The following is a 72,089-nucleotide window of genomic DNA, read 5'->3' as shown; positions in this document are numbered from 1 at the left end:
AGAAGAGAGGAGAGGCAGAGCCAAAAGACACTAATTTGAATGAAAGTGGTAGGTATTAATTTTGATTTATGATATACAACCACTTTTGAAATGTGGCCACACTTTACATTTTTTACATGCTGACCTCAAGACTATATTTAGAAGCTACTCCTGCTGCTGAGCAGGACTCAAGGTGGTATATAAGGAACTGCTAGGAGTAATTGTTCTTCATACTCATTAATAATCAAAATACTTGTATTTGGAGGTTTATTCATCACCACGTTACTTCAGTTTTTGGTGTGTGCAATTTCAGTGAAGCTTCACACTTCAGTTCTTTTGAAATAATTTGAAAACCACCAGTGCAGGTGATTTGCCCCAGTTGTGTAGCAGTGCAAATCCTGGAATAACATGGCAGTGAACTGAGCTTGTGGTGTTAGAGGCAAGGCAAGGAAAGGAACCACAACTTTCATCAATAGAGTGAACACCTCCCAGTCACAACAAATTAGAAATGTTGCTCCTAGTTACTAGAAAAGTATTTGTTATATTATGCAGGGCAGGTTTGTTTGCTAAACTCTGTCAGCTGGGGAAAAACACTGTATGGGAATTTGCTTGATTTAGCAAGGTAAGTTACTTCTTGCACTGTTACACTTTGCTGCAGAAGAGAAGATTTCTTTGCTCATAAAATGCTCATCGCTGTGAGATTTTGCTTTATCAAGCATCAACTTCAATATGAGTGTGAGGAGTGGAAAAGATACAAATAAAATAGACTAGTGTTTTTAAAGATTTTCTTCAATTTACTATTCTTATTATATTTTCAAACTGCCATGAGCAAAATCAAGGCTGAGTAAGGGGCTAATGTACCTCAAAGCTTGTTTACTAACATTGATTTGTGTACTGTGAAATCCAGTTTAACCCAAAATAAGACTACAAAAAAGTTAAATGCTTTATCAGGCTCCTGCTATCACCACACAGAGGTTATCCTTACTCAACTGTGTATGTCCTTTGAACAAGGTAAAGAATGCACTGGGGTAGCCAAGTTCTGGAAAAAAATCCCCCAGCAGATTCAGAGTTATTCCCTGAATACAGGTAAGTGGAATTGGTTTTTATTCTTTATTTTACAAGGAACAGATCATTATTTGTTGCCTAAAAAGATATTTTTGGAAGTATCCATTGCTGATACAGTTAACTTGTTGGAAGAGGCCAATAAATGTAGAAACAGCCTGTTTCAAAAGCGTAGAGTTGAGCTGAATTGTATTTATGGGAGCAAACCACTGAGAGCCCATTGGTATTTTATAGAGCTTTGATTTGATAGGTTATTGATTTTGGCTTCGGGGGATATAGCCCCTGTTGAGAAAGTATCAAACTCACACTGAGTAAAATTGTCAAAAGCCTTAAAACCAGTAGTGAGGGACTGGCTAGTTCTCACTGCAGCGTTTCAAATGGTGTGGGGAAGATATGCCTTATTGCCTTCAGACCTCTGGAAGCAGTTATATGTATTAAATACTGGAATAACTTGATATTTTAAAAGCTTATACATTCATCCAAGTAAAATGGGTTTAGAAGACTGCTGGGAGTTCCATTATTTTATGACTAAATCGATACCCAGATTTATGTCTTTTGGACATAGAAACTTGAATTTAATTGAGAAAATGGATCTAATGAGGATAGACATTTTTTATGCAGGTGCCCTTGTTTAAAAACACACATGCACACAGTTCTGTAACACATGAAAAATAAAAAAAGAGCAATTTAATTTTAAGAGTTGAATAGACCCACCAAAAAGAGTGACACACCCTGAATATTAGGAAACAGGCAAAGGCAAAGAAACAGAGGTACTTTTGAACTCCTGAGAATCCAAAGGACTTTTTCTTTTTTGATCCTTGAGTCAAAATTAATTAATTAATTAATGCAGAAAAGCAGATTATTTGCCAACATACCAGAGAAATTAATGGCCAGATGGCAATAACCTGGCCATCAAAATCAGCACTACTCCTGACTCAAGTGCAGCGTCAATATTTCCTAGTTGCCCATTCTCTGGCAAATGTGTGATATTTATGGCACACTTTTCCTAATACAAGCTATTATCTGTAGTGATGAAAATCAGAAGGAAACTATATTCAATATATTTAGCTAAATTCTGCTCCCTGTATGGAATCAATTTAAAAGAAAAAAGCCCCAGACAAGTATGTATGCGTGTGCTTAATTTTATTCCTGTCTCCAAGACCAACTTTAGACCACATGCTTTGCCAAATCGAAATCAAAATGCAGAGTAACCCCATTGACTTCAGTGAAATAACTTGTGATTCAGTTCCATATATTTGTCTCAGTATGTGTTTCATTGGCTATAATAGGCAGAAACTATTTATGACACAAATTTCCTGGACTTTTACAGGCACAATTAGCACTCTGAAGGGCAGAAGAAAACTAGTAGGAAAAGCTAACAAGTAAAGAAACAGAGATGGAGAACTCATTAACATTTCATTTCTTCTATAGATGTACTCACACACACACACACACAAAAAAATGACTCTCCACTGGGAATGTACACATCCTGAGAATCTAAATTACACACTGAGAATAGGTTTGTGTTGCAATGTACTGCAAGAAATTTTCAAGTTTATAGTTGGCAAGAAATTAGCATTTACTATATAGAGAGACAACATGATGGAGTATATTTTGCTCTTTATGCTAAACTTCCATTGATTGCCATGGGAATATTCTAAGTGTGGAAAGGCAGTAGGATCTGTGCCTTTAACAGTAAACAACAATGATAGTCAGAGATGTTTCTGTCTGCAGTGAAATGAAGTGCTAATAAAAAAAATCTATGTTCTTATTGTTTAAAATCCACAGTCGATAGATTTTTATTTTCCCTACTGACTTGAACAGTAAACTTCTATAAACAAAATGTGACGTGCCTATCTTATTACATGTAATTTAAATGAGCACTTGGAAAAAAAACAAAAGATGCCTTCAGTGAAAAGATTCAAGGATGGGATTTGGAAAGTCTCAACTGGCTCTACTTTTCCTATGTAATTTCAGGTATGGTCCTTGAGTTCTCTGTTCCCTGCAGAAATATCGTGGAGCTGTGTTCACATGGCTTACTTGGCACAATGAGGACAAGTTTTGATGGGGCTTGGCATGGTGCCCACCGGGGCTGCTGTGGCTGTGGGTCCCATGCATTGGTGACCTGGACCCAAACCAGGTTTGACCCATAAAAACACCTCCCAGAAGATCAGGACTGGTGCCTCCTCCTTCCCCTGAACAACCCTACATACCAATACATGCCTATTTTCCTTCCAACCAGCTGGGAATTTTAATGGTCAGTAATGGGATTGATGCTTAGGCTTCAAGGGTGATGCAGCCATGGCACAGGGTGTGACTTCCACCCACCCAGCTCAGCAGACCTGACATCACTTTATTTGGCAGCCAAACTTGTCCTTGAAGTTACTGGAAGGGTTTGGGTGCAGGTACAAGCCTGCACATAGCACACAGGGCACGGGCTGCAGCAGATGATGATGGGGAGAGGAGCCAGTGTGACTCAGCAGCGCTCGGGACCGCGCCTGGGGATGGGCTCCATGGTCCAGGCTGGTCTGAACATCCACAAATGTGCAGCTGCAGATATTTCTGTAAATAGCTCCCAATAAAACTAAATTTCCAGAGTGAATAACTGCAGGCTGTGCACTTTGTATCTGTTGCTGCTCACTGCACTGATAGAAATTGCCTGGCAAGTCCCTCTTGTTTTATTCCAGCAAGCAGGTTTCTGTTGGAGTTAATGGCATGACTGTCATGTACACTGAGCTGGATTTGGGCAGTGTTTTGCCCCAAGTAATTTTATAGGCAAGTTGCATCCCACGATGTCCTGCACAATGGTATAGCTTTGTCCCATGACTCCTGTGTGAAGCCTGACTGTTGCTAACTAATTCTGCAAGTGTGGTGTGCTCAGGAAGAATTAGCTGCTTTTTAAAAATAGATTATTTCCTGTCACATCCCAGTGTTTTTTACTGAGTGTTTTTCACACTAGTTTTCTGTGTCTTGCTGGTACTGACATTTCTGAAGACTTTTTTTTTTTTTTTTTTTTTTTTTTTTTTTTTTTTTTTTTAATAAACAACATACCATTAGGAAGAGAAAAAAAAAACAACCCTGGAAGCAAATCTGTAAAGATAGAGCCAAGGAGCTGTGGAGTACTGGAAGTATGAATGTTTTTCTGCATTGATTCAGGTTTTAATGGATCTCATTTTCCTGAATTTTTTACATGAATCTGGAACATCTGTGGAGAGAACTGACTGTGATGGCTATTAAAATCTTCAAGGTTGGTTGTACCTGCATGATGTGCTGCAAGGACCAACTCCGCATCTCTGTGTCAGGGACAATTCTGGGGCAGAGCAGCATCTCCCAAAGAAGGCCAACTTCTATGCAGGGGATAAAGGACCAGCCCAAATTCTAAACTCCTACTGTAACATCACCTTAACAAACCCACTCACAGGGATAATGGGATGTAAACCACATATTGGAAGATAAAGGATACATTTTTGCCTGTTGGTGAGATACTCAGAATAACTCTGATAGTCCCATCCTCTCTCCCCTACAAAGAACACCCAAACGAGGGCTATTCATCTTGCCTCTCCTCAGAGAAGGAAGAGGCTTTCAGCTTCATGATTAAATCTATCTAAAATGCTTGAAAAAGAGTCTGCACTTTCATGTTAGAGTAATTTGCATTAGGTTTTTGCCAAGAATTTTTTTTAAGGCATGTTTTTTTCTTTATTCTGTACATGAATAGTGTCCAGGTAAAATATTTTTAATTCATTTCAGGCTGGATTAGTTATTGGAAAAAAAGAGATATTTTTTTTCCTTGTTGTTACTTGATTTAATTAGTGCTCTGTTTTTAAAGTAGCAAGCAAAGCTTTGCCAAGTCTGGCTCTCTGACTCATGCTAACAGGGTTTTATAGCCCCACCTGCACCTAAAGAAGGAAAAAAGCCCCAAAGCTTTATTTTTAACTCCACATCCATACCTTGTCCGTTCCATTAAAACACACAAATGCCAGTGCTGGTCTGTGGGGGGTTGAATTGGAGCCCCCAAAACCCACGGCATGTGGGGTCTGTGGGAGATGGGGCAGACAAAAAAGCTCCCTAATGTGCTGTGTCTGCTATGGACAGTGTGTAAGAGAGCTTGAGGGAGAGAGAGCTTTAATTTTGGATTGTTAATTTTGTATTTTATTCTTCTCTTAGAGTTACTTGCACCTTCCAGCAGATGAGCACTGTCAGGGTGGACCTGGGGCTACCTGCAGTGGGTGACACACAATCTCAATTATTTACCCAACACCCAGGTGAGGTCTGTGACAGAGAAAAAACGCACCTGCAATTCCCTTTTTTCTCTTTTATCTTTTCCCTTTCCCAACCCAGATGCACCCTTGCACTCCTGGGCCACGTGCAGATGCTGATGGAGGCTGTGGGAATGAGGATGCAGTCCACTTCCAACCTCACTGACCCTCAGGCAGCTTTCCCTCCTTCGATTCACCAGAAAACTGGATTTGAACCTTTATTTCCATTGGAAAAACGTATTTAACATTGCTGAGGTTTTTTGCAGGAGGGGCCATTGTGGTGTATATCTTCAGTTTGAAAAGTTTTGGGGTAAAAAAAAGATTTTTTAAAGTACAGCACCTGTCCACGTTTTGACTTTTAAGTTTTTCTTTTTTCTTTGAAACTGTCATTACTTTCCCCTTTAGGTTAAAAATAGTAAGAAATCTGTAAGGTAAAAAATTGAAGAAAAGTTTTCAAAATGATCAAAACTAGTGATTTGTTTAACTCTGCTTTTTTTCCAGCAGAGAATTTTTTTTTTTTTTTTACAATCCCTCCTTTCTTCATCCTGAACAGAGGCAGAAAAAACCACCAAGAGGTCAAAACTCCCGACAAGGTGGGAGAACCCCATCTTCCCAGGCTCTTCATGGAACAACCCTCCCATGAAGGTCTCAGGGTCTCATCCTGTCAAGGGTACCAAACCCCTGTGCTGGAGGACAGGGGATGGAGAAGTATGCTTCTGAAGGTGGATGATTCCTTCCTTCTGCATCTCTCAGGGCCAGAATAACCTGGCACAGGGTTTGCTTGTCCACTCACCCACCACTTTGCCTCACCTTCTTGGCCTGTGACAGCCCCAATCCTGCTCTTCCCAACGCCGCTGGCAACCCCCCTACTGGCTTTGGCAGGAATGGGCCTTTTGCTGTTGATTTTTTTTTTCCCTGTCAATCAGTTACTTTGACATCTAAATGTCAAATGACACCACATGGCATTTTTTTTTCCTTCCTCTTTTTTTTTTTTTTTTTGGTGCTTGTAATTTAATTGCAAGTGCAAAATGGTGGGATCGGCGCGAAGGGTTTCAAGAGAATGTATCATTAGCAAATTCAATTAGCTGGCACTTGTGCTTGCTGGCATGGAGGGCTCTGATGGTGCCAGGGAGGCTGCTGTCACGCAGAGGGGGCCACGGCAAAGCGGCAGCATTCCCAGGATTCCTGGCTCACCTTTTCTCCCCACCCTCCAGGAGCAGGAGAGACATCCCTCCTAAACAGCTCAGGGTAAGAGGCTGTACAGTCAAATTCTCCCTCTGCAATGATAATAATACAAGAGCCTCTCCTGCTTCCAGGAATTGTCTTACTGTACCAGCAAATCAGCATTTCTTCAATTGTAACATCATTCCTGGAAATAGTGTTACATGACATGCCCTCGCTGCCTGTCTCACTGTGAATGAGAATACAGCAAAGCTCATGTTTTCCATTGTTGAAATACGAGCATAAATCTTTCACTAATGCACTGCTGTCTTTTATTATAACAGTCACTGCAGCAGAGAAAGGTACGTCAAATCTCTCCTTGTTGGTACAGTCAGTTGTTGGCATTGCCCTGACATGTTGTTTCTTTCCTTAAAATGGTTTTGTAAAGGGACTAAAATGAGTTGCTCAGCCTCTGGCAGCACCTTTGCATGTTTTGACAAATCTGAGGCTTCAATGTTGTACATAAGAAAGTTCAAAACAGTGGGGAAATAGAGTTGTAGTGATAGGTTTTGACAAAAGTCAACCCCATGTCAGAAGTGATGGTTCTGGATCTCGTTATCGGGGCAGATTCTGTACTCGTGCCTGCACAAAGCAGGGGGGGTGATGTGAAGGATGAGGGCAGGCACTTGGGAAGGGATAACCCGTTGGTTGTGGGATGGCTGGGACCATCTGTCCTGTGCCTTCAGGATGCTTGTCCATCCTCTGCTTCACCTGTGGATGTGAAGGACCAAGTCCACCCTGGCAGTTGTTAGCAGGAACCCACACTTCAGCTTGAGGATGACACCTTGCAGGAGCTAAGGCACAGCTGTCTAACTCAAAATCAGCTGCCCTTTGCAAAGGACAGATTTGGGCTGACCTGTGAGGGTCTGATGTCCCCTGCAGAAGACTGCAAAGCATTTGTCCAAAGTGGGAGGAAGCAGAAAGCATTTGGCAAAGCTCCTTGGCATTTTTTAGCTTTTTTCCCTGCTCTGCACAAGATATTTTCCAGCCTCTGTGAGTCCATAGAGAGGCTGGTTTTTGGCATGGGGTGTGCTTGAGGCTGCAGGCTGTGCTGGAGCCTTGGGAGTGCAGCTGGTCTTTAAAACCAACTTTATAGGAAGGAAATTCTTTGGTCCCGCTGGAAGGAGGTACAGTCTTGTGATACTTAGTGGAAATAGAGCAGGTTTAGTTTGGTCAAATGGAGAGTATTTCCAAGGAAACATAAGGCTTTTTGGAGTGTCCCAAAGCCAAGGCAAGTCCAAAACTTTTCAGTCCAATTGTCTTTATTTCCCAGGCTAATTTTATGAGGAGGCCCTAAAATGTGAACGAGGAGTGATCTTGTTCAGCCTGAAAAATAAAATTAACACCAGTATGAAAAGGGCTAAAGCCCAGAGAACTGCAAGTGTCTTATTTTTTTTAATGGAAGGATGCAAAGGCTCAGCTCAAGATGTAACTGATATCCATTTGGAATAAACTATTTTATACTTGTCTATGGATCCAAGCCCTTTTTTGGTGCAATAAAGGAGAATAGTGATGCTCTTTCTCTTCCTTCCCTTGTAGAACTTTCTACTCTATCCTAGGTCATTTTCCCTCAAACCTGCCATTTATAGCTCTTTTATGTAAGAAACTCCATCCCTCACAAGTCAGCCTGTCCTTCTTTTTCTTTCCATTTTGTGCTTGGCACCATTACAGTTCTCAAAGTTCAACCAAAAGCTGTATCTCACTAGCCAGGAACAAGCCTGGACTGTACCACCTCCCTCCTCGTGACTGCTGGTAATATTTCTCTTCCTTGCCAGCAACTTTGGAGTTCATCTTGTGTCTCTGCGCTTTTTGTTTGTGCCTTATATGCATTTTGATCCCCTCTCTCAATATTTCCCACGCCAGCCCCACACACCAGCTCATGCTCTGGCTGTAGGCATTCTTGGTACGTCACCTCTGGGCTTCCAGAGGGATTGTTAAAGAACAGTGATGACAAAACCTGGCTAACCTGGGTTGTGATGGATGGTAGCAGTGGCTGCCAGCAGCAGCTGCTGTAGGTAAACCAGAGCACTGATATTTATACCATTTAAGTTGCCTCACTCCCCTGAGTGAATCTCCACAGAGTTGCTTTTCTAGGTGTGACTGTTTAGGGCACAGTCCTCCCTGTAAGTTAGATACTCTGCCATAAAACAGACTTCAGCAACTTCATTCAACTTCTATATATAAAGTTTCCCTCAAACCTTTTTCGAACTAAGTCCTGTCTCCTCCCTAGGAAGCATCTGCTCCCCATTGCCAAACTCTTCTGCGTTCCTGTCCCTTTGGTCGTGTTTTCTTTGAATCCTTTAAAAAATGTGCATTTTGGCTGTGCGGTCATGCCAAGGAGTGTGAGAGTTTGCACATTTCAAGCAGGGATTGGCCCGTCTCGAATTGGTGCATCCAGAGAACCTGTCACAAGTTCCTTGAAGCACTTCTGCCTTCTGTTGCGCTGGCACGGAGCTGACGGGCGCTCATTTTGCATGTCTCGGCTCTGTGCTTGGCTGGGGAGGATATTTGCAAGGCTGGATATTTCTGGTTCTACTCCACGGAAGCCTTAAATGGAGTATTTGCTGTGCCCTGCCTTACGAAAAGGAGCCTCATAATAAAACTTTGGAGGCTCCTGTTCAAAACCCTGATGTCAGACCTGCCTGGGTGGTGGTATGTCTCTCTCCTGTTTGCTGAAGGAGTTCCTGAATTTTTTGGCTGTTACCACACTCCCTGAGCTCCCCTGCAGTTCTCCTTGCCTTGCCTTACCAAAGGCTTTCACAGGGTTTATTAATGTAATTTCTTCGTATACTGCTCAAGCCCTTTTTCCCTCATGGATTCAAAGATTTGGAAGTGGCTTGCAGGACAGTTTGGACTATTTGCCATTGTGCACTGATGCTGTTCCCTACACCTTGAACCACCCCATAGGGCCGACAGCTGAAAGTGTTCATGGTCTGAAACCCTAGAGCAAGTTCTTTTCCATGAAATGATGTCTTTGGAACCTTAAAAGCTACATTTCTGTTCAGCCCCTTGGGACTTTTCCATCAGGGGCAGAGGAGAGCCTGTGCTGACTGATTAGCAAACACCAGCAACTGTAGATCACTGTCGTGCAGTGTGAGCCACATCCCTTGAGGTTACCAAACTAGCAGAGATAGCATAAGGATGCAGGTCTATCACCTGTCTCATCTGTCAGTGGTGACTTAATTATCTGGCACCTGGAATCCTCTTACTTGCAGGAGTAAGAGGTAGGAATGACTGATTTAAAACCTCCTCTCTCCAAGTAGATGCCAATCTTATGTTGCCAGATAGTTTTGCTGGTGCCTTCTGACCTTAAGAGAGATGGATTTAAGTTAAATATCAGGCGTTTGGATCTTGGCAAAGTTCAGATTGCCAAAATGAAGAAATACAAATAGCTAGAAAGGCGATGCTGCGCCTTCCCTGGATGGCTGAACAAGTGCCATTAGCGCTTGAGTATATTCCCAACTAGATATAAAAGGAATCGGGAGTGTTAAGGAAAAACAGAGTAAAGTGAATGCCTCTTACAGCTGTCGCAATAGGAAATTTGCAACATTTGCTTGTAGGAAAAGATGCAGAAGCACACAGAGTACCTGTTAGTGCGAGCGGAGCCAGACTTGGGCAGGATTTCAAGTGTTACAGACACAATCCTGAAGGCTATATGCAGAGCAGCATGACTTTTCCACGATGCTGGTTAAGAAGACGTGCCATTGCAAAAAAAATTTTTTTTTTAAGGTTGCTTAAGTTTTCTTGGGCCTTTATAGAGCAGATGTAGCTTAGGAGTGTTGAGTGTGCCGGGGGACTGAGCCGAGGGATCGGCATCCTTGGCTGTGTTATAAACATGGCTTGTCCCTTGGCCCCCCTTGCTGCAGATCAGATTTCTAGCTGGAGAAATAAAGTTCTCAGAGGGAAAAAATCTGCCCTTGGTCCCTTTGTTCTGTTTTTCTGTGGCAGACTGTACAGTCCTGTAGTACTCCCTCTTTTGTCTTTAATATTAGGAGCTCTCTGTGTCATACTTCCCGTGCCTACAAAACACTGGTTGTGATGGGGACATTGCACTTAAGGGGGTTTTATTCTACCAGAGATACTGGAATTTGAGTTAAAATACTGATTCAGATAGGTTTTAGGAAATGGAAAAACTCATGTAGAAGGATTGGCAAAGAAAACTCTTTCTGGAAAAAATGAAAGGTTTCTGTTCTAGTTCTCACTTTATATTTTAATGAAATGGAACAGAGGTTTGACCTGCATCTCCAGGACTTCCCAGGATCTCAGGCAAGGCCCTGGTCATTCCTCTTTCTCTGGACTGCCAAAACCCTCCAGGGAAATGAGCAGTTGCCAACACTACCTTGTCCATGACGCTGCAAGATTTACTTTAGCAAGTGATCCCTCTGTCACGAACAATTGTTTCACTGGAAAATTTCTCCTCAGCCTTAGATGGGATAATTATACAGCTTCTAGGGGTATTAACAAATAATGTTTATTCTGGCTTTGTCTTAAGAAGGTTTCTACCACAATTAATCTTTGCCTACTCTCCATCCTTTCTTGTTTCTTGGAACACAGAGACATTGCTATGAATATCTGAGAGTCTAAATGTGGATTTCTATGACACATATAGACCCAAGTGCACAAATGGACATTTTATTGTATCATACCGTGCTGTGTCATAGTATTAAATATAATATTGTCTGTCTGTAATGAGAAGACACATTTTTCTGTCCTGATTAGTCAAAGTGAAGCATCAAAGGTTAATTTCTTTCTGTCTGAAATTTGTATGAAGCAAGTTAGATCTGACTTTACTGTGCCACAATAAACTTCCCATAGTATATCTTGTATAAAGGTAAAATACATTTTCAATGACTTAAACCTTTGTGGATCAGTGCTATGCTAAGGGCAATTTGATTTAACATCCCTGGAAGCTCCAAAGGCATTTTAAAGGACTCGCTCTTTTGTTCCAACTTTAGCACTCAGAGAGACTGAGACATTTTTGGAACAGGTTTTGATGGACTTATATGAAAATTTATATGACTAAGAATTGGATTTGTTCCTCTGGAATATTATGGATTATTTTTATGTTGGAATTACATAAGTGTGCAGAGCTGCATGCAGTTGGCTTAATGTAGCTAAAAATACATATTCTGAGTTCCATTTGGAAAGGTAGCTGGATTTTTCCAGCTTCCCCTTTCAGTGATGACTTTATGGTGTGTACAGGTTATAGATTACAGGAAAAATTGAAATGCATAGTAAAATCAAGGGGTTTAAATGGATTAATATTTGATTATATCTTTGAGAAGATGAATACTGATGTGCATCCTTCTCCACTCCTAATTTTGAACTGTGGTGAAATCCCTTACAAATGAAACTTCTATCAGAGAGACCATCTGGATGTAAATGAGGACAGGAGTGGGCAGTGAGTGAGGAAACAGAAACCTCCAGGAGCTGGGGCAAAGGCTCATCCTGCTTTCATCCCATGGCTCATTTTCCTCTGGTGCAGGAGAAATCACAAAAATTACCCCGATAGGAGTAAACTGTTCCTTGGAACAATCACAGATGACAACCTAGGAACAATTGCTATCAGTTACATTACCCAAAGCTACCTCACCTCTTTCTACTTCTTAATCTTTTACCTCTCTCTTTCTCTCTCTCTCTCTCTCTATATATATATATGCAGTAGACTTAGTTAGACATGGTACTATCAAAAAAATGCTTCTTGGAGAAAGATTTTTCCAGCTATATTTTTGATGAAAAGTCTCGTGAAGTGGAGGCTGAGCTCTCCCATTCCAAAAGAGAACAGATTAGAAAACCTGATACTTTTATTTTAAACAATTGACTGTCCCATTTAACACCAACCTTTGGTACACTTTGTTTCACTCTCTCTGTTATGTGTCTTACGTTACAACACCCCAAAGGTTTTTAGGAGGTGGAATTGTGGTTCTGTGGGCAGCTTTGCTGTTTCAGTAAAGATTTTGTGATGACTGCATCAAGTGATACAGCACATTGACTCTCTGAGGGGATGAATGATGCAAATATACTGCAATAAATATGAACAAAGGGTGTTGTTCTAAATTATCTGCACATCTGTGACTTACCTAGAACAAGTACAGTATAAAATTGAGGAGCTGACAGGATGCTTCCATCAGGTTTTTAAATGCTGTTAATATGGAATGTGTCTTACAGCATAACCCCAAAATTCTACTTTTGTTTTGCTTCTTCTGTATGTTTTCTAAAACGGACATGTCAGTTTGGCTGTATAGTCTTATCATATTTAGGTTTGATTTAAATCCTGTCTTTTCTCAGCTGTGCTTGCTAATGGAATCATTCATGCTTTTTATACAGTTGATCTAATAATATTTTCTTCACTGCTCTCTGGCATTATTTTTTACTTTGTAGAAATCATGGCAAAACTGGCAATATAAATTGAGTCTGCATTTTAATGATATTGATGGTGATTTTCTTGTGTATTTGTATAAAGCAGGATTTTTTCCTCTCTTTGTACTGTGGTCACTTCAATATACTGTGGTATGAACATGTGGATGACTGTTTGATTTGTAAGATTCTTTAATAAGGCTTTTCCAATATTACTTTGTTACTTAAACTGCTTTGCTCAGGAAGGCCATCAACCAAATATCCATGAGATAACTTCATTTTTCTCTTTTCTTTTTATAAGCAGGATTGTCAATTAACTTGTGAACTGGTTTGTTGGAAGTCCCTGTTCCATACTAGGGGAAGAGTGGCTTACCACTGGAAAGCACTGGGAGATGGTAAGTCAGTGACTTCCAGCATTTTCTGATTTGTAGATTTCTCAGATTTCAAATGAGGTTTCTTTTAGTGACAACATATTTTTTTCTGGATGCACTCAGAGAGAGGACAAGCTATGTACTGTGACAATGACCATCTCTGTTCCTTTTTATATTTGCACAGCCTTCATGACGACTTTAATGAGTGTGGGGGGAAGAGGCATCAGTGTGAGCCTTAGAGTGAATTTTGTCCTTATTTATACAGAGGATCCAAGATACCAACTGCTACCTCAGGAGAGTGAAGCCCTTTACAGAGGCAACAGATGTAGTTCAGCATTGCTCTTTCTGTTGTGCTTCAACTCTGACCACAGAAGAGTGAGCTCTTGGGACAGAAAGTGCTCTGTTTACTCTCAGACCTTGGCATTTTTCCTAAGGGAACCAATTATAATGGTGTTTTTTGTGATATGGGCAGACCCCCATTATGAACTGGCTTGCACCCACCAACACATTTTGCACAGGCCATGGAACATCCATCAGATGGCAATGATTCCCATTTGTGTGCAATGTTAAGGAAATCTAGATCATTACCAGCAGAATAATGAATTTCATAGAATTGTTCCATTGTGCAATTATATGAACTATGCTAAGACAAAGTGCAGTTTCTCAATAATTCCCTCCTTTTTTTTTTTTTAAGCCGCAGGAATGATAGATTATTAATCATGATTAATACTCAGTTACAGTGAATTATAGTGGAGCAGTGCCTGGAAATCCCAGTCTGCTTGGTAAACTCATTTTCTTGCATAATAGAAAACTTACCTTGCATTTAAGAGAATCCAGATAGATGAAGATGAAAGCAATGGAATCACCCATTTCATGTAATTAAAAGAGAAATTTAATAGATACATACATTCTTAGTCCAACATTATTGAACTTTTTTTGATACTGTATAAGCATAGTAGGAGAAATACAATTGCAAATATTTTGATTGTTCTTGTACTTTACTTTCTTCCTGAGAACCACAGTCTTCTAGAGCTCAACTGTAGTAGTCATCCTGAATCCCTAAACAGCACTGGAGTTAAGGCAGAGTTGTGCATTGTCTTGACATTTGGAAGATGCTGATTGTTCTAGCTGATGATTGCTTGAGAGAGTATGGATCATTAAAATGCTTTAGGAAGCAGAGGAAAGTTAAATGAGGTAATATAATATGCTCCAGCCCTATATTTGGGGGTGTACATGGAATAATTTTTTTCAGCCCCTCATTTAGTGTGCATGAAGAGTAAGGCACCAGAACGACATTATAGAATGGCTCACAGTCAGTCAGAGAATTTAATTTCCTTAGAGATAACTCATCTGTGATCTTTTGGAAGCACCCTGAGGCCTTTCCTGTATTTAGCAAACGTCAATTTCCCTAAAGTTTGCATCCCAATCTGTGTTGTGTTCTGAGAACACAGGGAAAGGAGGTGAAAAGACATGTTCCCCTCAAGGGTGAGACTGCTGGGTCATTTCCAAGAGGAGATCCTTAGAGAGCATCCCATGGGCCCCTCCTGTAGAAGGCAGCAATACAGCTCTTCGTTATTATCTCTGTCTCTCTCTTCCCCCAACCAATCTGTTGGCGCATTCCTGGTGCTGAGGAGGGAGAGGCGTCGTGTCGGAGCGATGTTCCCGTTTGCAAAATGGTAACTTCTATTTGTTGTTCTGAGGAGCTGGTTTCACACACTGACATCTCCTGGGAGCACAGCTGAGTCCAACATGTTCCGAACAGCCATCCACCCTAACGCCTCCTACTCAGGCGCTCAGACCTTCCTTCCCAGTAAACAGAAAATGCAGAGACAGCCTTGAATTGTTCCAAATGTTTCTGTTTCACTGGAATGTCTACCCATGTTCAAATCTGATAAATGGGTATTTTTCTGCCCTAGGAATTCAGCTTAGTGTGGGAATAGGATGGCTGTTCAGAGAGGAAACCCAGTTTCTGGAATAGTTAATGGAAAAGTCAGACTGACTTTCTCTGGTGTCAATATATTAAAATGTTCCTATATGTCATGAAAACACAATGTTGCAATTAACAATTCTATGACAGAAAAGAAAGTCATCATAAGCTGCTGCTTCTGCTGCATTGTATGAAATAAGACATTTTTCAAGGTTTCATCGTTCATGCAGAAGCTCTCTAAAAATCTACTTCCTACAGCAGGAAACTGAGCAATGTGCCATTGTGCATTTTAGGCAAGGAGATATTGCTGCATTATTTAAAATGCCACCATTCACTACAACAACAGCCCTCAATATATCCCACAGTGTGATTCCATTCGTGTTGTTGGGACATCCTGTCTAGCCATGGCTATGGCTATGACCACTGTAATTCTGTCTTTGACCTTACCCATGCCCTATAGTAGACATGACCTCAGTATCCCAACCTATGGGTTACGACATGATAAAAAAAGATCTTTTGAAGAATAATTCCTAGGAAAACAGTTGAAAAAAACTCCACATTTGTGCCAGTAGTCCTTAATTCAGCTCCACAGCCGAATGGAGACCCCAGTTGCTATGGGTGATGCCTGTGTGGTCAATGCTTATTACCTTGCAGGCTCAAAACTGAAACAAGACATCCTGGCTTGCAAGACAAGCTCTCCATCTCTAGGACCCACACTGATATTTTGGGGTATGCCACCCCCTGGTTTCCTCTCTTGGGTTCCTTCCAGCCATTGCACATGAAATCTTCCCTTTTGGGCAGCTGCATCAAGAGCAAGGACTGCCAATGGGCATCTCTATTGGTACTTCTCTAAGAAATGGTATGTGGGCCAAATTTTCCCTTTTTCTGACTCTTAAGTGCCTTGAGTCAGTGTTTTTACTCATACACACCCACATGCCACTTTGCCAAGGATAACCTGTGATAGAAAGGATAGAATGATCCAAGGCTCTGTGGCCTGATATGTTGCACTGAGAGTTTAGTTATGAGGCTCAGTATTGGAAAATTTAAGATCAAAAATCTGTGGGAGAATGGAAACTGGACCATTAAAACTCAACATTGCCCAGCCCAGGGTGGGTGTCCCAAACCAGTGCCTCCTGAATGGCAGTGGGCAGTTCCTTTGGGGTTTGGATTCAGACCCAGCCGGCAGGCTGGAACTGGTGTGGCAGTGAAGGATGATCTTGTTCCTTCAGGCGGCTGCAACTCATAATGTGACGTCACAATTAAAATAAACAAAACTCTTCTACTCCCCACCAAAGTCCTGGAAGGAGCACAGAAACAAGGTGTGCTGGGCTGCTCCATGCATTGCTGAGGTTTGCTGTCCTCTGGTCACTAAGCTTTGTAAGACACCTCTACAAAGATTGTTAGTGGTTCTAATTATTACTTTTTGGTGGTTTGAAGACATAAATTTTCCAGAAGTGGGGGGCAGAAAAGGTAATTCACATGAATTTTTTTCCCATTAAATATTTGTCTATCAGGATTAGTCTGATTAATAAACAAGAGGCTTCAATGATTTCAGCCATGCTCAGCATCCCAGCCTCTTGTTCAGGGTCTTTCCTTAGGATTCTCCAGGCACTTCTGCACTGGGATCAGTGGGGTTTAGGGGAGAAATTTTAGTGCCTGTGCAAAGCAAACACTGTTTCTGGTGTTAGTCTATAAATATCTAATATGAGCAAGCAACTCTGTGTTTTCCTCTGTGCTTAATACCTGTGTTCTGCACCCTCAGGCAGCTGAATTGATGTGCTTTTGTTGTCATACGTGTAATGTGCAATATGTATTTCCTTTTTATTAATCAGACCTGCCATCAGAAAAGAGATAGAGGGAGTTTGAAAGCACAGCCAGGATAGATACTGTCATTTTGTAATCCTTTGTGCACAGGTGGAGATGTCTGTTTGCACTAAAATAGGTGGCAATATTCTGCTGCTTGCAGAAATCTCAAAATGAAAATAAAGCAGAGGAGTTTACTGGCTATCTACGGTGTAATTCTCCTCTGGAAGCATGCAGTCAATTCCCATTTAGGCTAATTACACTTAAGGAGCCCTTTCCTATAACTAATGAACAATAGGCATAACCTGTTATTACATAACCATAGGCACACACATTAATACACTGTCGAATGGCACTACCCTGTGAAAATGCTTCCTCCACAAAATTCACTGGAGATTTTAGCAACATTTGCTGTAATTACCACTAGCATGGTTTCTAATTCATTTAATTTTCTTTTCTATCTAAACTGAGTATATAAGTGTGTTCTAAGAGATTGAATAAATAAATTTTTAATTATAAAATGATGCTATATCATAAATTATTTATAATAACCAACAATGTGTAGTACATATTTAGGTATGAATCCATTAGGAAGATGAAGTAATATATATATCAGTCCTAAAATAATGTCCTAATTTGTCCTGTGTTTATGAATGGGGAAACCTGTGATTAAAGGAATTACAGGTTTATAAAAGCCTTGGATTGACAGTGGGTAAAGCATGTGGCACGCTTGGCACTTAGGAATTCTGTTGTCATCTATGGCAAAGGAGAAGACCCTTTTTTGTCCTTTATTGGTTTCAGCAGTTTGTGAAATCACACAATCAGAACGGTACAGATATACAGACCTCCAGGGAGGGAGCAGCAAGATGCTCACAGTCCTCATTGGCAAAATCTCTGGTTATTATTAATATCTTAAAAAAAAAAAAAATCTCCTTTGTAATCTGTCAGTTCACTTTCAGGTAGTTTTGAGGAATTTTGTCAATTGTTTTCCTATTAGCGATAGCAGACTTCAGAAATTTCCATGGCAAGTTCCAGGCATTCCCCAGTCTCATGGCAGGACTCTAAAAGGCTGCAATCAATGTCACAGTCACAGTTGCAGTCGTTGTTGCCGTGGTCTTCGTCAGAGGTCTGGTAATATCTATTGGATGGACAACAGGTATCTGTCAGCCAATGTTCACAGGTATCAGGCAGCATTACAAGAAAGTCCCAAAACTGGCAGAACAAGCAGGCCAGGATAAGAGTTGCACATTCATCTAAGAGAGAGGAAAAGCAGGGAGACATGAGAACAAGGGCATGCTGGATTACCCAGGTTTAGGCTTGTGTGGCTACACAGAAATTAGATGCAAAAGAGCACACAGGGTGGGCTAACAATATATTGATGACAACTACTTCCATAGAGACAAATGAAAAGTTTATTTTCTATGAAATTTGTGTCTGGAAAAACAAGAGCTGCATGAAAATAATTTGAATGGAAACATTCTATGGCAGTGAAGTTCAGAGGAATGAGCACTTTGAACCAAATTTATGGTTGGACTTGATGATCTTAAAGGTCGTTTTCAACCTAAATGATTCCATGATTCTATACTCTTTAAGTGTTTGGGCTGTAAGCTTCAGGCATCAGGGATGCTCTGAGGGGGGTTTGCAGCCTTGCAGGAGTTTGGAAATGCTGCTGGTTGGTGATGCTGCATGTTCTGCCTGACCAACTGTCCTGGTTTCAGCTGGGATAGAGTTAATTTTAGCTGGTACAATGCTGTGTTTTGGTTTTGGGATGAGAAAAATGTTGATATAGCACACTGATTTTTTAGTTGTTGCTAAGCAGAGTTTATACCAAGTCAAGGACTTTTCAGCTTTGCATGCCCAGGCAGCAAGGAGGCTAGAGAGGCACAAGAAGCTGGGAGGGGACACAGCTGGGACAGCTGACTCCAACTGGCCAGGGGGATGTTCCAGTCCATATGGCATCATGCTCAGTATATAAATTAGGGAGAAAATGACCAGGAGTTGCTGCTCAGGAACTGACTGGACATCGGTCGGCGAGGGGTGAGCAACTGCCATGTGCATCACTTGCTTTGTATATTCTAATTCTTTTTTCATTATTATTTTTCTTCCTTTTCTGTCCCATTAACCTGTATAATGAGCTCTCTCACTTGTACCCTTCTAATTCCCCCATTCTGCAGCAGGGCAGTGAATGAGCTGCTGTGTGGGGCTGAGTTGCAGCCTGGGACAAAACCATGACACCAGCACATGTGACACTGGAGTTTATTTCCATGTTCACAAGAATTTGCACTAAAAATGCTTAATGACTAGCCAAGGACAGGGAGGTAGAGCAGGTCTGGAGAAGAGCATTCACAGAGGGCAGCGTGATCATCAAGTCTCAGCCCAGGGTCCTTCTACCTCCCCACCAAAATGGGGTTCTCACCTTTTCATTCACAAATGTCAATTTTTCAAAGGAGGAAAAGGTTTGGAAAATAGGTCATCTAGGTTGTGTGTCTGTAGCTAGTGAATATTCCCGAAAACTTGGTCACCATGAGTAAAAGCTTCGTGTTTTGTTTGTTCCCTTCAAAAATCAACGAATTGACTCCCCACTGCTCAGCCTCCAGCATCTGGGAAGGCTGCTCGGGTGCAGCAGGTGTGAGATTCCGACTGTGTGAATCCAGTTGGAGCGCAAAGACCCAGACCTTTCCTTTTTTTTTTTTTTTTCTTTTTTTTTCCCCCCTTCTTGTTTTTGGAAGGGAAAAATGCCTTCAACAATATGAATGTCTTTTCATTGGTTCTTTCGGGAAAGCATATGGTTATAACCACATTTCTTGCCCTAGGATGACTAACTGTGAACTCATTCAACTGCATTGGTTCTGTTGTGGCATTTTCTCTCTCACGTAACATTAAGTTCACTGCCAGGAAGTTTCCGGAATTATGCTTTTTTTTTTTTTTTTTAAAAAAAAAGCTTTCTTGCTGAAAAACAAAATTTAAAAAAATCCAGCTTCTTTATTTAAAAAAATAAGCAGTTAAGGCAGGTAGCAAGAATAAATAGCATATGATTGAACTTCTTTCTGAGTGTCATATCATCATCAATGTTATCAATTTTAATACTTATTTAAATATGTCAAGATCTATTTATGTTCAGACAAGCACAACTAACTTCTAAGTCAGTTCTGTCGAATAAGAATGACTAGATTTCGGTGATACTTGGTAAATTCATGCTTATGTTTTTTTTCAAGCTAAATGAACTGAAATAATTATAAAATTGAAACATTTAATAAGATGACACCGCTGCATTTAATTGTATGAAATTTACACTGTAGAAAATGTAATGATTTTATTCAGCAGTCTTTGGTGTAATTAAGACTATTCTTTTTAGTTCTTTATGTTTATGAAATTTCCTTCCTATACATAGATGTGAGAGACAGAATTCAAAATTATGTATTAATTAAGGATTTTTAATTTTTTTTTTCCCTCTCCAAAGATCTGTTTTCTAATAACAGGTTTTTTCCCTTGAATGTGTTAACCATAATGGTGCTTATGTAATCTGGAGAGAATAGATATGATTCTTAGGGCTTCATCCAGGAAAGAGAGCACAAAAAAGCACAAAATTTTAATAATAAAGTAATGTTTCAGCACAGACTCTGTGATGTGCAGTAAAGATGCTTTTAAATTCCCATCAGAGCACACACCATGAACTGTGATAATGGATGTAACACATTTCGAAAAACCTGCATGTGTGAGGCTTTTTGGTCCTGTTTTAAGTGGGGTAATGTATATAAATAATAGATATTAGCAATTAAACATCCATTCCTATGCATTCATTTATATATTTGAAAATAAATTAGCCACAAACTGCATAAAAGAAGATGCAATCTCCTGTTTTCCCCTCTGTTTTCCCTGCTGTTTGCCAAACAGCGTTACTGCGTTTATCTCAGTGAGAACAATGACCTCAGCTCTCATTCTCTACATTAGTAGATTAATTAGCACAAAAGAAGAATTTCTAATAATTTTTCTAGCATGCCTCGTCTCTAATTTTTCCTGCTCTTGTTTGGTGGCATCTGCTTATAGAGATGATGCTCTGAACAGCCATGTTCCAACGCTCACTGAAGCCACACTGGCCACACTTAGTGACACTAATGTGGATCTGCTCCTCCCTGAGTGCACAGAACAACATAATCATCAATTTCCTCATCTATTCCTCTGCTTTCAGGGGTTCTCCATGCAGCACAAAACAGGATTTGGCCTCATGTATGTAGAATAAACAGTAAGTTGTCAGAGTAGAGTGAGCTGAGTATGCAGTGACAACCACAAATCTGGCTTCCTTTGGTTTTCTTGGCTTCCATCCAGCCCTTAACATTATTAATTGAGCACAGATTGGAGGTTTTTTTTGTTGTTAATTTCCTTCACTTTTAGCTTTCTTAAGGAGTATGAAATCTGTTATTTGCATCACATGGTACACACCTGTGTGCCAGTAATGGTTGAGATAGTCAGCAAACTCAGAAAATTGGGAGTGTCTGGACTAGAGGACAAGTCCCCTAAATAAAATAAATACTGCAGATCCTTCATTAAAATTAAGTACAGGATCAATGATAAAATAAAGATGTTAGTGATTCCTGGAGAGCATGGCATTTTTTGTGCTGATCCATATTTAGACATTCTTAATTTAGGAATTGTTAAATGATATACAGGATATAACACACTAATCCATTATTGCAAAAGGCACACGTAAGAAACTTCTAAAATACTTCACAGAGCCTTTTTTCACATCCACTGGAGCAATCAGAAATAACATTTATTTGATGCTGATGCTGGTACCTCTGTGCAAACACTCATTACTGAAGTACAAATGCTCTGTGGCACAATAAGCTCTACATTCCTCTCATATGACTTTAATATCACTGACAAATTAAGATCATCTTCTAGAGAATCTCATCTACCGCACAAATGTCTGCAGGGCAACTTAACATTGCTTTTGGCGATGTTCTTGAACCTCCTGTTCAACATGTAATTTCAAGTCGGATACACGTAGTTCTTTTGCAATGGGCATTATTCAGAAATCAAATGTAATCTGTTTTATAAAACGTACCGTCACTGTCCCTCTGATGTACTGATGCGTCATCTTCAATGTAAGTGAATTCTCTGCATTTCTCCAGGGAAGCAATGGATGATCTGCTCGCATCTGACAATTTCTTCTCATTTTTGGTGCCCTTTGATGAAGCGTCTGTGATGCTGAATTCTGCGACAGAACTCATAACAATACCTTTCATAGGCTTTTCATCTGTGTGTTTTTCATTTGTAAGCTGGTTGTCTGGTGGGATTAGGAAAAAAAAAATAGACTGTGATACCAAGACAGAGATCTGAAAGAATAACATATGCAGAATTTCCAAGCCTACAGTTGTTTACTTCCAAGGCCTAACCCTTCTTACCTAATGATTTCAGTCTCCTTACAGAGGTCTATTCTTAGTATAGGTATTTGTGAACTTGCCTTCTAAGGTTTTGTCTTAAACCCAGTGGACTTAGAGGCTAAGTAATAATTTACTTCCACTGGGTGGGATTGGATTTTGAGAGAGAACAGAACTATTGCCTCAGTTGTCATCTATTTTGAGTATCCTATCCTAACTTCAATTTGTGATATAAAAGAATGTAAAACAATTAACTTGTTATTTTTCAACTGCAACTCTCTTTCCCTAAATTTACAGCCAACAATGTACACGTAGGGGGTACCTTGGTGCAGATGTGCCAGCTCACCATGGCTCATAATCTTGTAGCGAAGAAAGCCAGATGGTCTCTGTTTAACATCCAGATTCCTTATTTCATAACTTCATCCCCACTTGTGGTGTTGGCCTGGAAGTCAGCTAGGAGATGGGATACTTCACATGCTGTCAGCGTGCCAGAGAGGCAGCTCAAAAACCAGAGGGAGAGCTTAATTTTAAGCCCCAACTAGGGGAAAGGTTAAGAAGAGTTCTGAGTTCAATTTATTCTTGAAGAACTTCTCAGGCACAGATAAACATGGGTTGATATATAGTTTCACTCACTCTCTGAAGTGATCAAGAGGCCAAGAAACACAGTCATTCTCTCTATGGCGGGGATGATAAAACCTCATCAGTTCTTATCTACAGCTGATTAACTCCTGCACCTCACATCAAGCACAGCGTCACTTCTTATCTTACTTAAATCTTGTGATATGCTTGCTCTTGAGCTACATACAGAAAATCAATCTTTACAAACAACTCAGTTTTGCAAATACTACTTTCTGAGAGGAACAGTAAGTGCTCTAAAGTGGTTAGTTTGCACTTGACTGCAAGGACCCCGAAGAGAGACCCTGCATATCTCTTGTTTTTCAGATACCTTTGACCTCTGGCATATAGTGAAGAAAAGCCAAGGAAAGGCTGGCAGAGAGTGAAACCTTGATGAGACTGCAGTTGTTCCACCAGTATCCTTGCAGCCAAGAGGAGGAAATGTGGATGGAATGGATGAATTACAAGGTAAGTGAAAAACCACTGGGTCCATAAGGCTTGAAGTAGGGACAAGCAAGGATTTGAGGTCTAAGTGCCTCGAGCAAGTCCAGTGAAGGCCACTGAAGATGTGAAGAGTCTGGAAACACTTCTGTATGAGCAGAGGCTGAGGGAGCTGGGCTTTGTTGTCCTGGAGAAGAGAAGGCAAAGAACAGTGCTGGATGCTGTGTTCTACTTCATAGCCAGGGTAATTGAGAAGCCAGACTTCAGCTCCTCCCAGCAGTGCACAGAGGCAAAAGGACAAGAGACCACTGTCACAAGCTGCAGCAAGGGCAATTAGGATTGCACAGGGAACAAATTCCTCATCATAGGAGGTGTACAGCACCAGAGCAGTCCCCAGAAAAGATAGGGAGGTGTGTAGAGCTCAGCTGGGCATGGACCCCAGCAACCTGCTCTTACTGCAGTTAATACTGGTTTGTGGCACAAGCAGATGAGCTGACTTCTAGAAGCCCCTTCTGAACTCGTTCTTCTGGGATTTCTATGATTCTATTTATGCATAGAACGAGTGAGCAATTCATTTAAATTTCTGCTCACTGTCTCATTGTAAATTTCATGCAATTTTAGGTCATTTTTACGTGGTGAAATATGTAGAAAGGTAAAGGTTAGTAGAGTAAGACCTTGGGAGAGGATATACAGAAATACTAAGCTATCATTTTAATTTTCATTTTACATTTAAATCACTGCTTTAAAATTGTGTGTTGGCAGATGTATTGGCTTGATTTTGAACTTGTAATGATGACGTCTACTATGAAGAAAATGTGGAATTACCCTGTCCTGGAGAGCTTACAGGTTGGCCTTAAACAGGGAGAGAACAATGGGATGGAGAGAAATAGAGGAAAAGAGACAGTAAGACAACAATGGCACAGAGAGGAGTCTCAGAAACCTATAACTGTCAGGTTTTATGAGTGTTACGATGAAGGAAAGCCACAGGCAAGACTTAGGAAGGGCAGGAGAGATGGTGGCTCCACTGGGTGTGACCCAGCAGTGCAAAGCATAGCACTTCTCCCCTGCAGGCTGTGCCCTCTGTCGTAGAAAACCAGCATGCCAGGCTGTGTGTATCTGGTTTTGCCCATCTGTGGTGATTTGTTGATGGTTTTCCCACCAGAGAAAATAAATATAGCTCTCTTTTTCCCCCCTCTCTGTCTTCTTGGCCAGCCTCTTCAGTCCAAAATGTGAAAACTCATGCATTTTGGATGTACTTGCATGTGCAGTAATCACTATTTTCCAGTGTTTATAAATCAGTGACACACCACAAGTTTTCCTGCACTTTCATTCAATAACAAACCGTCTCCAGGAAAAGTTGTGCTAATTGAAGCAGCAGAGCTCTAGAGGAAGCAATGTCCTGCTTTTGCATTGGATTTATTGGATAATAATTGATTTGTGAGTCCAAAAGACACATGCCCCACCTGCTATTCAGGTGCCAATCTTACACATGGATCCTGTTTGTCCAGACTGAGAGCTACACACAAGCTGAGCCATTGAGCACACACGGATCAGATCCAAAGGCGTAGGCAAGAATGACTATAATTTTCCACTTTCATAATTGGCCCAAAAATCCAAACTAGATATGTTTTACTTCACAATATATCTGTTGACTTCCCCAGTTCTGCAACAACACAATGGTCCATGGAATGCATTTAAGCATTCAACAAGCGAGACAGAAAAAAAATCAGACAGAAGTAATCAGTAAATGCCAGACTAACATTTACTGTATCCACCGACTTCTACTATTCATACTTCGAGTCAATTTTTATTCTTGAAGTGCTGTTGAAGAGAAATCAAAACCAGAAATAGAAAGACATAGACATAACCTGAATTTTTCAATACAGCACCATCAAACAAAAGGATAACAAAAGCTGTCACTCAAGGACTCTTCTGTTTGTTAAAGCATACTACATCTTGGAAAATACAGTACATTTTAGTGTCAGACTCTTAGTTTGAAAAGCTCCCTTTCAGTAATGTTATACTTGTCTTGTACAGCTAGATCAAGTCTTCATGCAATCACCGTAACAAGCAACTTGCTATGACAAGTGAGATCCTTGCTTCCAGAAAACACTGCGGGAGAGGCTAAAGCACTGTACAATTATAGGTCTCCATTTCATTTGTATGCAATTACCTTCAGTTCAACTGTGGGTCCATCTACATTATGTCTTTTATCAATTTAATGTTTGCACAAAGTGTCTGAAGAAATAAAGATTATGCTAGACCAGCATAAAAAAAAAGGTGGTTAGCACTTTTTTTTTCCCCCCCTATTATAGTTTGTTGCTGGATGGAACAGTAGTAGATTGAGAGTTTGGAACAAATAAGTGCAGCAAAATAAACTTTAAAAATATATAAAACTGATATTATTTATTATTACTGCTAATTGAGAATATAAAATATTAAATTACAATGAAAGATGGGCACAGGGTCAAGCTTTGCTGCTTCTTTTATGAGCTTGTGTTCAGCTTCAGCTGTCTGCAAATTTCTGTGTTTTTAACATGTAGAAATCAACCACTGAAGTGAATTTAAAAGAAAAATAAATGCATCACGATGAAGAAATCTCAGACTATTCAGTGTTAGACTGTTAGGCAGAGGCAGCTAAAGGTACACCCCCACAATGTGCCATTTTTAAATAGTATCATGAAGTAGCAACTTTCTTCCTCATATGGGGAAGCTGGGACTCGCCTTGGCTCTTGCAGTAGAAGACTGGGATTGTTCACCCATGTTTGTATTAAAGAGATAGTCTCAATACTCACCAGTGTCTAAATTCATGAAAGCACAAAGTAAATCACTTATTTTCCACTGAAGCCAGTCCCAGATCCCTCTGGTTAACAGGGAGGAGGAGTGATACCAAGACTGGCATTTGCAGGAGGTCCCCTGACTTCTATTTTTCTTCATAGGCTTTGGACACAAACCAGTGTCTTGCAGTCCTGGAGAACAGGAGGCTGGGGTTTCCTAGCATGCTTTTGAAATTAGATTTTCTATAGAAACGTATAAAGAGTCTGGTTTTGATAAGGGACAGGGGGAATAAGGAGTGCTCTGTTCTGCTGGATAGGGACTGTAGCAATGTGTCTAATCCAAATAGCTCTTGGGGAAACTGTTTAGGGGGAGATGCCACTGAAAGAGAAGGAGAATTGATCTGTCACCATCGTGGGGCTCCTCCACATCTTACAAGCAAAGGACAAGGGAGCCTGTGGCTCTACTGGCCAGTGGGATTTGCTCCCAATCCACCCTGGCAGTGGCCCTTTGCCTCACACCCCTGTGGCAAGGAGTCCCAAGGGTTAATGCTAAACTGTGTGGAAAACTCTAGCAGTTTAGGACATGCAGCTTTTTAATTTCACCATGAGGCATCTTGGTGTATCAGTGCAGCAAAAGAACCAAAGGAATGCCTTACTACTCCCCCTGCCATTTGTTATCCCATGCACTGCTGTCACTACCTGTCTGTTTAATATACCACATGCTCATCACTGGAAGATCTGTGTGCCATGTCCACTAAGTCCCGAGATGAAGCAGGCAGAGCTACATCAGACCTGATGGATGATAACTTGTAAGTATAATGGCTTGATCTGAACTCACTGGGTTTGAAAAGACTCATAGTAAAATGAAACCCAAACCTCAGGTTTCGATGGACACGTTTAAAAAAAGAAAAAGTAAAAAGAAAAACAAAATACTTTTTCTTGCTAGTTTAAAGGACATAATTGTCTTCCAGCAGCAATGGGAAGGAATGCCAGGGGTATCTCTGCACAATGTGACACATGCACGGGGCCAGCAGCTTACCTGGATGGTCCTCGCTGCTCGGCGTCACCCCAGGGAGTGCCAGGAGAGGCAGGGAGCTGGTACGGCTGTCTTGGGGGGAGAAAAAAACAAGAGTGCAGAGGGATAAATGTAAGTAAATGTGTTTTGGCACAGCTATCATCCTCAGCCACCTAGTGACAGTCATTGACTTTGGGAGTTGGTGCTTTGAAGTCAAACAGAAGCAAGTGTGCTTCCTTGTAGGGGGAGATTACATGGGATGGTGCACTGTTTCTGTTATCTTCTGTTATCTTCTGTGTCATTTCTAGAAAGGAAGCCAAATTAAAACAAATTGCTAAGAGAGAAAGCTTCATCTGAAAAGAGGTGAAGAGGATCACCAGCAAACACAACAGTTCAGGTAGGAATAGAAAATTTGAGTGCTGGGAGGTATGCGATGAAATGTGGGGCATTATCCACACCCAAACACCACAGAAGCCTTACATGAGATTCCAAAATCATCAGCAAATGAGGAGAGAGGAAATTTCAGCCCATGCTCCAACCTCCATGGCTTAGCAGTCTTGGTGGACAAGATACCCAGTGTCCCCATGGTGGCAAGCCCAGGTGCCCACATGGGTGCTGAGCTCCTCCACCTGGGCTGCCCTTGCCACACCACGCACTCCGTGCCTAGGGCTTGGAGGCTTAAACCTTCTCTCCTTATCTCTCCAAGTGTCAGGGAGGCAAAATAGGAGGGGGTGTGTGACTACCCCTACAGTGAGTGCAGCAGATGGAGCAAACTCCATGGGAACTGCTCTCATCCACGTGGGAGAGGCCAGAGGGAGAGCGGGCGCCACAGCCGCCCCATAGTGAGCTGCTCCAGACCAATACATCACGGGTGCCTTCATAGCTCCGTGCCCATTACACTTTGCTGAGCTCAGGCATAAGGATGCAGGGGATTTAGAGACTGTTTATTTTTGTCATAAGGAAACAGGAAGTAGTACACAAGGCTATAAATATATCTTGGGCTTCATATGACATCATGAACTCGAGCAAGTGCTTTGCTTCTGATTTACGATGATGGACTGGTAATTCACAGGAGCTTTGGGTTTACTTTATTTTGCTGTTGCAGTAACAAAGCTAATGGTGCAATCCCGGGAGGGGGTATTTTATCAATAGTGAATTTTTGACCTCATTGCATACGTTTTAACTTCATGAATTAGTGACCCAGCTAACTGTAAAGCCTTCTATAGGCTTATTATAAATCTATCACAGGACTGGCAAAAACTTTTGGCCCAGATCCTAAGCTCTGACAGGCATGTGTTGATGGACTGCATAGCAAGCACTTCCACTAATATTTCTCACTAATTATACCATATATTAAGAAAAAATGAATGAAGCCAATGTTTATATGCAGCTTTAACTGCTTTTCATATAAGAAAGCAACACAATCCCTAATAAATTTTCACCTTCAACATTTCTATTCATTATAATTTTTACCATGATGAATGAAGTTAGAACTGGAGAGGGAGGGGGTTCATCTTGAAATCTGTTCAGTGAATGACTGAATTTACTTCCCTTCCCCAACTTGTGTCGAGGAAGGAGGGAACAGATGGACACAGGAAGAAGAGGGAGGCGAGTGCAGAACGAAGGAGATGGGTGAGGAACAGATGGAGTTGGGGGAAAGTGGAGAGGAGAGTCAGCAAGGATAGTAGGAAAGTTTTCCACTTGACCTTGAGTTGAAGTGAAGATCTGCATACAGCATGGGACAGCTAGATTTTTGGGATGCATCCTTTTTTCTCTCTGTGGCACTTATGCTGCAAAGATTTTTGGGCCATCCCAGCAGCCCAGTCCATCCCAGAGGACCTGCAGAGCCAGGACTTAAATTTTTTCAAGAGGTCAGTTGCAGAAAGGCCCCTGCACTGTGTTGAAGTTCCATAACAGTAATGGCAGGGGAGAAGTGTGTGTAAAGAGGACCCAAAATGAGTTGGGATGTCATAAGTCTCCCAGGCATCCCAGATGCCAGAAATTGGAGCTTATGGCTTTGAAAAGGTATCCTACACCCAGTTTGTTAGGATCCAACGGCCGAAGTACCGAGTAATTTATGATTTTACCTGCCTAAAGTAAGGCATTCGAGATGGCCTGATTTTCAGAATATTCTGAGCATCTGCGTTTTGAGGTGTATTGAATTATATATCCCAAATCACTAGTAAGTCCTGGAAAATCTTGATTATATTCTTAATTCTATTAAATTGCCTGCATATACTCCGTTGGTTCTGGCTTTGCTAGCTGAAGAATGGAAGAGGTGAAAGTTAAATATTGGCCATGTGTGTCATTCCCTTTGAAGAAAATGGGAGCCATGTGCACTCACCTAACAGCAATGTTTGGCCCCAACTATGATTTCACAGCTGGGCCCTAACTTCAGGAATGCCAAAGCACTAAATGACTCAATTGGAGTAATCTGATCAATGCTGTATTTTTGCTGTGGATTTAAATTGCACACACAGCAAGAGCAGAGTTAGTTTTCTTCTCTCTCAAAATCACTTTTCTCTGCAGATTTGATAGCATAAATATGAAGTATTGCTCTCATCACACAACTAAGTGAAATGGCAGAAAACGTATGTCAAATAAAATGCACAACATTACGTCCTTTTTAGTTTTTGGAGGCTGTTTAAGAAAACGGCTTCATTAATTTTGACTGAATAAAAGGTTCCTTTAAGGGATTTCAATAAGTGACATGAAAAATGTTAATACGAATGATCAAGACAATGGAGGTTAAAACTGTTTTGAAAATGTGTTTCTTTTATAGATCTCAGCTGTTGGAAGAGTTACAGAATAAATATACGGTAGTGCTGACATTCAGTGCTGTTTCATCTTAGCGAAAGAGTTTTTAATAAAGAAAATTCTTTCCAAGGAATGCTTTCTGCAGCCAGTCTTCAAAAAGAGGTTTTCTCCCCTCCTAGTTTAATAAAAATTAAAGTAATTTATGTCGTATTGATATGTCGATATGTTTTTCAATAAACTTTTTCACAGAGATTTTTTTTTTTTAAATTCTCTTCACTTTAAAAATTATAATTATATGTCTTCCTCCCACTTTGAAAATGGCACAAGGTGCTCATTTGCAGAGCTCTACTGTTCAAATCTTCCCTGAGAATAGAAATGTCATGACTCAGTTAACAATGCTTTATTATTCACATTGATCTTTTTTTATAGTGTTCTTTATCTCAAAAACATTGTAAATCAGATATCTTCCTCCCACTCTTTTGTTCATTTGCAAATTTTTATTATTCTAGTTTAAAAAAGCAATGGAGTGTCAAGAGTCAGTGTATATTGTTTATGTTCTTTTTGCTTTAAAATTACTTTTAACTATAAAAAGTAAGATGTATAGCAGGGGGAAAAAAGCTGGATTTAAGGATGCTTAAAAAAGAATTGAAGGGATCAGTGTGAATTTTATACTGTTCGCTTACACCTTGGAGTTGTAACGACTTTGCAAGAAGGGGGACCAAGCACTTTATGGAAAGGGTTTTATGTGCTAATTCAAAAGTCCCTATTGCATCAGACATCATCATCCACATCTAACACTGGACATAATTCACCCCCTAAATGAACACAAGAGCAAAATTCACAGCTGGTTTTGCCACGTGTTCCCTGGGTGGTTTACAGGTGCCTGCCCAGAGCCCTGCACTCCCATTGCTCCCTGTCAGAGCCTGGCGTCAGGTCCTCGGGAGACCTTGGCTGATAAACACCAAGATGAATCATGGAATTCTCACAGGAACCTCACAGCTTTGGTATCAAGTGTTAGCTGCAGCAGAAACATAACCTCAGCTGGGCACAGGCAAGGCAGCCCCTGAAACCTGTGGGTGCAGGATACAGCCGTGCATCCTCCGGGAGAGCCATGCTGGGGACCCCAGGCCTTGTTTCTAGATTGGATCTCCCAAATTCTCCTTCAGCCACTGTTTTCTTTCCCTATTATGTTTTTCTTTAGGTCTGTATTTCTGTCCTGACTGTTGTGACTGTATGAAATGGCTTCCATGAAATAAATCCATTACAGGAATTGGGGTTAGTCCAGAGAGCAGCAGGATCTGGTGGTATTTCACATGCTACTTGTTGTTAGATCATTTTTTTTTCTTTTGCCTGTTTTAAATTTTCTGATCAGAACATTCTGGCACCCCATTGTTATTCCAGCAGCTCTTGAAAGAGATCCTACTCTCTGGGAGTCTCTGAGAGGGAGTGGTTATTCCTGAAGTTTTCTTTAAGCTCCAGATTGGATTTTTTTGATCTTATGGAATCACAGAGTATTTTGGGTTAGAAGAGACCTGAAAGACCATTGAGTTCCAACCACCCACCATGGGCAGGAACACCTTCCACTAGATCAGGTTGCTCCAAACCCCATCCAACCTGGCCCTTGAACATTTCCAGAGATGGGGAGGATCTTGTATGTGGTGTGGTGGCTCTATCATATTAAACAGCTATAAAAAGTTTTGTAAAGGAAATTAAAGTCTGCTTTCCATATTCTTTTGTTTCTTCTTTTTGTTTCAATGCTGCACTCTGCTGATATTTTGTTAAAAGGGATAATTAAAAACCTCACAGTAGGTAAGTCTCAAACTGAACCTGAACTGAAAACACACAGCCCTGTCCTTCCCTCTTCAAGTGGAGGCCTTGGTTTTATTAATGTCACCCCAGACACCATAGGGCCATGCCAGTTCTTGTTCCCTCCTTGGGCTGCAGGGATTTGGGATGCACAGCACCACACAGAGCCCTCAAGGCTGCAAGCCCCCCCACACTGGGTGCTGGGGCAAGTCCATCCCAGAGCTCATGGGCAAGTGTTTGTTTTGCAGGGTTAACTCAAACCTCTCAAATTCTCTTTGTTCTTCACTGCAGAATGTGAAACTGGAGGTTTTGATGTATTGTCTTATCTGAATTGACCTTATTTTCAAAGTAAAGAAAAAACAAACATTATTATCATTGTTATTGTTATTATTATTGTCCTTGCCTTGACAGCACTGCTGCATTAATTCTCTCTTCCTTCCTTCCTCTCATGGTTAATGACTCACCACACAATGAGGTTAAGACTGTCTGCAAATATGATCAAGTTTCAGAAAAAAAAATCCTAGCCAGAAGTGGACAGGGCTTTGTTTAATACACTAGCACAGTAACTAAAGGTAAGTCTCACCCATGGACATCCTTGCATTTGCTGTTGAGTTTGGGAAATTTATAGATAATGTAAAACAGAAAATGCTGAGTTTATTACAAAAAAATTTTTTACATGTAAATCCCTGTGTCATTACATTTGGAAAGCACTTAAAATGCTCAGTTTTATTTTTGGTAAGCACCATCTACTGAAAAGTGAAAATATCAGAGGGATCTCTAGGCAGAATTTGTGAACTTTCCAATGAAAAGATAGCACAGTGTCTTCCTTTCATGTCCCAAGGTCTTTGTCAGTTGTGCCACTTTCTGTATGACACTGAAGTTTTGTGCCAAGAGTTTATTCCCAAAGCAGATATTACGCACGATTATGGACACAAAGATATCCCTGCACAGCATTAATGCCAGAGGAGCTTCAAGGTTGTCAGCATTTTGATTTGGTGGGGGGATACACCATCAAAAGCATGTATATTAACACCATCAAACCCATACATATTCTTAAAATATATCCAAACACTTCAAACACCATGAAATAGAGCTGCAAGTCACAGAAGATGCAGCATTTCTCACAGATAGTCCTTAAAGCTCTACTTGTGGTAAATTGGCACATGATAACATATGACTACAAACCCCATGTCTTCTAAGAAGTCATAAAGCTTTTCTTTGATTTGAACTCAATGGTGAGTGGCAATCTTTGAGAGTCCTATGTGTTCTAGAGACTCTCCTTGCAAATGCTTCCATTTGTTTCTCTCTAATCTGCATGCCATGCTGGAACACAACTGGGAGCTGGACTTGTCCAATATAACAAACATTATTAATCTTATTGCCAACTGAGAACCTTCCCAGGTGTTGCAGAACAGCCTGTGCTGGACTGCACTGGAAAACCACTTATTTATCTTCCCCAGGGCTCGATCTGGTATCATCAGATGTCAATGAAAAGAATTCCAGGGAACTCAACAGATGAGGCTCCAAACCAGCCTCCAGTATGGTAGCCTTGTCCGAGTTTCTTTGCTCTTTTCCTCAGGAAAAGTCATAGAAAAAGCAATTAGTGATATCTGAAGCAGAAGATGTCTCATGCTGTACATCTTATCACAAATCAGTTTTTTCCCTGCACCGAAGATGCAGAGCACCTATTCTGGGGGCAGACAGATGACATCCACTGTTACTTATGTATGTAATAAGTACTCTTAAAACAGTGTAGTCTTGCCTGCTCTGGCAAAGGCAAACATGGTAACTGTTCTGCTCACAGCATTAAACACACTTCTCTCGCTGTGCAGTGGAAGAATGTGTTTAAACTCGCAGTCTATCACTATTCCTGGATAGTGTAGGAGAGTCAGGAACACTCAAGATGTCTTTTCCTGTGTATATTAACTTGTTCAGAAGAAAATAGTGTTCTTAGAAAACATGAATCTTACAGCAGAAGAAAGTTTCCTTCATGACTGTGTTACAAAGGTTTCCGAACATTCCTTTGGGCACATGAAATATGAGGTTCAGCCTGCTCAGAAGTGCAAACACGTAATTTCTTCTCACTGTGGCACCTTCGCTGTGGTCATTTCCACCTGGCCTTGTGATGTTGGCAAGCACAGTATTAGCACAAAGCCTTCATTGTACAAGCTTTTGGAGGAGGACTGTAGAACTCCACAGCTCCAGTGAAATGTCAGTGTCTCCCCAGGGCTGGCTGTTTATCCTGTTTCACCAGGAACTGTGCTCCCAAGGAGTTTTGTTAGAGTCTGATGTGAGCAGTGAACACCATAGGTTCCAGGTGTTGGTAGATGGTAGGGCAGCACACTCCCACCAGTCTGTGAACCATGCACAAGGATCAAAGGGTTATTGGGCAACTTTCAGCAGACTGGGATTACCAAAGCCCCAGGAGTGGCACCCCTTGTCTGTCCCTCTCAGGGCTGCCTGGGCACAGGGATGAGTGAGAGCCCAACTCTCTCCTCTAAGCTCACTCATACTAAAACCATCACTGGAGCTTTTGCACAAGACTCAGGTGTACAACCCCTTTCAAGCAAGGAGGTCACAGCCCAGGCCCTGAGAGGAAGAAGTGGATATCAGTGAAATGGAAGAGATATCACTGCTTTAACACAGATTAGCAAAATCTAACCCCCATTAATCCTTCAGAGCAGGGCCGCTGGTTTGTTCTTTTTTCAACCTGTTCTGTATTCAAAGCAAGTACGTTTTTTTTCTGTCACTATACCACTATTGTTAACAACTATAAATGTATTAAAAACACAGGGGCATTTTAGTATGTGTATTGTGCATAAGAAATATTGTTACATGACAAGCTCCAATTGGCAAGTGAAAAGAGGTTTTATTGAAGGAAATAGCAGTAGCAAACAGTGAACTATGCAGAATAATGGTAATTGTTCCTTTAACATTGGCAGCGCACGTTCACTTAATATGACTGCTCCTCTGTCTCTGCCTCATCCAGACCCAGAGGACCTGTTAGACAAGCAGGCAGCCACCTCTCTCTGGGATCAAGCTGTCAATGCAAACTTGCTTTCTTTCTATTTCTCGGAGCTAAGCTGTACCCCCAGAGCTCCTGAAGCTTCTCCTGAGTGAAAGCTTTAAAAAAGCTCCACTCTAAATTACATCACACAAGCTGTTCTCTTCAGACTGACAGAACAAAAGCAGGGGGGAGAAATGCCAGAAGTACCATCTGAATGAATTCTGAGGTGCACAGGATGATTTACCTCCTCATGCTTTATTAGAGCAGATTAATGTTGTCTTGACCTTGCCTACCAAAGCCCAGCAGTGTCCTCTAGCTAGCAAAGAAAGTTTGCATTGTGTGTGTTTGCACAGTACTAATAGAATCATAGAACCATAGAAAGGTTTGGGTTGGAAGGGACCCTAAAGATCATCTCGTTCCAGATGGGACTCTCCAAATGCCATTATCAGAAATAACTGGAGTAGATGAGCATTAGCCACTTCTCCAATGGCTGGGTAGAAAGCAGATAAATTGGCATATCTCCCTTTTCTAAAGGCTTTCAGGTGGTATGAATTGGTATGAGAACCCTCATTTAGGAAAACATCCTCAGCTGGGAAGGGAGGGGGACCATGAGCCTTGCCCTTTATTTAGCAGATAAATAGAGGGAAGGGGGAGAGAAAGGGTAGCATTATGGCAGTTTTCCAGGTAAGGTGCAGATCTGGCAGCTCTGGAAAGGTGGTGGTTTGGGGCTACCTGATACCAAAGTAGTCTGCTGAGGTCTTACAAAAGGAAATAAGCAGGTCTCATTTGGCTTCTAAGCTGACCTTACTGGGTTCCTTCTCAGTTTTCATAAGAAGATGGTGGTGAGGTGAGGAGTTTGTTCTCCCACTCAAAAGCTTCTAGGCTTAGCCCCCTGTACAGCACTTCTGTGCTTGTTCTGCTGCTTTGAGTAAATCTTAAAATGTTTTTTTAGAGTCATTAATACAAACAATATTCTCATTTTAAAGATGGGCTGAAGGCTGAAACAGGTGAAGAGTAAATATTAAGTAAAAAGTGCTGCTTACATCCCCCAAGGAAATTAGACCTATTAAGCTAATTTTTTGCATGGAATGTGCCACTTCAGTAGCTGAAATGGTGTGGTGCCATGCCCTATGTGCTGTAGGGAGAAGGAGCTGGGAAGTTGAAGGCCTTACTGGAGTTTTCAAGGGGCTGCCCAGTTTGAGAAAACAAGAATGGGAAAGCAGAGCTTCACTAAGCAGGAAAAGCTCCTCAACTGATGAGGTGCCTTTGTTATCCCACATACGTGTTTTGTAAACACCTCCAAACTATATTGTTAACAGAGAAAAGTCAAGCTATTGGGGCTGAAGACTTAGTCTCCTAAATGACTTCACAAGTATGGAAAAAACAGTTCTTAATAGGAATTGGAGATGCTCCTTTCTTTTAAGAATCTAGTGTCCTCTGGTCTCTCACTGAGATGATCTTGGCAGTGTTTTCCAGCCTAAATCATTCTGTAATTCTGTGTTTTCCACAGGGGACACAGGGTGTTTTTGTACAGTCAACACTTGTCCCAGCCAGGGGAACAGACACTGCTCGAGGATCCTGACTCAGTGATGCAGCATTCAACCCTGAGCTTCTGAGTGAGTAAAGTTTGGTTTTTGTTCTCTTTTTGGTGACTCAAGTCTGAATTGTCTTCATGTACCTGGCCAGTGAAATGGCTCTGCCTTGAGCTGTGAAGGGCCATCCTAATGCTCATCAAAGCTGACGGAGGTGTTTGGCTACAGGGTATATACTGTATCAGGTGTTGTACCTGCTTTCTGTGGCACAATGAAAATCTTAATTGGGCAAAATCTGCAGTGAAATGATCACAACTGAGGCAAACACTGGTAGTGAGACTGAATACAGACTTCATCACATCCCCTGTCCTACCAATGGTACAGATGAAGGTGTTGGACTTGCAGGTGTTGAAGCCAGCAGGTTAAGTTATTAAACATAACACTAGTCTAGTTCTCTGAACCATGGATTTAGAATATGTTGAAGGTTCAAGTTTAGCTCACCTACCTTTATTTTTCTGTTTCATCATAGTGATGCTTCCTACTTTTTTAGGTGTATTAGGGTTTTGCACTGGCTTTCACCACCATGGTATCTGAGTGTCTCAAAATCAATAACAATGGCAAAATAGAAAACTTGATGGTGCCTGTAGCACTGTGCATTTCTCCTCTGCTTGGAGGGGAAGACTTAGATCTTATCTATGACTGAATACTTGAGTGTTGTTCTGGTCCCATTGGATGTGGGATTTTGTGCCACACAGGGGTCACTCAAAGAAATAATGTTTTGCAGTTTCTTTGGTACACCTGGATTTGAATACAAGTTGTGGAAAATACTAGTCTACCTTGAGGTTTACAAGTTGTGCTTGTAATAGTGGTAACCAGAAGCTGTCTTGCTTTAAAAAAAAGAGGAAAATATGATTTGGAAATAATTTTCAGACAACAGACAGGGTAACGCGATCCTGTTCCCCGGGCTCTTGATTGAAGCATAGCTGGCCTTTCCTCAGTGAAGCTTCTTATGGCATGGGGACAAGTGTGTTTGTAGATGAAGACTTGTGAATCTCTGACACTGCACCACAAGCAAGACCTGGAGTCCCTTGGGAACTGTATGTGTGTGAAGAGATTAATTTGCCTGTGCACTATGCAGACCACACTGCCCTCTGCTCCCATCCCTCAGTGACTCACATCTTGTGTTCCTCTGTCTGCTACACTACTAGCTGCAGGCTTTGGGGACAGAGTGAATTCCTTGCTCTCATCTGGAGTGAGGTCTAGAAAGTTTACTTAGAAATCTGTAGATAACATTTTTCCTTTTAATTCTACAGGAATGTGTAAGCTGAGCTTTATGCTGTCTTTGAGCTTTACTAAAAGAAAACAGAAATGTGTGCTTTTTCTTCCCATGCATTTATTTCAAGCCATGATTCTTCTGTTTGTCTTTCCATAACAAATGACAATGGTTCAAGCTGCATCTGTGCTAACCTTTTTCTAAGTGGTTTCAAGTAGTTTACTTAGAGGGATTATTTCATCTGCCACAGAATGTGAAGCAGGTCTGAGGTAGTGTCTAGTTTGCAAAGAACAAGACCATGGAACATTAAGGCAGGAAATTTAAGGTTCAGTAGACAGTAGGATCACAAGAGAATGGAGTGATGGTTTGCAAGTGTGCTGCACTTGGGGGGAAAACAATAATTTGACTTTTCCTCTCCTGATGGTATCAGAAAAACTGGGAAAGGTTTATGACATTGAATGTGGCAACTGCTTAAATTCTGACTCACTTAATGAAAGCTTGTACTATTTGCTTCTTGTGTGGCTTAACCCTCTATAAGGTGGGAATGTGTATAGTTGCTAAGCATATATGATTGGGTGCTGAAGTTGTTGCTATAAATTAATATATAAGCTTTGTAAATGTCATTGTTAGTGTCTTGTGGTTGCCTTGTTGAGCCTCAGAAAGAGTCTTAAATTTCTATGCAGCAAACTTCTCCAGCTCTGAGAGCTTATGGTCACTAGTTAGCTACAGCAGGAGGGTCAGACTTTGGAGACTGTAGCTTCTTTCCAGCCTGCAGGTTTCCTCCCCCTTCAAGTCTGTTTTCTACTCTTGCCAGTACCCTGCCTTCTGTTTAAAAGCATTAGTAATACCAAATAAAGCTAAAGATGCTTGTTATAACAACTAAGTTGTTTCCATTTTAATCAGAGCACATGCTGATGCCAGGTTTGGCATGAAGAATCTGTGTAAGTGTCTGGTTCAGGGCACAGTAAGCTGATCATTTGTTAGAATACTAGTGCATTACATACAATTTTGGTTTCAGTTGTACAATTTACTGGGAGGTTGGTACGAACATTGGTAATATAATTTTTGCTTGGTTGGAGGTGAATGAACCATAAAGAATGGGAAATAAGGCTATTGCCATGTGTGCTGAATTGTGGTTTGGTAGCAGCAGTTGTCTGTAGCTAAGTGGCCATCAAAACCTTTCTTGGGGTGGCAATAAATTATAAAAAAAACCTTCAGAAAATATATCAGTTTTCAAAGAGTAAAGAAAGATGCAGCAATTATTGTGACACAGGTCTGCAGTCTGTTTCTGATTATCCTTTTGGCTGGAGAGTTGGGGTTTCTAATTGTAAGGTTAAGGAATCCTTTTTATCTATCTCTTGCCTCCTAATCCTATGCTAGACAGTATTGATTTCTGTGCCTTTTGTCTTCTGGGGAAGGAGACAATCTCTGGCTCATGTGAACATCTTGTTAGAGTCTGCTGAGGATTAGGGGGTGTGACAGTTTTCTTGCTGAGCCTTTTTATTGGGGATTTTTATGCCTGCTTTTCTGGGAGGTCTTTGAAATGTCTTTTATGTAGCAATCATTTCACTCTTTCTTTGTTGTCTCAAATGTTGAGGCTGTATTCTTCTCATCTGTTCCTGTTTATATTCCATACTAGCTGGTCATAACAGTTTAGCTTGAAACTATCATCACACCGTGTGCTTCCGAATCACAGGAGTGTTGCTAACTGCTCTAGGAGGACTGCAAATTTGAGCTCTTTTTAGGGCATCTGAAGTTTTAGCATGGTAGTTTAGTCTGAAACACCGATAAAAAAGTTCCAGATGAAAAACAGTCTGGGAGCTGGACTTCTGAAGCGTCCACAGCTAGGTACAGGCAAATAAAAATGCTCCTGCTATAAATGCAATAGGTCCCCCTTAGGTGGTGGTCATGGTAGCAGCTGTGCCTGCAGGTACAGTAGGTGTTCAGTCTGGCCTAAATGTCTACAAAAATCAATGAAAGACAAGCCCATCCTGCAGGCAAGTTATCCCACCTTGATTGAAGAGTTCAAGCCGGAAAAAAATTGCTTTTTGAAAGTCTGGTTTTATCCCTGTTCTCACCCCATTCTCCTGGCAGCTGGTTACAGATAATTATGCAGACCAGAAACCCAACTCCTCAGTGACTAAAGCTAGATGATAGAAAGACTAACCTTGGACAAAGAAATTAAGGAACTTAGCTTTTCACTAGAAATTTGGTAATTTCACATCTCAGTTTCAGAAAATGTTGCGGTCAGTTGATGTACTTCAATAGAGGTAAAGCACAAGATTTTGTTGCCTGAAATTTTTATTAAATCAATGCTTCTATGTCTTGAGTAGTTATCTTAAAACATATGGACTTTTCATATCTTTTTAAATAGAGTATTCCTGACAATGTCTAAGTTCAGGTACCAGCTGGGGAGATCCCAGATTCAAGGTTAGGCAAGGTGCCAGGGTTATGTAGTCTTGTGATAATGAAGGCATCGGAGGTAGGTTTCTGAGACATTCATATGGGAAAACTGTTTGCATCACCTTCCTCTTTGAGAAGACTGAGGTAAAAACTTTGGGTTTGGAATTCATTACCAAAACTGAGTGACAAATGTCCATAAGATGCTTTTTCAATTTTTTAATCTAACTAAACAGTGTATCATACCTTTATGGAGGAAAAAGCTACATGCATAGATGCTTATCTCTTACTATAATAAATACCTTCCTAAAAGCTCCCTACCAAAAACTTGCCCTGTATAACACTGCATTTCCACCTGCTTTTGCTTACTGCCTCTCCAGCCTAATTTTTAGTGTCTAAAGCCATATTTAATATCATTCAATTTCACACTTAACCACAAACCCCACTCTTCCAGATATGACCTCAGTTTATTTTATATCACACATCTTTTTCTTAAAGTATTTTATACATAGCATAATATGCAATGATACGGCACTGATGTTTATCAAAATTGTTTCACACTGTACTTATTTCTATTTCTGTCTTTTGGATCAAGTACAATACAGCTGCAGATTAATACCACCTTTTAAAATAGGCTTAATGTGTTTATTTTCTTACCACATTCACTCCATCCACTAACTTGTTATATGGATTATATTTAATGGGAATCTTGTGGGACTACCAGAGGGCATTTATTTTCTATTGAAATAACAATTAAGATAACACTCAAACTAATATAGTAATCAAATAAACCTGACAAATAACAAAAACTTTTTTAAAGCTGCAGAGGCATGCTAACAAATCTATTTGATCAATATATGGGATGTGAAAAAAGAGGAGACAAGATTGACTGATGAATAAAATGGAACTGACACAAATAGGCTGACAGCCAGTCGCAAGTCTCTTTAGGGCAAATGCAATTAACTTAGAATAATAGACTCAAATTTGATGGTTAGAAATGCATTTTTATTAACAATCACAGCCTGAATCATTATGTGCTCTTATGAATAAAATTGTAGTTATACTGGAAGTCTGTGTATACATGTATGCATGTGCCTACAAAAAAGCCTTGTTGAAGGAGACCTTTATTTTTGTGACAGAATAGCTATGTGGGATTTAAAATATAAAGCATACACAAGTAGAAATCTAAATATTCAAACCAGTGATATAAAAATCACATATGTGGTGTGTTAGTGTTAATGATAAAGGCAATAAGCATCAGTCCCAGGACTGCTTGTTCTTTTGGGATGTGAAATTGCAATCAGGGATTTACAGATTTCATTCTGAGGCAGAGAAGTCATTACTAGAAACATAAGCTCATTCTCTTTACTTTAATAGCTATTTTAAATCATTCATTTAGAAAATACATTAACTATTTATTGTGTAGGCAGTACATTTCTATTGGCATTCCATTTTCATGCTTTTTTATAATCCTTTTTAACAAATTATTTTATTAAAAGAAGATTAGAATTAGCAAAGGATCCTACCAATTTTTGAAAATGCTACTCTTGAAGAAGGATATTTTCCATTATTAACAGGTATGCAGTATTAAAACTTTAAAGGGAGGGAAGATATTCAATTGCTAATGTGTCCTTTTTCTTTTGACCTTCGTTGCAGTGGCTGATTGCTATTTGTAAATTGCTTTCAAAATTATTAATCTCATTTAATTTCTGAATAAATCCGTAATTTTTTTTTCCAAGGCAAAAATCCTTGGGTTTAGATATGAATAGAGCTGCCTATAGGATATGTTATGGTGCAGGGGTCTTTTATTTGTGGGAAAGATTAAAAAAACTCACCATTTAATGCAGAGAAACTCTACCTGGTATTAGCAAAGTATAACATGAATATGAAACCATGATACCTGGAGTGTTTGGTACTTAAGTATCTTGAGAAAAAGGTGTAATGGTAGGAAGCAAAACTGCACTGGGAATGATTTAAATCCAGTGTTCTCCAGGTTAGTGTTTGTAGTGGGCAACTGGCTGGAGAGAGACAGGATAGGAGCAAAACATGATGCTCTGTGATTGTCTGAAGCATGAAGAACCTGGTGAAAAACGTCACTGTGGCTCTCAGACAGTTTCTGGGGTTGCTGGGATGGATTCAAGAAGCATCCACGCTTGGTTTTCTCCGCTCTGAAGGTGATTTTAATCCTCAGTTCTCAGAAGTGAGAAGTGCACAGACATACTGGGAAGGCAAACTGCCTCCTGCCTGGTGGGGAGAGGCTTGTGGAAACCATTGAGAACAGGGACAGTGTCTGGCTGGGGAACAGATTTTTCTGGTAAACACCTGGTGTCTGGGAAATTTGTAGGCTACCATTTTGGTTTTCTGCTTCTAATTAGCCTTAAAGTCATTGCCATGAGGAAAAAACCTTGTTGGGAACTCCAACGGTTGCTGGAGACATTCCAGCCATTTCTTTCTCTCATGATCTACTCTAGATAGTCACAGCAGCCCACCACAACACTTCCTGAGCTGGCTGCTTGAATGGCTGGTGTTGCCTATTCTTAGAGATAAGATGGATGGATCACATGTTGTTCTAGCACCACCAGACCTGGTGCGTGCCTAAAATCGCAATAATCCTGTCAGTTCTGGCACAGTTGTTTTACTTTGACGCAGAAATCATTGCAAAATACTCCAAGACTTGGATTGCTCAAGATTTCTCACAGATCTGCATTTGGTGCAGAGGGAGTTTGAGTAGTCAAATTTACATTATCTATTTAATGTCTCCTTACCATCCCTGTAGACATGTCACTGGAGCTTGATGGAAAAAAGTTACTTTTTTGAATGTGATGCCAGAAAAATAATGTGTTCTTTGACCACAGTTACTTCACACTTTAAATGAGAAATAAGTCTTACTAAAACTTCCATGTAAGTTAGTTTAGGTAAACAGACTAAGGAAAAAAGACCAAATGATCTATTGATTTAAATGGGACAGAACTGTGGGGCTGTGGGCTCAGTTCTACTGTCTTGTTGGTTTTAGACTACTGAAATACCACACAATATTTCCTGATGGATGCTGATATAAGAGAAAGGAGGCTCAGGCCCTGCATGATGATAGACTAATTCTCCACTGATATAATCATCCAACCAGAACAGGAATGACTCATTCCGTCCATAAATATCTCGAGGCCTTTGTCTGATCGTTTAAACTCGTTCACACCAACCTCATCTCGTTTGCTCAAATGGCCTTACTCCTGAGTTAGAATGATACATGTAAGAGAAAATCCAGGCCCTTAAAAATAAAATCATAATTAGTTTCTCTTAATAGCTGCTCTATTAAAAAAAAATCAGATCTTTCACAATTATATTAGAAAGCAAAAGACAATGCTTCTGAGTACATCAGGTTTTTTCCTAACTCGGCAGCCATAGGCTTGTTGGTGATGTATCATACTTGCAATATGTTTCTATTGACATTCATGTTCCATATATTTTATATTCCCTTTTCAGAAGTTATTTTGTTAAAAGAAGATTAGAACTTACCAAATGTAACTACCAGGTCTTGGAAATACTTATCCTGAAAAGAATATTTCCCCCCAGCACCTGCTATGTTTGCTCTGCTCCCTCTTAAACCTGTTCTAGTTCAGAACTCTGATTTTACCATTTCGTGCTCCCAAAATATTAAAAGATTACATTCCCCATCGGTTTATGCTTTCCTCAGTTTTTATCTTCTGCAAATATGGCTTGGCCATAAATGTTCTTGATGAAATAAAAATACTTTTGCTTTGCTTTCTGTTCACCTCATCCTCGAGCAGGTGCCAGGCAATCTGCGGCAGCTCTTCTGCTACCTGGGAAGTGCTCATATATAGAAACACCGGGCCAGCCTCTGTTGTCACGGCATGGAAAGCCAAAAATAGATGACATGAGAACATATTTCTTCCAATGAAAACTTTTTGCAGCTACGCAGAGTCTCTCAGATAAGCAGGTTTTAGTGTTGGAAGAGAAGAATAGTGATGGAATGAAGAATCTAGACTGCACATTTATAATATAAAAATAGTCTCTATAATACATGCTTAATTAGATAAGGATAGACGTATTTGAATATTCCTCCTTCCCACAGTGATGAACACTTGTGACAACAACTGGTCCTCCATGTAAGGTGTATGATGGTTCCTCCTGTTATTATGGTTGGAAAGCCACAAGAAAGTAAATATCTTACAAAAGCCATATTTTTAACTTATTTAATTTGCACTTCACTGGTTTGCTGTGTGATTAAGGGCTATCCTGAAGGCTGGGTTTCACCAGACATCATGTCGTGTTAGAGCCCCTGGTGTGGGGGAAGATGGTATATTTTAAAGCCAAGGAATGGTGCTGAAAAGAATTAGAGGTTATTTGTCTGCAAAGGACCTCCTAGTTCAGCAGTCCCAGTCTGCATGACATAAAAATCTCTGTGGGCTAAACCCTTAGGTGTTTTCCCTTTCATTTCTTCTTAAACATCATCAAGTGACAGTGCCTGAAACACTTCCTGAGGCAGAGCATTGCCTAATCATCCTTGCTTGGAAAATATTTCCCTACCATTAAAGCTACATTTTATTCCTCCCACAAATCAGCATAAGGGCAAGTGTCCCGTTGTGAAAGTGGAAAGTTTTATAATGGAGTAAGTAATTCCAAGTAGAGTAAAGCAGTCAGCACTGCAGGTTCTTCAAAACTTGGTATTTCTGCAATAATCTATTTCCTCCTGGTCTTGGTGGAGCAGCTTATTTATGCTTCACAGTAAAGGGTCACATTTTGTTCTCTTGTGTGGTTTTCTTTTAAATCAAATTACTCTTAAGGACACCCAAGGCAATTGCCATTTCAGTTAGGATCTAAATATGCTAAGGCTCAATGGAAATTTTATTTATACTGGGCAGTGTCAGGGACATTAGAACAAGGGGTTGATTCTGCTTTAGCTTTTATGACAGTGCTAATAAAGTTCTCTGGTTCCCAGATAACATGTAACAGGCCCACTACTGCAGTGCAAAATTATGGTTAAGACTCAGCTGGTGGTTATTGTCCAGTAAATGTTCAACATATTTCAGTAGTGCATTAGTACATAGTTACTGTAGTGACTGGTGATTTCTATCTTGGCCAGGAATCTGTCAAACTAAATGCTCAGTGCAGATACAGGTGAAGTGTTTCTGTCCCTGAAAACTTGAGATGATAAGCTGCAGTGTGGACACAGATTTATTTTTTTCTGAAGAACACAATAAGCAACCTAGAGAACTGTCAGGTACAAAACTGTGCTCACTTGAGTGCTAAATGGATAATGAAAAACATATTTTTCTCCAGTTTTAAATAGTCTTAGTCATAACCTTTATTCTTTATGTTTCTTAAAAATTCTTGTTTCATTTTCTGCTGTCATCATGGAGAGGGCCACATTGATTCACCTTCTAGGTGGCTTTCCAGATGTTTGTGGTGTATATTTTTAATTCCTTTAGGTTCAGTTTGAATTGTTCAAAGAACACTTACGTAATTTCAGTGAAAGTTCTAATGTTCTCCCAAGAGAAGGTGAATTTGTGAGGGTTGTCATTATGCTTCTTTTCAAACAGTCTCTCCCAAAAACTTAAGAAAGGAAAACCACAAAATTGCACTAAAATGGCAAAAAAACCCACCTATAGAAAAATGTTGCTTTCTTGTGAAAATAAGCAAAAGAACTGTAACTACCCTGGAATTCAGAGTAATCTGTAGAGTTTTGTGGTTTTGGGGAGCAGACTAGCCCAGTACAATTATCCTCTCTGACTGGGGCTCATAGAACCATCCTCAGTAACTTTTCTTTCAGAGGGATTTATGCTTTGCTGCATTAATGAACACAGTCACGCCCCAGCACATATCACCAGAGACCCCTGTGTCTAAATCTAGGTGCTGCTCCCTAAAAGCCAAAGGGAGTTTTGCCATTGACTTTGAAATAGGAACAAGCCCTTTATTTGTAACTTAAAGCAAGTAGGTTGGAATTATGAAGAATGAGTATTTAAAATAGCAATGATGTAATATCAGTGTCAATTCCATTATTTTAACAGATGTAAATTTGCTCTGCTCTTGAACTCTGGTGAATTTTAATGGCAATATTAAAGAGATACTATTAAGACTACTTAAAAGAACTATTTGTAAAAAGTGTCTCCAGTTGGGGGGGGGGGAAAGTTTAAATTGCTTTTTTATTCAGTCTGCACAATTATTTATTGAATGGTTTTGTATATTACAAATTAATATGCATTAGAAGCTGAAAAGATCACATAATAATTCCAGTAGTCATTGAATATGGGAGAGCTTGCACTGTTTAGACAAAGCAAATAGACTCTTTATCCAGCTGTAGTTTGGGTAGTCTTCACCACAGAGAAAATAAGGATTTTGTGATGTACAATATGGACAATGTAGATAAAGAAAAGAGTTGAAAATCACTGCCTGAGTAACTTTAGGGTAACTTTACATACATTTCAAGGCATAATCCTTGTCAGCTCCTGTGTTGTACCTGGATAATGAATGACTAGTCTATCTTTCTAATTTTACCCAAAACCCACATTCCAGTGGAACAGTAATGGAAAAAGGAGGTCACGGTGACCATCCCTGGAGAGAGACCTCTTAAAACTTATGTATAAGGCTGGTAGCCTGTGCTGTCTCAAAAACGTTTATATTCTGGAGGGAAAGCTTAGTTTTAAAACCAATTCTATGGCTCCAATTCAGAGCTCATAAAATCAACTGAAAGATTTTGGACAGGCTGGTATTGCACAAATACAGGCCAGAAAAGTAGGTGTTGGCACAAATATTAGAATATGAAGCTGAGAATCAGGGAATGCCAATTCCCTGATTCTAACAATTCAGTACTGGCTTTTTTATTAAGGGCTCCTTTCTCTCAGTAAAAGCAATGTCAGTCCTTTGTGGTTTTTACATCATCTACAACTATTAATTTTGGGTGCTAAAGTTATTTCTGTTTATTTCTTGGAAATATGCAGAGCTCATCTTTATTAAGAAGTGCTGGGCACTGGCAATTGCAGTCAAGGGTCTCAGATATTTAGTATATCTAAGAATTACCTATACCTAAAGTAATCACACTTCTAAGTAATTGCTTCACCTCCACTCCTATTAATCATCTTCATGGAGCAAATAGTGTTAGTGCTTAATGGCTGAAAAGTATTTGAGACCTCAAAAGAAAACTGAAAATTTGTCAGTTGTTTTTTACCAGATAAGGGAAAATACAGTGCCTGAGCAGAGCTGGATGTTGTGAATCATTTGACCTCACAACTGTTTTTCCTGAGTACAGTCTGGGAATGCATTCTTGGAAGAATTCAGCTTTGATCCAAGGAGAAATGTCTCTTTCCATTAGTTTTTATTTCCTCTTCTTGCTGCAGACAAACCTGAATATTACAAAGGGCAAACCCATGAAACTTTCTCCAACTTTCCCTCAGGGGGGTAAAACAGGCTTTTTCATCTTCAAGTGACAGTCTTTCAGTTGTGCAAAAAATGCCTTTCATTTCAGTAAAAGCCACCACATGGGAAGCTCTAGGCTGACCTACTGTGGCAGAAGAGAAGGTGAGGATGTATTTGACTGTATCTTACTGAGGTAAACTCACATACAGATAGATTTAGACATCACTGAATATAAATACAATCTCTATGAGCGGAAAGAGCTGTTTTTCTGTTGATGGAAGCACACTATGACTAACACTTTTTTTTTTTTTTGCCATTCTCTCTGGATCTAACAAGGTTTTCTATATTATGCAACAAACCATAATGGTCAGCTGCTCAAAGTGCATCTCCTTGGCCACCAAGTCACTGTGTTTTTGACACAGCACAGCACTTGTGCAGTTTTTGTAGCACAGTTGACCCAAGCAGCTACAGCTCAGCATAAAGTTTTAGAGCAGAGCCAAATGCAGCCTAACAGGCAGGTTTGGAAGAGATCTCCTGCCAGAACTCAAGCCTTGTGCTGCCAGTTTGCTTGTAACTTACTGGTATGGTCCACACAGTGCTCTTGAGATTAATGAATATATAATCCCATATCCCATTACCACACAGTGTTTGAAACATTTCCCATTAACAAAATACAGAACATGCAGGTGAAAATATCAATGCATCTCATTAGAGGAGGAAAAATGGAAAATATGTATTATATTAAAGCCAAGTTTTGGGCTCTTGGGAAAAGTTTGGGGGGGAGGAATGTATTTCTTCAGGTGGTCTCAAGTGGAAGGAAGGATCCAGTTTCTTGGCTACACCAGCAATTAGAAACAGGGCAACGCTATAGCCAAGATGTGGCCTCTAATTCTTCATCTTCCTATTCTGTCAGAAGCAGGTTCAGCAACAGGCCCAAGAATAAGCCTAAGAACTTCAGGCAATCCTGGTGACTTTGCTCTTGAAATCCTGGTCTAAAGAATCATATCTGATGTTTGCTTTAGGCCAGCATTTGCATAGGTTGTTTCAGGTTGCACAGCAACCTGTAGAGTCCTGTGCTCGGATTTTCTTCAGCAATAAAAAACCCCCTTGAGTGTAACAGAGATGAAGGTGGAGCTAAAGTATAGGGGGATTGAACCCTTGGGAAAAAATAATACAGGAAAACTGTATGTGATGAAATCATACATTGCAGACCTGTGACCTGAAAATCAAACAGACCAAACCACTCAAATCTTTGAGTGACAAAACCTTTTTCTACCACTTTATAGGAAAGCTGGGGACTGAAGTCAGCACTGCAAAGTACTGTTAGGGGGAACAGAAGAGGAACATTGATATTATTAATTTCAGTGAGCAGCTTATGTTCTCTAGGTCTTGATGGCTGGACCAGCTGTTGAGCCAGCTATGCCTGGGCAGATGTTCAATTTGTGTCCTGGGTCTGGGAGGGACCTTTGTAGTTGCTGAACTCTGCCTGAAAGAGGAGGGACCAAATAAAGGGACCAAAGTCCTTTTATTCTTGTAAGTTGGATGGAGAAACCTGGTGTAATGAAAGGTGTCCCTGCCCATGGCAGGGAGTTGGAACAAGATGATCTTTTTAAGGTCCCTTCCATCCCAAAGTAATCTATGATTCTAAGTAGATAAACAGCTCTCACCTACTCATTCCTTCCTGATGCTGAAATAATCAAACCCATAATTCAGTGGGAGTATTTTAAGGGAAGCAGCTCTACTTGGTGTAGGCTTAGAGAACTGACTGCCCCATTTCTTAGATAAACACAAGCACATAGTAAATCCTAACAGGTTTCCTACCATGCTTTAGGGTACTTTAGGCAAAACCTGGTGCATCAGTTTTTACCTGGGGTCTTCCTACCTCGCTGTTAATGTAGTGTTTCTTTAGGGGGAGAAAAAGCCAGCCAAAGAAATCACAAGCTTGGAGCAGGAGGTCTGTTGGTTTTCTGCTCACATAAATTGCCTGCTAAACACACGTGACCCTTAAAAGGCTGTGTTGGGGGGGATAATTCCCCTGGCAGTGCAGACCACATGTTCCTGCTGGTCCATGCACTCCGTGCAGCTGTACAACATATCACATAACGCGGTCAACTGCAGGCACGCTGCCCTGCCATTCCAGGGGGGGCCCAAAACTGTAAATAGAACGGGCAAAGAAACTCCTGGAGACATAGCACTAGCTGGGGGAGCAGGAATGCTTGAGCCAACTGCCCAAGGCTTGTAGTCAAGGTCACTTGTCAGGGGACCAGGCCTGGCCCAGGGTGCTCAACTTGTCCCAGGCTCTTGCCGTGGTTGCATGTCCTGGTCTTGCTGACATTGCACTGAAAAACCTCTTTACGGGCAGAAGGGGCACACAGTGTTGTGTAGCTAAGATTTTGTTGTCAGTCTAGTTAATGTTTCATCAGTCCAAATTCTCTAATTGAGAAAAGCCTTTACTACATAGTCAAATTGTTGTACCAACCTTTTCAGTACCTGCACCCTGAAAGGGTGTTGTGCCCACCCTTTCCACCTGTGACATCCCATCCCACGTGGTGTCCTGAAGCTCCTGCTGTGTTTCCACCTTGGCCATCTTCTTACCTTGTCTCCAGCTAGCCCAGGGGCTAATGCCTACCCAAGGGGCTCCAAAACAAACAAGGGCACTAAGGAGCCAACAGGGATACCTGGCTGTGGGAGATGTGACCTTGCTAACACACCTGCAAGATTCTTCAGGCTATGGAGCAGGAGGGAAGGGAGAAGCCATGTCTGGCAGGCAGGATGGGAGCCAAGGGAAGGGTAGGTTAGATGTGGCCCAAAGGGCACTACTAGACATGTGCACCGTATATTTTCCCAAAGCTGATGGGGATACATCATTACAGTTCAATCATCCATTCTCAGTTATCAGATAAGTTTTTTGTTTTTTGAAAATGTTCAGAGATTTAAAAAAAAAAACACCAAAACACCAACTTGGGAAAACTATAGCGTTTTACATATAAATCTGTTTTATTTTGTGTGAAATTTAACTGAAATGATCTTAATGATTTATGTAAAGTGAAATATTGGGTTTTCCTTTTTCTTTCTCTTCTAGGCCTGGTCTCACACAGGCATATTAATGATTATTTGTCAAAGTCACACTGTTTGCTTACAAGGTACGAAGGCTTTTTAGACACTATAATGACAGCTTTTGATTCACTTGATAATATTTAGAATAAGCCATAAAAGCCAATCTCTGAACGAACAGACCGCTTTTATTGGCTTTTAGTGCTATTACTGCTATCATAAGTGGTAAATTGGCCTAATGCAAGTAATACTGCTGTGTCATACTGTAAAAACCACTGCTTAGTTTTATATTTTATTTATTTTTTTATGAAAAAAATTTAAGGCACGGGGACTCTACTATCCTTCTACAACTCTTGGTGATTCCCTCCAAATCAGAACTGGTGAAGCTTCCACTGCTGTTTGGAATTTCTTTGCTCGATGATTACCACCTCTAATGGAACAGGACTGATCATAAAGTCAGGAACCAAGAGTGTGAGTGAAGTGATTACCTTGCTGAAGCTCGTAGGCTGTTTATTTATTTAAATCATAAATTAACTAGAAAAAAAAAATCATTGCTTAGCTGGAAGCTGAATTGGATATATTTCAAATCCTTTATGCTACATTTTTATATGGCTTGTTTTATAATAGCAATAGTATTTTTTTAAATAGTAAGCACTTAAAATATCTGCTGACAATAAATTTGGTCACTACGTCATCCAGCCAGAATGACTACCAGGTGCCATAATTGCTTTTTCCTATGATTCTTTTGGCTTTCTTCCCCTACTTCTCACCATGTCTTCTATTGTTTTGCCTACTCTTGGAATAGAAGCATGGATTTCAGAGACTTAAAATTCCAATAACATACAATTTTTTCTTTTAATCAGGAAAAAAGGAGTTTATAATAGAATTTTATGTTTTTCTTAGTGTTTATAAATAAGGGAAATAGTTAAGAAAATGACACTGAAGATATTTGAATTGACTTTTGAGTTTCTGTTCTTTTATCTTCCTCTTTCTTCCCCTTTGCCCATGTACTATCAAAGTAGACACTTTTCAGCAGTTCTTGTTTGGAAAGGAAAAGTGTAGTGTGTTTTAAACTTAGTTAAAACTTGAACACTCTAAAGTCAAATATAACTTTATCATGATATACTCTGTGGCCATTAAAAAATTAGTCTAATGATAGAGAAAAGTCTATCCTAGTAATAATCACTAATTTAACTTGAACACATGCTTGAAATAATTATTCACATTCAATGTGCTGTTAGAACAGGAAGAATCATATTCCAACTTTAATTTTGGCATCTAAGTATTTGTGGATACATGATAGTGTTTTGGCACATGTGTTAGTTGCCCTGGGTGAGTAACAAAACAACTTGATGTTAAAAGTGCTTAACTTCTTTTTAAGACAACTATCCTGACAAGGATCACACAGAAAAAAAAAATCTTCCCTAATTCTGATATCTGAGTTTTCTTCAGTTGAAAGATACTGATTTGACCTGTATTTTACTCTGAAGATCTCAAGTGGTCTTATTGACCCAAAATCTACACTCCTTTTAAATTCCAGGTGTCACGACATAAGCCAAATAATGTTCCCATCTGCATCTCTGCTGCAGTAGCATCTTCTTTCTTTTGAAACTGTTTGTAGACATATTTCAGCAAGGAGAACATAATCTGTCAGTAATCAGTTCTTTGATGCCTCAACACTATTGTGGCAATGTTTGTTTTTCTGTAGAGCACAGCAGTGAGAGGTGCATCTATTCCTCTATCTCTGGAGTCTGCTGACATATTCAGGCACAAGTTTTTCTTCCTGTGCATGTTTCTGTGCTGTGTATATTCATTTACGTGTGAGAGAAGAAAACATTATCATGTTTAACTGCTGCAATCATAAGCACATTAAGTAGACAGATAATAAACAATCCATCTGAATTTATGATTAAGTTAATTGTGTCTGTGTTTTTCTAACGTGTTTATTCAGATTAAATACTGAAATTAGAATGAGACTATATAATCAAGAGACCCTAAGAGACTGTTTGACTCCTACAAAATAAAAATTAATTTAGTTTAGGAGGATAACAAAGATCACTGTAGCACTTAAATATCACTTAGGTGGTAAAGAGGCCTTGTGCAATTCTCTTTGAAGAGATGAATCTCAGTAGTAGTAAGAGTTATTCAGGAACTCAGCTGACACTGAGGGCTTCACAACCTAATTTTTGTATATCCCCTTCTGCCCGGCAGGCACCAGACTCACAGATTCAATTTCTGTACAGTACATGCAGAGGATCAGGTAACTGGGAGCACCAAGCTGATGGGAGAGGTGAGGAAACAAGGAATTAAAGTAGGAAAAACACTGGAAGGAATAGGGAGAAGGACCAGTCAAATTTACTTAGAGCTGCTCCACCTGCATTGGGCTCCTTCATCAGTCACTGCTCCTGAGGCTGTGCAGGAGGAGATGCTCTAGTCCCTTCCACCTACCTGAGGGTGGTGAGATCCCTGCTGGTGGACTGGGCACGAACAAGTCTCAAATCCCTCGCTGCCTGTGCTTAGCAGTGTGTTACAATCATAGAATGCATTGGAAGGGACCTTAAAGATCACTCAGTTCATTTGTGTTACTACTCCAGATGAGAAGGAATACAAATAATAATTAATTTTTGAGCTTTCAGAAAAAAAGTTGACCAAAGAAAGCAACACTGGGCTTCACTTTTACCTTGAAGAGAAACAACCCACTCTTGTGAGTGTGGTACATGTATTGAATCTAAGGCCAACAACAATCCTGACAGAGAGCAGTCACACAAACAGATGCTACAAATTATGAAGCTTCTAAAATATTTAGTGCTTTTATTCTGTATTTTCTTTATCAGGTTACTAAATTCTGTTTAGTACAGGCATCTTTCTGGCTTGTAGTGCCTTAGATCTAGGAGACCAGTTTGGCATTTGACCCTCCCCTCTATGACTTGAAGTGGTAAAATGAGACATGGTTTCATTCCTCCTGCTGCAATGATGCTCTAAGATGATTAGAGGGATCTGTCTTAAACATACTGGGACAGATCAAATCTTTTGCAAGCCAGTGCAGCTCTGTTGCTTTACTGGAATTACTCATTGCTTTGACACTGACCCTTAGGCTAAGATTTTCCATGCACCAATTTGCCATCTTAAATAGGAAGTGCTATTGAGGCCCTTGGATATGTGGATTCTGCTTTAACATCTATATTGCCAAGAAACTCAACAACTAGGGAGTGTCTGTATGGTTATTTTATGTTTTGCTCTACTTATACCACTGAGAGCAAAATTCTGAATATTTTGCCCAAGTACAGCAAAGAATAGAATTGGTCTGGAAAACTTCCAGGAGTGAATGAAACAATATCTTAAGGTCTTCCCCAGAATTGGCAGTTGAATGAAATAGAATTTTCCTTTGTTGAACAAATTTACTTAAGGCCATCAAACCTAAATAAACCTTCACTTATATTTTTGCGATCAATATCCAGCATAGGAGTGTGACTTTAAACTTAACCCTATGACCCAGAGAAGTATCTCTATCTTTACTGTACATCCAAAGTCTTACATCTCCAAGGATCTACCAGCTCAAAGATCAAGGACCCCTCAGTTTATAACACTGTAATTAGAAGTGGTGATTTGGGACCATTGCGGATTTCATATACTCCCTTGCCATTGGAAGAGTCTTTAAATCTGCTGGTTTACAACTTAAAGCAAGAGTTGTCTTCATTAATTCATTTGGTCATAGTCCTGAGGCTGACAAGGCATCTTCCAGGAATTTGAGCCCCCTGGGATCCTTGTCATCAGTTTTTAAATGTGCTTTTTCTTCTGTATGTGTGTGGTGTTCTTATCTGGAAACAGTCTGCTTGGATTACAGCATTCATCTTAGAAGCATTTGGCATTTTCTGTTACATGAAACTGAGAAGTCTTTCTTTGCTATCAGTCTCCTATAAAGCTTTTCAATGCAATGACTTAATTCAGGCTGAAAGAAGAGAGTGAAAAAAGCTTCTGGACCCAAGTCAGCAAGATTCAGGAAACAAGTGTCCAAGCGTGTATGTAAAATTGCATTCACTGACTTCTGAGACTTTAAAAAAGAAATTCTAAAAATGTCATTTAGCTCCCTAAACACAGGGATGAAAGTCAGATCAAAACACTCTACTGTGAATAGTCTCAGCCTTGAGAGGTACAAGCCTTGTACTTTTATTCCAGCCCCCACAAACCAGGTATAAAACTGGAAGGTGGTGAAAGAATTGGGAAAATCCCTGAGTGTCTCCAGGACAACTTTCCTTCTGCAAAACCAGTCTCATGGTGTTATGTCATCCTTCCTGCTTTATCACTGCTTGTAAAAGTCTCTCAAAGCCCCTGGGTAACAAAGAGAGGTGTGTTCCAGGGAAAAGGCATTTTTGAGTGCTGCCATGTAGAAAGCTTTTGCTCTTACCCCCAGGAATACAACCCCAGGGCCAGGCTGTGGGATGTTTAGGTGTGGTACAATCAGGAATAGTCTGCTGGGATGTACTACTCTTAGAAATGTGGCCCAATCTCACCCAATGGGATTAATATTGGAATAAAGTGTTATTTGAATAATGTCACTACAGGCAGGTCTATGATATGAGTAAATCTCCCTTTTCATATGAAATGTAGTCCTTTTAAGGGGTGAAATATAATCCTGAACAGAGACTCTATTTACCACTTAAGCCCTATTTTATGGTTTAAGTGTTGACCTTGCACTGACCCTCAGCACAGGGCTGAATTTCACCCCACAGCAAAAATCCGCTGGCTAGAGCGGTGGATTAGAGAAATTGGGGCTAGACATTTTACTATTTGCAAGACAATGAATACAGGCTTATTTTAGACAAAAATGTTTCTGATTTATGAGAATTTTAGTGCAGAAAGGGGCTATTTTGGAGAAAGTCTTGAGATTAGAATTTCAGTTATATTTTTGGCAGGAGAGCAAGGAAGCCATTTCATTAACTTTTCACTGGAAGTTATATATGGAGGGCATTTGTGTACACAGCTGGGCAGCATAAAACAGGAGGGCTTTGTGTGAAAATATCCTGAAATGAAATTTCATTTCTGTATGAGTTGGATCTGCGTTCCTGGGCTGCCGTGGCCAGTTTTGGATGAAACCATGGGAGGGCAGTGTGAGGCCCTCACACATTTTCCCTTGCGTTTGCAATGGACGTAGAAATAGTGAACAGACCACTGCGGTCTCTGTGCAAAATCAGTGTCACCTTTTATAGCTTTATGTCAGTAGATAAGCTCCTGCCTGCTCCCACGTATCCATATGGCTGTAATCATCAAGTGATACCAAGAGATTTGTTTGTAAAGAACTCCAAAAGCCACATGCTGAGGCTGGTGTGAATTTAGCTCTGCTTTGACCTCCCTCCTTTTCCACCAGATGGCTGCTAATCTGGCACTAAATCACTGCCATGGTGGAAAGAGCCCCTGGTCCACGTGGAAGAGGCTGTGGCTGTGCTGGGCAAAGTGGGACCATCCCTGAGTCAGCCCTTGGGAGTATTGCTCGTTCTTGACCCCACTAAAGGGCATATCTTGTGTAGCTTCCAGATTTTACAGGGCCCTCTAGTAACTGTGCTTGATTAAGAGCCCATGCTCTTGCTTGGGGTGTGATGATCTTCTTGTTGCATATCTCATCACAGAATCATGGAGTGGTTTGAGTTGAAAGGGTCCTTTAAGGTCATCTTGTTCCAACTCCCTGTCCATGGGCAGGGACACCTTCTACTATTCCAGGCTGCTCCAAGCCCTGTCCAACCTGGGCTTGGACACTTCCAGGATGGGGCAGCCACAGCTTCTCTAGGTAACTTGTTCCAGGGCCTCACCATCCTCATAGGGAAGAATTTCTTTTTAGTATCTCATCTAAATCTCTCCTCTTTTAGTTTAAAACTCTTCCCAGTTTTCCTGTGACCATCTGCCTGTGTAGTCTTGTAGGGACTTGAAGCATGGAAGACAGAAGCCCCTGCAGAGGACACTTCTCTAATATTACCTTCAAGTTACATTGGTCGTTCTTTTCTTATCCATGCATATTCATATTCTATACACTGTCATTTCTGTTATTTTGTTGCTTTTCAGAGCAAAATGCAAATAAGTAGGACTAACACATGCACTGAGGATTCCTGCTCTAGTTTCTCGTGGCAGATAACTTTGCAACTGCTTCTTTGCAAATGAACTCGCGTTCCCTTCTGCCCAGAGGTTTTACAGGTACTGGTGTGGGAAACTCTATCTCTGTCCAAAACTGTCTCCCATCTCCAGCAATAAGCTCTCCCTCATGGGAGGAAGCAAGAAGACATAACTACCTCCACTCCTACACAAAATAGGAGTCGTTGTCTGCTTTTGCTCCTGTGTCCCAGGCTTTCCTTGGGTTGGTTCTCATCAGTCAGTGCTAAGGTCAGACAAGCAGAACTGCCTTTTCTCAGTGCTCATTCATACTGATTCTGGTGGATTCACATGTGATGATCTGATGCATAACCTCAAAATGCAGGGTTTCTCATCTTTAGAAATAACAGTCTGAAGAATATTCCATACTATCAGAAAACACTGCTGGTGTGTATATATATATATATATATATATATATATATATTCTTTACCCTGAGACATCTTGGTATAGAACTGTGATCATTTCACTGTCCTTGTTCTCACTTTCAAGCCAGGGAGTCTCTCATGTTATCTACATGTAGACTTAAGTGCTAAGTGCCTCAAGAGGTACAGAGATGTTTTAGGACTTCCTTAAACTCTAAGCAAACATAGAGCACGCTTTTACCAGTCTGCTCCCCCATGTACATTTTGATTATTATTTGATTCTGTGATCTGCTAGGTCCTGTAGACTATCCTTCACAAAAAAAAAAGGCTTGTAGGACAAGCAAGAAACAACAGGAGAAGGCAAATATGACATTATCCTCTTAAAAAAATACAAACTGGAGCCATGATTATGTACATGTTTCTCTCCAAGACTGTGTAGACTTGCGCAATGTTATTTTTTTCCCTGTATCATCTTTAACTCTCATCTATACAATCCTATATTGCCAAACTACTGTTTTTCTGTACTTTTCACAAGGCTGGTTTGGTTTCTCTTTTCCTTTGAGGAAGAACTTTTCCCTCAGAATGAGGTTTTGATTTCTGCTTTTAGATGCTTCAAGACAGAAGTGAACTATCTTCATCCAAGAAAAAGGAGATGATAAATAACTGGCAGCCAGATTAAAATCCCACCCCACCTTGACTAAGCAGTTTATGATGTTGAAAAACAACTAAAAAAAGTGATAAGTACCTTATTTTGGTGTTGACCCACTGTACTACCAGTCCATAAGCTTTTCCTTTGCAAAGCATTAGGAAAAAATAAAGTCTAGGAAAGACATTAAAGCCACAGCCTAGTCTATATCTTTTTGTTTATTTCTGATACTATGTGGTTCATGATTGTTTCTTTTAGAAGAAACAAATAATCAATACAAAGCCATGAATAAAAATAACTTTTCTTTAACACTGGATGCTAAAAGAACATATAGTCTTCTTACTGTGCCTGATGGAAACAGTATAAGTCTGTTCTCCACAATTCGTTGTTTATTGGAATGCCTGAAATCTATACATGAGGTATTTTTAAAACATTTAAACATAGAAGTTAAGCTTCTGCTCCAGACAATTTGTTTCACCATATTCTAAAAACCCGGTGCATACCACAGAAGTGCTTAAAGCAAAGAAACAACAACAAATTTTTTTAAAAGTAAACTTCAATATTAGATAAAATAATCTCCATATTCTCAAGGAAAATTTGCTTTCCTCACGAGACAAGTTCTGTTATTTCCTGACTCAGCTGCTGTACAAGACCCTCAAGGCTCCAATTCTCTCTGTGGCACTATTGAAAGATGTACCAATAGTCAACACTTGGCTCTTTCTGAAAGATTATAGCTCTTCCAAGTACAGAACAATCAAAGGTTAGTAATGACCTAGAAACTTTGGATGCTGTCTCTCCTTAGGAAATGGAGAAATAAACCATTGTGAATTAGTGTCACTCAGTGAAATGAACTCAGGAATGTGCAGGGATGGCACCTGACTCCTGGAGCAGGTCTGGAGCAGAGGATAAATAACAATATGGGACTGTGAGAGCCCCTGCTCATAGACGTGGACCAGTCACAGTTCTCTGTACCTTTTTTCCCCTTTGTAAACTGCAAATATCTTGTGTCCTAATCTCCTATGATGGAATAAATACTCAATTCAGTTACATGTTTGCTGTTTGCAGGGTAAAGTCCAGTGCTATCTTGTAGGCTTAGACCCCGACCTCACTCAGCTGTCTCTCTCTCTCTGATGCTCAAACTACAAAGCTTCTGCTTGCAGAGTTTTTATTGAAGTTATCTGACCCCTTGCAAGCAGAGGATTTTGAGTGTCCAGCCAAGCAAAACTTCATCTTGGTCTATCAGGTCTGCTTCATTTCTGCAGAAACGCTGCATAAACAAGGAAAGCTGCAAGGCAGGGACATTATTTCAGGCCTACTGTATTGCAAACTCCCTTGCAGCTAAAATATCTAATGTACAATTAACTGCATGAGCTTAAAATAGTGATGCACGTTTCACAGATGATATAACAGTGGCTAAAAATGAGCCTTTTCCACAATATCCCCGCAGTTAATGTTTCAAAATATGAGGTCACTTGTTGAATCTTTCCAAAATACTTTTGTTAGGATTAGCATATAACTGTTCTAATTAAAAAACATAATTTGCACCACACTATGAATATTTAATTCCTATCTTGGGCACCTTGAGATTGTCTGCTTTGAAATTCTATTTAATTAGAATGCTACTTGTCTGTATGACATACAATAAAGTGATTCTTCTATGACCAACAAACATAGATAAACACATAATAAGCCATATCCTAACTTGGCAAATCTATTTTTTCAGCAAGAAAATATCCTAAGAAACTTCTCTCTTCATGTGTACAGGAATATGCAATATGAAAATCTTCACAATTTCATGACTTTTCCTTCTAAAGTAGTTAAACAAACAAAATGTAGCACCTGAAATACTGGTATTTGTTGCAAATGAGTTACTCAACTCCTGTTATTTTTCAACCTTTAAAACTGGAAAGGTCCCCATACTTGTCTTTCATGACTTCTCCACTTTTGAGACTCTATATTTCTATACATACAAACCGCTGACAACTGATGCTACTTTATTCTCAGATAACACACTGCCAAATCCAAAGATTCAGACTTAACCTTTACTTGTATTTGAGAAAATCAAATTAATATTAATCTAATTCAGTAACAATTTAAGTGACTGAAAACTTTTCATCAGAATTAAGATGATGATCCATACTTCTTACTGGCTTACAGTTCAGGTCAAATAAAATTTTCCCAGGAATGTGAGGATATTAGTAAAATGAGCTTTCAGGTTACTTTAAAATTTGGTAATTTAGGCCTTTCTGCAGCGTAAAAAATTGTATGTGCACGTTGCGTAGAAGTCAAGTGATGGAATTCGTATGGTAGAAATTTCTGGTCATATTTAAGCCTATAGGGTATTTTTTTGCATTTTTCTTTCAAAAAATAAATTAATAAATGCGAAATATCTCTGAACACAAACCAGTAACTAATAACTCAGTGAAACTTACCTTTCTTCAGCCAAGAAATATTTTGCTTCTCATGTTCAAAACTTTCTGCTGGTTTGATTTTTACCTTGTCTGTGTTGTCTTCTGACATCTGTGGGGGAGAAAAGAATTTTGGGGTGTCAAGTTCTCTTAACAAAAGTTTGACAGAGAAAGACATTCTCTGTTTATGTTCCTGCCATCATAAATTGTGCTTGCTCACACAGACACTTTTTTTCCTGCAGATTATCAATACTTTATAATATCTGAACCATTAAATTTATGTTCTGTTCCTAAATGCTTTATCAATATTACATAGTTGCTGTTTGTACAGTGATGCTTTTGTAATATAACTGTAAATTACATTGTGAAATAAATTATAAGCTCATAGCATGGTGGTTATAGATAAACATGTAACACAGAATAGATACAGTCTGGCTAAAAAGGAGGCACCCAGGCTGCCTGTTTGTTCTGGTTCAAAGTTGCTGTAAAGCCTGCTGTCAGAGAGGTATATCTATACAAATAATAATAATAATAAATATTTATAAAGGCAACTTGAACAAAGTGTATCCAAAAAAAAAAAAATCTTCACTGCACTTGTAACAATTTATTTGCTGTAACGCAAACGATCACAAACAGTCACGGTACCTGAGGGCGTTGTGTGCACAGGAGCTCTCAGCCCAGGCACTGTGGTTTGCTTCCACTGCCCGCTAGGAATAAGATTAGGCTGCCCAGGCTTCTCCTGACTGCTTCATATTTTCACTGAATCCAGTTAGGTAAAGCATTTCTCTATTTTTACCTGTATCTTCCGAGCGGGGGGAGCAGCAGGGCTCAGTCACAGGAGCAGCGCTTGCGGCCGAATCCCTCCTTGTGTGTGGATGTCCAGCATTCCCATACACCGACAAACCGAAAGGATGAGCAGTGCAACTCCCTGCCTGCCTGCTGTGTGGTGCCAGATTTGTCTTGCTGCCAGAATCAGTCAACTTATTGCTGAGGGTTTGTTTCTGTTTGTTTGGGTTTTTTCCCCCCCCCCTTGCTTTTTGTTTGCATGCACTTATAGAGCTGGGTAGGGTAGGGAAAGAGGGGACTAATCAGCACCCCAGCACTAGTGGAGTGATAATAAAATATCAAAAGCTTTTCAAAAAGGAAAAATTGGTTTGGAAATGTTATTACTGCAGTTCATAATCCAGTGAATCTGCAAGAGGAGGAAGAAAATAGAAAGGGAACCAGGAAATTAATAGCGACAAATCAGATAAACGTGTCACTTTTTTTGGCTAAATATAAGTTAAGATACCGAAGGATGTAGAAATCAGACACTAAAAGTCTATTTACAGCTGTCACTTTGGCAAAGAAATGGTCTAAGCTGGTGGGGAGCTGGGCGCTGTGACCCTCCCCAGCTCAGGAGGGTGAAATCCATCCTTATCCCAGTGGGAAGGTCAGCCCTCACATCCACTGCCACAGGGCTGAGTAGCCCCTCTGGGAACAGCACAAGGGCTGGGTGGGCTCGACAGCAGCACAGGGCAGGGAACAGCCTAGACTGCCCCATACCTTGAAGGCACTACAAAGTTGAGGTTCTTAGTTGGCTTTAAAAATTCTCTTGACTTAATTACCAGCAATATTGCTCCAATGTCGGTAGGAGCAGGGTGAAACCTAAAGAGAACAACAAGATTTTAGGGTGTTCAGATGTTTAATCTTTTCTATAAGACAAAAAAACCAAGCCACTCTGCTTCCCACAACTGAATTTTGTAAGTGTTGGTTTTGGAGTAGATGCAGAATTACTCAGTTATCTTACTTTTTAAGCAATATTTACAAAATTTCAAGCAGCATTTGTCACCAGATACTATAATCCAGGATCTCAGTGCTTAAGTATGGCCAATAAATAATAACATATTCCCTTTGTTATGACAATTATCTTCCTTTACTCTCCCATCACATGTCATTCTTGCAAGAAAAAAAATGTTTTCTTTTTTTTTTTTTTTTTTAAATCTCCTGTGCCAACATGACTGAGATTCTTCTACCATCTTTAGCTAATTGTGAATTGCATGGTAAGTGCCTACTTACCTCTCCAAATTGAAATGATTAGTCTTGCATGGTTTGAAAACCTATTTTAAGCAGGGTACTTTGGAAATAATTGCAACCACAGGGGGGAAACATCTAGGGGTAATATTTTAAGATCTTTGTTCCATTCCCTTTGGAAGCAGCTTTGAGAATTATGTATTTTCAATTGCAGTTTCTCTCTCTCCCAGAAACACTTGTCTATTTTTCCATGTTGTTGCATCTGCAATGCTTTAAATTTATCAGTGGTGCTGGTTCTTCAGCTGGATTTGTCAGGGCAGTCTGTGGAGCTCCTGGTGGGTCCTGATAAAATCAGCTGGGCTCCACACAGAGCAGTCCAGACCTCTCTGATTGCAGCTTGGACCTGATGCTACTGTGCATTTCAGAAGCGCTGTTTAAAATGATGATATGGGTTGTTTCCAAAACAAACTAGAGAGAAAATTCCCTAGTTCATCTGGCATGCCCTCACTGCTTTTCTAGAGGTTTTGTCAAAATCCCAATGCCTCCCAAGGAAAGCAAAACAGATGAGAAAAAGCCCCTCTAAAACCGCAGCACTGAAAGCTGCTGTTGCTTGATATAACAGCCCCTGAAATCTTGTCCTTAAGGGTTTTTCTCTCTTAAGCTCTCCTTGAAACTAGCAGGAGCTAGAACCGAGCCCAGGCTCAGCCTCCTGGCGTGCAAAAAGCCAGGGTGCTTCACTGCTCAAAGGCAGCCCACTGCTAAATGTACCCTCCACAGCATGACAGTACCAGTTTGACAAAACCGAGCAAACACAAACCTGACTTTAAATCAGATTTTACATCTTAATATCTGACCTTATACCTGACTTTGAGCTTCAGCAAAGATAATGCAGATTAGTGCTCTGAGATGTTCTCTTCACCTGCTGTCCTCAGCTGAGGTGCCCTATAGGACCCCTGGGTGTTGATGGCATGCAAACCTACAGAGGTTAGTGAACCCAAACCTCAGGAAATATCCCACCAGTGAGTTAAGAAAACATTAAATAACTGTCCTGTTCTGAGTATTGTCCCTTACTGACATTTGATTAATGGTCCTAATGTTTTCAATCCAGGAGTATTAAATGCAACCTATCTTAATCTTGGTCAGCTCCAGTTTTCTACTGAGACATGTTCCCGTGTGCTATTTTTGGCTTTATTTAATTAAGTTATTCTGGATAAATGCATCAATATTTCTGTTTCCTAATCAATCTTAAAGTAGTTAGAGGAAAGGCAAGCTTGCCATGCATCCTCAGTAATGCCAGGTTTTACAAAGGAAGAAAAAAACATTATGAGAGAAGGTTATTAAAATATTGAGTAAACTTGTTTCTGTTAAAGCTGTAATTGAATTTTTAAAACCCTGACCCATTTTAAATACTGAACTTTAGTTTATGGTTTGATAATTCATTTCACTTTCATTTTATAGGCTTTATTTTATAGCTACTAAATATCTATGGACCATCCCTTGTTCCTTTTCCTTTCAGATTGTGAAATAGGGCATTTAAATGGAGGATTAAAAATAAAAATCATAATGCCAAAATAGATGTGATATCAATCGGTTCCCAGATAAATGTACTGTATCAAGTTCTTGTTGAGATTTAGGAGTATATTTTTCTGGTCTGCTCAACTGGGAGTGCAATCAAGTCTTTGCAGAGTTGGAGAATAGGAAACTTTAATAGGTTGTAATAACTATCAAAGCAGAGGAAAAAACTCATTGTTGGTCCTAGCAAGAATAAAAACTCTTAATTTCCTTAATGTTAGGTCAAGAGTCTGGTGCTGGATCCTGTCCTGAGTCTGACGCAGGATGTGTAGCCATAGTCAGGAGAGTTTTTGGTTACATCCATGGGTGCAGCATTTACAATATTTAATTTCACTACCTTTGACTTTTTACTGGAGGCTATGAACTGTGTGCCTAACAGCTGATTTTTCCATGTGAATTTTACACACCCTAGCATGAAATTAAGCAGTTACTTTTTTCTTGCACAATCCATGTAAAACATAGCCACTTCTCCACGGGCAAGTGGCGCTCTGTAGCTTTGGAATACCCCACACTGTAGTAAATGTGGCTTATTAAAAAAAAAAAAAGTGTGATGATACTATGTCTTTGCTCCCTTTTGCACCCTGAGGTGATCATTTCCAATAATAAAGTGAGTATAATGTGATGTGCCCTGTCAAAATTAAGGAATCTCTTCTTGATCATGCATCTGTAGGTAGAATATTAAGTTGTGGAAACACGAAATACAGCCAAATTATCCTGGTGATTACATGTAAAATGCACAGGTTTTTAGCTAAACCATCATGTCCTGTGAGTACTTCAAATGCAAAACAGGCTGTTTATAGAGACTACCTCAAACTGGCACTGACAAATGATCTATATGCTGCAGAGGCTCAGAGCAGTTCAAAGACAGGATTTTACTCCCCATCACTCTGCCTTGTAGACACTCCAGATAATTTTCAATAATTCTGTGTCCTACAAGAGGAGACACAGGGTTTTATTTCACTTTTTCACTCAGTGCCACTGTGGGTCAGTGAAAGTCTGGGAATATGTTTAGACTGGAGGATGGAATAAAAACTTGAAAAGAGTTGCAAAGGCAGGTTAGCATAGAGGTCACTAACATGGAGAAAGCCCAAACCCATGAGATTGAGAATGCTTTACTGAACAGTAAAGAAAAGAGATAGACTGCATGTCTTTCATTGTCCAAGAGGGCAGGAGGGAGGTTACTTGGTGTTCATGTGAGAAAGTGATGATGGGGACACTGCTGGGAGAAGAGGATGAAGGTCAAGTGTGAAACAAAGTTGAGAGGATGATATTGTGGAACTGGGATGGGGAAGGCAGAGAGACCCTGGAGCTGTGAAAGGCCCGTCCGAGTTGGGAAAGGGTCTGTGAATGCAGCAGTGAAACACCTTGGCCATTTTCTCCCCTATCAGAGGCCCCAGTGAAATTAAAGCCCAGAGTTTATAACATACAAGCTATGTGTGCCTTTGTATATCCTGTCCTTAAGCAGAAAATCCTCCATGTGTCATGTTTTGTCCATCACAGGCCACGTTCTCCAAGACTTCTATATGTGCTGTTCTGCATTGCCCTGTCATTTGAGTAAAGAGTATCTTAAACTCAACAAATTTTCAAAACATTGATACATAGTGTTTTATGGGGTTATTTGACCTTTTAAAGGCTCAGTCTGGTGCATTTGGAGAGGCACATTAAACAGCTCCCTAGCATCCCTTGGCCTGGAAGGATCCATCCCTGCTACAGGAGACTTTTCCAGACAAATATTTAAAAGTCTCTTGGGCATTACAGCAAAAATTGAGGAAGATTTGTTATGATGAAATGGAAAAAAGCTGAATAATTGCTGCCATATCACAATGTATACTGTTATAAGGGAGACAGGAATATGAGCATCTCATGGAGGCATTGTATCCTTTGGCAGACAGGTGTAACCAACAGAAGTTAGGAGGCTTTCATGTCAGGTGTAACAGGTGCAAAAAATGAAGGTTATATTTTCATTGCAGCAGTTCATTACTACTGTCTAGGAAATGGCTATCTTGGATTACTGCAAGGCCCCTGGCTGAATGTTTTTACAGGATTTTTAAAGGCAATGATCTCCTTCTTTAGCTCAATGCAGGATTGATTTGTGTCTCCTTGCCAATGCTCAGACAACCTGTTCTTGATGTCCCATGAAGACACACAGGTGTCTGCCCTTTCCAGGCAGTTCATCACTTTTGTTTCCTGATAACAAATACACAAACTTATCATGATGTCTAACCTAACTCTTCCTTCACTGTAGATTCAACCCCTTAACTTTCATCATTTCTGCTACGCTTGTGCAAAGCTGAGTTCCCCTTCCCTTTGCAACAATCCTTACAGCAAATAAAGGGACACTATCACATGTTCCCTCAGCTGTTTTTGACACTTACACTTAGATAACGTTCTTTAGCCTATGATCAGTGTCATGATCTTTGTTCGAGTGCCACCTTTCTGGTAATGAGGTGTCTAACAGTGGTCACATTCCTCCTAAGGCTTTGCCCACGTGGGATAGAGCAGTGAGGTTACTGGCGTGTTTTACAAGATTTCCTGCTGTTTACACGTCCCAGTATGATATTTGTCTCTTTCATGACAGCATGAAACTATTGACTTATGTTTGGGTTTACCCTGTTCCCCAGCCTCCCTTCTGCAGCATAGAAACCAGTTGTTTTCCTTTTTAGTGCAGCTGTTTACTCCTACCTAAGCATAGACTTGTGCAGCAGTGCTTCCTGAATTTCACCCTAATCTTCTCCATACTGTTTTATTGGTATGTGAGGATCATTTTGAACTCTCATCCTGTCCTTTAAAGTGCTTGTTAGCCTTGACCTGTTGTGGTCCACCATCAGGCTGGTGAATGCTTGCAGAATTCCTGTGGAAATCACTTGCCTCTGCAATATATGTTCTTGGAGTAGGTCAGAAATGAAGCTTTATGTTTCCCAAACAGCACTTTAATGGATGGCTCCTGTGCCCCCACAGTTTACTCCCTTACAGAAATCCATGAATATCTCTTATTCTCTGGCTCTTCATAGTTTGATAAACTACAGAGGCAGCTTCTTGAGTACTGGTATGACACATGTGAGGCCACAGAGAAACATCCCTCATGTTTTCAGCAAGTGCATACTGGGATCCTGACAGGCAGATTACGCCGTCTTGAACACTATTTGTGAGCCAGGTAGGAACAACAGTGACTTGTTAGATGTTGCATCATATGTAACAAGCCAGTGGCAAGTATTTTCTAATGAAGAGGAATCTGAGCACTTATGGACTCCTTTGCTGACTGGTAAAGCTTGACAGCACCTCCCTAAAAAGCACTACCCCAGAGGAGATGTCAGTGAAATCACTGTGCTTTTTAAACAGAGAGAAAACTGACTTAAGTGTTTTCCCCTCATGCTTTTAAATAAGCTGATTCCCAACAGTGGTTGAAATGTGGTCGCTTCTCGGAGGTGCTGGGTAGAGCTGAGAAGGAGGATTTTTTGTCTAAATTACTCTTACAAGAAAAAGACAAAATTAGATCTCTACCTTATTTCAGGAAGCTGTCAAAGGAACTTGTAACCGTCTTGAAGTCAGCACTGTTACTTCTCAGCTAACCACTACTGAAATGAGTTTCTTGGCTTTTTTCTAAGTTTGTTTTGTTTAAATTCTGATCAGGCCAAATAGAAGTCAGCAACAATGAGAAATCAGCAACCTGGTGAACTCTTAGGTTCAGGTTTATGCTCTGGGGTATAAGAAACCTCAGGTCAAGCTCCCTTTGCATGATTGTTTTCTTCCAGCTGGATCAAAACAGGTTTGACAGGAGAGATTAAAAACTTGTCCTAAAGGAACCAATAGGTTGCTGGTCGTGGGGGTTACCTGGGATCCTTCCTGCTAATGCTTCTATGAGATACTTTGTGAAAATCTGTAATTTGAACTGTTGAAATGTTGGTCTGGAAGTGTTCAAGGCCTGTTGAACAGAGTTCTGAGCAATCTAGTTGGAGATGTCCCTGGTTGTGGAAGAGGAGTTGGAACCAGATGGTCTTTAAGGTTCCTTCTGACCCAAATCATTCTATGATTGTACGAAATGAGAAAAACTGTGAAGTCTCAAAATTCTCTGTAAGAGGGAACGTGTGTCCTGCCCGAGCACATGCAACTGCAACTGAAGAAAACGTGAGATCTGGGAGTTCAGTGCCCTGAAAATAAGGCCTGATGTCTAACTGAAATTGAACTTCAAAAAGAAAAGTAGTTTTCTGGCCCTTTTGGAGCCAAAACGAAGAAGTATTTATTCTATTTGATCAGCTATTCACAAATGATGCCTTTGTATCTTTAAAATAACTACAAACCAAATTTAAAACTGGAAGCTCTCATCTTTGATGTTATCTGCAGATAAGATAGAGCTTTGAAGCACTAACAGAGGCTAATTGGAACAGAATACCAATACAACTGAAAATTAATGGAAAACACAAGAACTGTTTGGAGCACTGTCACTCTAAACTGGGACTGTTTCTTTTCAAATCCTATAGAATTTCAGAGGAAAAGTGCAGTTTTCTGGACTGTAGATAAAAGAGGAGAATTGTCCTATTCAATGCACAATGATACTTCAAAACTAATTGTAGACTTTAGTTACTTGTATGTATTCATTGTATTTTTAAGTATCAAAATCTTTTCCATTATGTAAGAGGCTGTAGGATGCGGGGAAAGGTGTGCCACAGGTGAAATAGTATCAAGTGCATGTTTTCATTTGGAACAGGTCTTTTTTTTCCTGTTTTGTTTTGAGGACAGCATTTCTTTCCATCCTGAGCTTGAAAAGAATTTGTTAAAGTTGCTGGAAGGACAAAAAAAATAAAATTAGTGCTATATATAGGAAAGTATGCAGATGAGAATAGAGCAAAATGATATCTGCAGTCAACCCTAGACCTGATAATAAATTGCCATCAGTCCTAACAGTGACACAAAGGAGACGAAAATTTACCCCAGAGTTTCAACTTATCTCTCTTAGGCCAAGGCTGTCCTGATTCTCCGTGAGATTCAGTCAGCTCCTGGTGAGAGAAACCAGAGAAGGGCAGAGCACAGTGGAGAGGGGGCTTGGGACTGTTTTGGGGAAAAACTTGCCCTGGTGCTTGTTCAGGCAACACCTTGGATGTGCTGCTTTGCCCTGTGGGCAACCTCAGACCCCAAGTTGGGACGATCCTTTCAATGTCTGCCAGCAGTAGTAGTAAGATGTGTATATTTGAATCCTTACTTCTGCAGCTTAAGTAGACAATGTGCTCTCTAGATTTGTCCAAGAAACCCACTCAGTAGTAAAAGAAAATTATTCCTGTTGCTTAGCCAAATACTCTGATATTAAGCAGTGCCAGAACTGAGGTTGCTCAGGCAACCTTATTTCTACTCCCTCATTCATTAACATATTAAGTGATCATATGATTGAAGCTACTAATTTTTATTTCAGGCCATATCTTGAGTTCAGACAAAGTTTTGTGCAAGGCAGCTTGTCCTGCCATTGAAAGTCTTAGGGTGGGGTCTCCGAGTTTTTCAAGTACTTCACGTGCTTTGCTGAAAATGTGAGGAGCAGGAGGTATGTGGCCACTCTGAAAAAAAAATAAATTTGTCAAACGTGAGTGAAATCTCCTTTGAGGAAAACTGCTTGTCTGTGAGGTCCCAGTATGGAGACCCTCTGCCTTCTTGGGGGACACCCCTTCACCCTCTGCTTTCTTGCCCTCTCAAGGGTCACCCAGGCAGAAAAGCCTCTGTACCCACAGCCCCATGTGCCCATTTCTTTTAGCTGTGATTCTCACAGCATCTTTCTGACCAGATAGGTATCCACTGACTTCTGGGGAGCAGTCAGCTCTTTGTCTTGAGTCTGTTGTAAAGCACCATCTATCCTTGCCAAAACCGCAATTGAAAATACTGTTGATGTCATTGCCTGCAGTGTTTCAAACCACTCACCATGGCTGTTCTATTTCCACAACTGGTTTGCTACCTCAATAGTCATTAGTTGTTAGCTAATCCAACAGTGACTCTATTTTCAAATATTACCTAGGTGGTAAAACTTAGGATTTATGTATTTTTGCAAAGGTTTCCTTCTGTTGTGCAGTTTGGATGACAAAGCACTCTAAAACTATGCTTAGTTTTCTTCTTGAAAGCAGAAGATATCTCTTTTATCTGTAACAGTGAAAAGTTGTACAGTATCAGCAGCTTTTGTTTTAATGCCTATTACTTTTCCTTCTTGAGAACTTGGAATTTTGCAATCCTGTTAAGTGCCTGTATTCTCCGATAAATATTCTGCACTGTTGCTATACTTCAGTTGTTAGGTTTCTCAGGGGAAAAAGGCAGTTAAGAAAGAAAATGAATAAATAAACAGCTCAAGGCCTTGAGTGTCCAAAAATATTGCAGTATCTTGATTTGAATAATCGAAAATTGCGACACTTTATTTGGGTACATTTCAGCACATTGGAAGCTTTGCATGCAAATCCAAACTCTACCATTTCCTCCAATTCCTTTGAATATTTTCATTGCTCATCTTTTCCTAATTTGTCTGTTCCAACAAAAATGACAAGCCTATTTGTTATTTTCAAATAAAGTTAACAACTCTTGTATTAAATGAAAAAAATTGCCCACCAAATAGAATGGGGGGTTTATCTTCCCATAAGTTCACAATTACTAAAAATCTCTTGATTTTCTTCTTTTATTTAACTGCAGGAGTACAAGAGATACCTACACAGGATGCAGATCTATTTCAGAATATTTTAAGCTGTACTTTTCTTAGTCTTAACTAGAAATACTGGAAATCTAAGTAAAAACAGCAACAAGACCCCTGCTCCGAACACTTTGTTTGGAAGTTGGACTTAGAGAGGACGTAATGCTGTCATCCCAAGTGAGAGCACTTTAATGGAATTTTGTTTCTACTTAAAATCCAAAACAAAGCCATGTATCAGCAAAGTCTGACTTCTCTCAATATCTGAGAATGCCAGGAGGGTTCATTCAAACTACGTCTTTGGTCCAGATCTGTTCCTTTCCATGTCTTATCACAAAACCAAGGAAAATGTTGCAGGCAAACTTGAAGAATGGAGGGAAGAGTCTCCTTCCTGCCTCTAGCCAGACCTTGGTTCTTCAGACAAGCTATCCCCATAGGCTCACTGTGCCTAATCCTTTATTTCACACCTCCATCTCCTTTAGTCGAAAACTCTGCTGACCCAGAGTACAGGAGAACCCAGGACCACTTCTGGACATCTTCAGATACACCTGTTTTATCAGGTCTGTCCCAAATACAGGGAAAAGAGACCCAAACCCATTGTTTGGATGGGGCAGGGACATGCACAACCAGGACCTGACCAGGTCCAGGGCTGTGCTGAGCCTGACCCAGCCCTCAGAGGTGGTGGTGACTGATGTGAGGACATTGCCATGGGGAGGCTCCAAAGGCTCTCATTGCCTGGCCCAGCCTCTTTGAGAGTACTTAATTTTTAACATGTGGAAATTTCTGAAATATGAATCTTGAAATATCTGCTTAGCTTGCCTAGAAAGCTTTAATAATTAATGGAAATTCAGACTTGAGGTATAGTAATGATTTATATGGGGAACTGTCTTTACACAATCTACTCTCAAAGCTTTCTCCCATATTACTCTTAGTGTCTAATTAACTTCCGAAGAGTGATACTGCTACTTTCACTACACTGATTGATCAAGGGCTTAACTGCAAGTCATATTTTCCAAGTGATTCCCCAGTGTTTTCTCAGCTCTTAGGAGTTCTTACTGAGGAATAGACCTGTCTTGGACATCAGGAACTACTTTCAAGTTTTCAGATACTACATCTTACTCATCAGGGTGTTCCTGTTGCTGCTTTGCCCATATAGCCATTGCACAGAAATTTCTAGTCTTTAGATACAGTTTTGAATTGTGTGGTCTAAACATCTTTCTCTTCCCCTGTAGCAGTTCTTCTTTGTACATCTTTTGGAGCATGTTCCTTTCACTCTTTGAGACTCATGATAAAGTTACACCAATATACTCTAAAAATTCAAGTAACCAATAATGATTTAGGGCTAAGATGTGGCATTGAAAGTACTAGCTAAGGAGGTTGAAAATAGAGGTTCACTCTCTTGTTTTACCATTTGCATAGTGAGGGATCTGTGTAAATCATCTATAGAGACCCCAGGACTATCATAATTAGTACCATGTCTGTTTTCATGCTGTTGAGTATTTAATTTGTTCAAATCACAGCTGTGTGAGAGTGAAAAGAAAAACTGACAAGGCAGTGAACAGCAGAGAAGGTCTCATGCACCTCAGTGTTTGTTCTTCTGTCACTAAATTTGGCTGTCCTGAGTAATGCAAAACCATAAAGCCATGGGCATGGGAAACACAAAGTGCAGCACAGTTCTTTCTTTTTTGTTCTTTTTTGAACAGTCCCTTCCCAAAATCATTTTTAGGATCACCAGAGGATGTTGGGGGTAAAAAACCCACATTTGTTCAGTAGCTAATTATCTGTTTAAGGCCTGTTTGTCCCACCCTTTCCTGTTCCTTGCTTGTGATATTAATGGATCTCCTAGCCATTGGCAGAAGTTGCCTCATTATAGGTAAACAATATGTTTTATAAA

The 72,089-nt window shown here is 40.2% G+C and overlaps 1 protein-coding gene across 1 annotated transcript; it reads right to left on the bottom strand.

The window, feature by feature from the left end:
- Positions 1-17,665: 17,665 nt before the first annotated feature.
- On the bottom strand, positions 17,666-60,956 carry MDFIC2 (MyoD family inhibitor domain containing 2). Its single transcript, XM_051788909.1, has 5 exons — positions 60,758-60,956; positions 59,986-60,073; positions 27,230-27,298; positions 22,042-22,263; positions 17,666-18,229 (listed from the first exon to the last, which is right to left on the bottom strand). The coding sequence occupies exons 2-5, from the start codon at positions 60,071-60,073 to the stop codon at positions 17,970-17,972; spliced, it is 639 nt and encodes a 212-aa protein (XP_051644869.1). The 5' UTR covers positions 60,758-60,956; the 3' UTR covers positions 17,666-17,969.
- Positions 60,957-72,089: the final 11,133 nt, after the last annotated feature.

Source organism: Manacus candei, unplaced genomic scaffold, assembly GCF_025592945.1.
Source record: "Manacus candei isolate 608988 ecotype Guabito, Panama unplaced genomic scaffold, ASM2559294v1 h1tg000025l, whole genome shotgun sequence".
Classification (NCBI taxonomy): Eukaryota; Metazoa; Chordata; class Aves; order Passeriformes; family Pipridae; genus Manacus; species Manacus candei.
This window is presented reverse-complemented; position numbering and strand designations above follow the sequence as displayed.

What these genes read in the sequence shown, in the direction of transcription:
- MDFIC2 (XM_051788909.1), bottom strand. Translation starts at nt 60,073, where the DNA reads ATGTCAGAAGACAACACAGACAAGGTAAAAATCAAACCAGCAGAAAGT. An exon ending in GAGCAGCGAGGACCATCCAG is followed by an intron (nt 22,264 to 27,229) that starts GTAAGCTGCTGG and finishes TAATCCCACCAG; the next exon opens with ACAACCAGCTTACAAATGAA. An exon ending in ACATCAGAGGGACAGTGACG is followed by an intron (nt 18,230 to 22,041) that starts GTACGTTTTATA and finishes CCTCTCTCTTAG; the next exon opens with ATGAATGTGCAACTCTTATC.